General features: G+C 38.9%; 5 protein-coding genes and 1 long non-coding RNA gene across 10 annotated transcripts in view; 3 read left to right on the top strand and 3 right to left on the bottom strand.

Moving 5' to 3' along the window:
* Positions 1-16,328: 16,328 nt before the first annotated feature.
* LOC131243784 (L-type lectin-domain containing receptor kinase IV.2-like) lies at positions 16,329-18,669 on the top strand. 2 transcript variants are annotated; one of them, XM_058243365.1, is made up of 2 exons: positions 16,329-16,744; positions 17,297-18,669. In XM_058243365.1, exons 1-2 carry the CDS (start codon positions 16,501-16,503, stop codon positions 18,550-18,552), a joined length of 1,500 nt encoding a protein of 499 aa, XP_058099348.1. In that variant the 5' UTR covers positions 16,329-16,500; the 3' UTR covers positions 18,553-18,669. The 2 variants fall into 2 exon arrangements, with proteins under 2 accessions (XP_058099348.1, XP_058099347.1); XM_058243364.1 differs by having other exon boundaries at positions 16,329-18,669.
* An 8,140-nt stretch (positions 18,670-26,809) lies between these two features.
* LOC131243782 (uncharacterized) lies at positions 26,810-33,105 on the bottom strand. Of its 2 annotated transcripts, XM_058243360.1 has the most exons (5): positions 33,027-33,105; positions 29,475-31,314; positions 28,341-28,545; positions 27,556-27,746; positions 26,810-27,120 (listed from the first exon to the last, which is right to left on the bottom strand). In XM_058243360.1, the coding sequence occupies exons 2-5, from the start codon at positions 31,306-31,308 to the stop codon at positions 27,056-27,058; spliced, it is 2,295 nt and encodes a 764-aa protein (XP_058099343.1). In that variant the 5' UTR covers positions 31,309-31,314; positions 33,027-33,105; the 3' UTR covers positions 26,810-27,055. The 2 variants fall into 2 exon arrangements, with proteins under 2 accessions (XP_058099343.1, XP_058099344.1); XM_058243361.1 differs by lacking the exon at positions 27,556-27,746.
* LOC131243783 (uncharacterized) lies at positions 33,103-51,434 on the top strand. Of its 2 annotated transcripts, none has more exons than XM_058243363.1 (9): positions 33,103-33,275; positions 33,558-33,989; positions 36,293-36,354; positions 46,171-46,314; positions 48,804-48,877; positions 49,375-49,429; positions 49,507-49,569; positions 49,755-49,796; positions 50,993-51,088. In XM_058243363.1, the coding sequence occupies exons 2-8, from the start codon at positions 33,944-33,946 to the stop codon at positions 49,755-49,757; spliced, it is 447 nt and encodes a 148-aa protein (XP_058099346.1). In that variant the 5' UTR covers positions 33,103-33,275; positions 33,558-33,943; the 3' UTR covers positions 49,758-49,796; positions 50,993-51,088. The 2 variants fall into 2 exon arrangements, with proteins under 2 accessions (XP_058099346.1, XP_058099345.1); XM_058243362.1 differs by having other exon boundaries at positions 33,114-33,275; positions 49,669-49,796; positions 50,993-51,434.
* Positions 51,435-62,687: 11,253 nt separating this feature from the next.
* Positions 62,688-64,904, bottom strand: LOC131244637 (uncharacterized). The gene is made up of 2 exons (XR_009170433.1): positions 64,739-64,904; positions 62,688-63,222 (listed from the first exon to the last, which is right to left on the bottom strand). It is a non-coding gene; the product is annotated as an uncharacterized LOC131244637 (long non-coding RNA).
* A 5,575-nt stretch (positions 64,905-70,479) lies between these two features.
* Positions 70,480-71,485, top strand: LOC131243781 (light-harvesting complex-like protein OHP1, chloroplastic). The gene is made up of 3 exons (XM_058243359.1): positions 70,480-70,693; positions 70,847-70,969; positions 71,354-71,485. Exons 1-3 carry the CDS (start codon positions 70,532-70,534, stop codon positions 71,420-71,422), a joined length of 354 nt encoding a protein of 117 aa, XP_058099342.1. The 5' UTR covers positions 70,480-70,531; the 3' UTR covers positions 71,423-71,485.
* A 521-nt stretch (positions 71,486-72,006) lies between these two features.
* Positions 72,007-72,089, bottom strand: part of LOC131243779 (pentatricopeptide repeat-containing protein At4g13650-like) — a 3,338-nt gene continuing 3,255 nt past the window's right edge. For both annotated transcript variants that reach the window (XM_058243355.1, XM_058243356.1), the window contains one exon: positions 72,007-72,089. This exon is cut by the window's right edge. The gene's annotated coding sequence lies outside the window, so the exon portion shown is untranslated.

Below are 72,089 nucleotides of genomic sequence, written 5' to 3'. Positions count from 1 at the left end.
AATAAAGTGGTCAACAATCTGATTTTGATTGAAAAACTTTAAAGGTTAAAATTCCCTAAGCCTCATTTGGCACTATGTATTTGAAATAGTCTGGATTAGAAATCCCTTAGATTTGAAATACCATGGATTTGGAATCTTGCAGTTTTATATGGCACTCTGGATTTATACAAGGGTTTGAATTTGATTACTACATCAACTTTAATATCCCTAATTAGTATATGTATATAATGTTTGACACAATGATTGTAATAAGCCTGTTGAAATATATACTTTGGCCGAAAACGATGAAATTCCAAGTCTCAGATGGGCCACAACCATATGATCACAACCGAATGACTAGCCAGTGATTTTTAACCATTGATTTACATGGACAATGTCTGGACTATGCAAATCGACTGTGCAAATCATCCTATTGAAGTAATTTTAGTGATGCAGTTGATAATTTGACCATTTTGGGATATCATCAGTGGGCCACATGCTTAATAGCTTAGTAGCCTAGTGACACATATATTGCGCATACTACTTAGTGGGTGGATTTTAGATGAAATCCTATCTTTCACCTCAAATTTCAAACCCTCTCTTTGAGGAGATTTGAAATCCCCAATTGCTTCATGGTACCAAATATACGGAGATTTGAAATGGATTTGAAATTCTCTCGAATCCATAGTGCCAAACAAACAACTCCTTAGGGTTGTTTGGTTCCATGGATTTGGGGGGATTTAAGGGGATTTCAAATCCCCTAAAGAGGGATTTCAAATTCATGGTCAGAGCTCAGATTACACATAAAATCCTTTCAATAGTTGCATGTGTAAGATGTGTCACCATACTATTATTTTCTTGGGCAAATAACCCACTACTAATGATATATAAAAACAATTAGATTATCAATTGCATCACTATAATTACTTTAATATGATTATCAGCCTATCCAAACAGTGTCCATGTAAATCAATGACTAAAAATCATTGGTTAGTCACTCGGACATGATCTTGTCCTTATAGCCCATCCAAGTCTTAGAATTTCATCATTTTTAGGCAAAGCATATATTTCAACGGGCTTATTACAACCATTGTGTCAAACATTACATATGTTACTAATTAGATATAATAAAGTTGATTTAGTAATTAAATTCAAGCCTTGTAAATATACCATGCATAGCTACTTTTGAATTAAAGTTTTTTTTTTTTTTCCTAACACACACACCCCCACATAGTCACATCGTAGTGGGATTTCACCACCCATGGGTACTGGAACCCTTGACAAGGTGTTGAAACTCTTGAGAGTCTACCACTGGAGCAAGAGCAAGGTCCCTGAATTAAAGCTTATTCCCAATCTAGGTTACCAAACACAATAGGAGTATTTTAAATCCAGGGGTTCCAAATCCATGCTCCCAAACAAGTAGTCTAGTCATTTCATTTTGAATAAGAAATGACAGCTGTGAATGGAAACATAGCGACAACTCACATTCAATCCGTGGTGGGAAGCTACGGACCAACGGTCACGGATTACCAAACCATGGACCCGATGGTCTGAACTGCGAAAATAAGTGTACCGAACTAAGCCTCGAGTCACGCATCTTGTAACAACCCTAAATTTTGGTGCCTTAAAAAAATTAAATTAAATATTTAAATATTTTATTTTTAAATAAAAAATAAGAATAAGTCAATAATTGAGTTGGTAGAGACATTCTTAGTTGAGAAAGAGGTTTAGTGATCAATTCTTAAAGTAGTAATATAATTTTTTATCAAATGTCATAAAAAAATTTTAAATTCAGGATAAGGGAGGATGTGCTCATTCTATCTTTATAAGAAGTTTCTTTAAAAAGGGATCCAGAGAAGTTTCTGCATAAGACAAAAAGGAGATAGGAAGCCCTAAAGAGAAAAAGAAGAGGAGATTCTAAAAAGGCTTAATCAGATAAGTGCTAACCTTTAGATCTTTTTAATTTTTTTACTATGTTGTTAATTTCTTCCTGATCTATACAATAGATGGTGTGGATCATCCACACGATCATTGTATAGGTGTGTAAAGACAATTTTAATAAAGTGATGCTTTATGATTTTAGATCTGTTCAGTATTATTTTAGGAATAAATTGAATGGATGAAATCTGATTATGTTAAGATAGATCTAAACGGGTCATTTGATCCTAAGCATCAAAAGATAACAATGCCTTAAATTTCAGATCGATCTGACCATCAGATGGGCCACGTTAGTCAAATCTATAACTGTTTAATAAGGAAAGCTTAGATTTCTGTGCAACTGATTGATATCACTTAGCGTAGAAAGTCGAAATGGGCCATTGGTGTATATGTGGTTAGATCCATACCATTCATCTATGTGTAGAGGCAAAATATGCCAAGACCTTAAGAATCTAGAGATCCAATCATCCGGTGGGCCACCCTGATTAATTATTTGACATTCAATTTCAGGATTTTAAAAAAAAATAATCTTGATAATTAAATTCAATAAACATATAATTTTAATTATTGATCATTTAGGGTTTGGTCACTTTGGATGTATATTAAGTTGGACCCCACCATATAAAATAACTAGATGAATAATAATGTTGTTGATATAACTGATAGGATCTATGAATTCAAACCAACCCATTTACCTTATAGATTCTACACTATCAGACTCAGGTGAGTAACCCAACTTGTCTCATAATTCATTAAAATTAAAATAAATCATTTGTGATTGTTTTATTAATTGATATACTGATTTGAGTATTTTGTTATAATAATTGTATGCTAAATTCATATGTGAATATTCTGATCAAGACAACTATGCCAAATATGAAAAATATACATTTACATATCATCCATCTTTCATTACATTTACATGCATGGTCGATCCTAAGGGCCCTCCCTGGAAGAAATGTCGATCGATCATTACCAGATGCGGGGTATACTCAAGCCTACCGAAAGGTGGAAGCCTACCCAACGAGTGGATGTGGGTTAACGACATCCAACCCAAGCAGATGGAAGATCATCTTATCTAATGCATTCATATACCATTTTGCATCCATATCATAGTATATACATTTTTATATTATTTTAATTAATATGATTATGAATCATGTTGGGTTATTTCACTAAGTCTGGCCAGTTTACCTTTTAATAATGGAAAAATCGTACAGAGGAGTCATTAGTAGATGATGTGGCGCAAGAACCGGAAGGATCCACCGTACTTGAACACAACCCATGTGAAACGTGGTCATACTTATTTGAAGATGAAGTGACAATATTAGACCATTTTTTATTATGTGATTTATTTACTAGAATAGTTTGATTAGCGTATAATGCATAATGGTATTGATTTTAAAATTTTAAAAAATTGTTTAAATATATCTAATTAAAATAATGTTAGTATGTAATAAACATATTTGTAATATAATGATATAATAAATGAATGATTTTTAATATTTATATTATTTTAAGAATCGTCAAGATTGATATATGCCTAATTGATTGGTGCTAAGTATTATATATGTGTGATTGGAGTTGGGATAGAACTTAGACTAAATATAATTATCACCTCTGATTAAACTGATTAAGGAATTAAGTTAGTATATTTTGTGTACGAGTTACGAACTGAAACTCAGGTCCTAAGGGTGCACACTCTGTACTCGAATTTCGGGGCGTGACGGAATGGTATCAGAGAGATGTCTTTTCTAAAACCTAGAGTGACCTGTAGTTTATGTACCCCACTAAATTTCATAAATTATAGACCATTGAAATTAGAAACATTACATTAGAATTTCCCTTTTGATTGATGTATGGATTGATGAACATAGAGACTCAAAATTAAGTTCTTATTAATTTTTATTGAACGTAAAAATTAGAATTTAGATTTTCTATACTCTTATTTGAATATAATTTAGATTAAGATGGATTAATATAACAAAAATGAATTTTAAAAATATTTAATCCACAAAATTCTGTTGGACAACAATGGATAGCAAAAATTACCCAATTTGTAAAATTCATAACTATAAAAATAATACTCTGATTGAGGCGATTTGAAAACCTGATCGAAGATATATAAATCTAAATTAAGATAAAAATAATAATAAAATTTGAATCTCATAGTCACTATACTGATCCAATGTGTTAGTACAGGCTGGTCATAAATCATCAAATTCTGGACAGGTCTGACTGCAGGAATTTTAAAAAATTTTGTAGTTGTAATTTTTAGCTAAGATTTTATAGAGACATAGTAAACTTATAATAAGATTTCTACAAAAATTTTAAATCTAATCTGAGATTTCAAGTACAATAAAATGTGATAGAAACAACAATTATCAAACCGAAAATCAATCTGCTCATACTGATTTTCTTTCAATTTAACTAATAGAGTTTTTGATTTTGATAATTACCTTTGGTTAAATAAATATTTTTATTTGAAGTACTTTATTTAAAGGAAAAAATATATTAAGTATAAAATAAAATAAAAAAAAACCATAATCTCTACTAAATTTTAATATTCTTTCTTATGAGATCATAAGTCCATACTTGGTATTAAAAAAAAAAAAATTTACTTAAAGAAAAAAAAAGGAGGTAAAAGTAAATATTAAACTCATTAGAATTTTTTTCAGGTATAGGACAACGTCTTCCCCAAATTTCAAGGTATGGGGAAGGGATTTCTAATTTTTAAACAAATTTCAACATTATAGAGTGAAAATTTGGACTATTTTAGTATCACTGATCAAACCAGATAAAATTATTGCTCAAAATAATTCTCAAATATTTTTTTGAGTGATGTACATACCCCTGGACAACTCCATAAAATTTTTACGATGATTTGAGTTGTAGAGAAATTATAAACATTTAAGCACTATGCTATAAACGATGAAAACGACTGTTGGACAACATGGCTTTTTGCCCTTAGCAGCGATGAAAACTCTAGTAAAAGTAATTAATCTCTTTTTTTCACCAGATAGTTAATGACATACTTTTCAAATTTCAAGTCATTCTGACTCTTGGTTCAAATGTTAAAATTTCGTAAATAATATTGTGTTTGTCAGTCCGAATTTGAAATTTTCCGTTGGTCATTTCGAGAGATACAATACATAAGATCATTGATTTTTGTGATGTCTGAAACTTATAAACCCAACCTCGGACCCCATAGTATTTTTTAAAAAAAAAATTTGCTCCTCATATTTTGTTAAATAATGAAAATCACCTAATTTGAGAAACTCATAACTAATTAAGTACGAGTCCAATTAAGGTGATTCAACGACCACATCGTAGATTGATAAATTGAGTTTAAAAGAAAATAATTACGAGTCCAATGAAGGCCCATCTGTAAGTGACATACAGTTGATGAAAAACAATGGAGGAAGGCGAGCGTTGAAGATGCTTTGAATCGGATTGGGAAACGGTTTCTCACAGAAAGCAACGCCATGCCACTCCCTTCTTCACCGTTTTTACTGCAAATCTGACGTTTGATACTATAGTTGAGGATGTGCATCGGATTTTCAGTTGATTTGGGAAAGTGGTGGATGTCTTCATCCCATGGAATAGAGACCTTAATCGCTCAAGAGGATTCGCCTTCATACGATTCCGCTATGAATAGGATGCATACAATGCTATAGGATGTCTACATGATCGAAAAATTGATGGAAGGATAGCAAATGTCACCTAGGCAAAGAACCAAGCCCGGAAACCCCCACAGGAGTATACGCAAGATTCCCATGTCCTTAAATCGAACAATCCCACCTAAAGGCAATCTTTCCCCACGATAGACAGAAACATCCCTGCCGGGCCCCCCCCCCCCATCTGTATACACTCGCCTCGGAGCCACTCTCCCCGGATGCTTACAAGATCCAAACGGATGCTCGGCTGGTAAATCACCTCAAACAAGATCTATCTACAACCCTATCCGTTATAGCTGCAGATGAATCGATTTCCATTCTTCACATCATTGATGCATTAAAGCATTTGGCAATCAGTGGACATCAGGTGGATGTCACACGGATTTCCCCAAATCAGTTTCTGATGAAATTCAAATCAAAAGAAGACAAGGAGGTTTTTGCCTCTAATCACACTCTACATAGACAAATGAAACTGCTCAGCGTCCGAGACTGGTCTCTGACTACTGTAGGATTATCTCAAGGTATCTGGATCCGTCTGATTGGCATCCCGCCCCATGCGTGGCATTCATCGGTGATTGGTAACATTGTAAAGAGCTTTGGAGAACTCCTGAAAATCGATAGCGTGTCCATGCATGCCACCTTCTAGAGCTTCATTAGAATCAGGGTCAGGCTATCCCCTCACCTCAACTTCCATTCCAGTAGATATTTGATGGTTGAGGATATATCTTTCCTTGTTTTCGGGATTATTGAGGATAGTAGGTTCTCTCTCCGAACTGCAGCCCAATCTCCTAATCTGCATAAACCTCACATGTCTATTAAAGATTGGGTGTTATACACCTTCAACCCTTCTGGACCCCCCCTCCCCCCCCCCCCCCCCCCTTGAATAATCTCTATTGACCCTTCCCCCTCCCCTACCTGAGGCAGTGGCCCCTATCAACCTTTACCCCTCCTCTCTCACTGATCTTGTGGCTGGAACGTCTACTGGTCCACCTCCCGACCTCATTACTAAGCCTCTTCATTTTATCTGCAGAGCCTACAGGCTGACCATTACTACTCCTACTAGCACCCCACTCTCCCTACCCCCTCCTCAGACAATCCCGGTTCTTGCCTGATCCCCCTCCCCCTTCATCTTATGATCGAGGTGGTTTTGGGTCACTCCTTCCCTTGAACTTAGCCCCCTCTGAGATCCCGGCGATATCTTTATCTCAACAAGAGACTGGCCACAAGCATCAGGAGAACTCCAGCCCACATCCCAATCACGCTGCGAGCACCCCCTCTCCTCAACGAGCTATCACTGAACAAAATGTGGCTTAGCGTTTCGCCATATTAGATCCCCTCCATGCTCACGCAAGATCGAAAGGTGCCCCTCCACTATCCTAGCAAAAATAGCCTCCTAGTCATCTTCTCGAGTCTCAGTCCACAAACAGGGAGACCACTCTGAATGATCTAAGACGATGGAGACAATAGCTCAACTCTCTTTCGGATGAGATGCTGGGGGACATCTTAGTCGACTTGTCTCCTTACTTCAACCTGGAAAGAAGGAAGGATCAGTTAAAGAAATGGCCAAACATATCGGATTCAGCAGAAACAGATCCAGAGCACCAGCTGTAGAATGCCTCTTCTAAACATTTAAAGTCCAGGAAGAAATCCTCCAAATTCAAAGCCGACAATCATGCTTCAAGTGTTTGGTATAGTAGACTTCGGAAATTGAAGAGAAGGGCCGCGAATACAGGTTGTGTGACCAATGGATAATGCTATTATATGGAACGCGCGCGGGGTGGGTAATGTCCCTACGATTCGTGCGCTCAAAAGGATGGTAAAGAAATTCAATCCGTGGATTATAGCTATCATTGAGCCAATGCTCAGGGAAGATAGGAGAGTGACTACAGGTTTGAAGATTGGTTTCCATGGCTCGGTTTCCAACAGCGACAAGGGAGGTAAGATCTGGATTTTTTATGAAAACCAACTAAATGTTTCAGTGATGGCGTCAACCACCCAACTAATCACTCTGAAGGCGTTTATCTCCCCAAATTCTGACCCCATTCTGATGTCCATAGTGTATGGGCGTTGTTGCAGAGTGCAGCGAAGAGATCTGTGGCAAGACCTGACCTCTCTTAGTAGAAGTATTCATGAGCCTTGGGTTATTGCAGGGGATTTTAATGTTGTCGTAAACCCGAACGAGAAACGGGGTATTCATCCTCCAAACAGCTCAAGTATGGCTGATTTTGCTGATACAATCCAATTAGCGGGGTTGATAGATGCTGGCTTTTCTGGTGCTCGTTTCACTTGGTGCAACAATCGTGAAGGAAATGCCCGGGTTTGGGCTCGCCTCAACAGACTGTTGATGAATTGCAGCCGGGCGAACAGATTCCCTCTGTTCCACATGGAACATCTCCCTCGATCCAAGTCAGACCATGCGTCCCTTCGGCTAGTCTTCCCTTCCCTCATCCAGCCCAAGGCAAAGCCTTTCAGGTTCCTCAGAATGTGGACATTACACGAATCCTTCTAATCGATAATCAAGAAGGCTTGGGAAGGCAAATGTGCTGATGATCCCTTAATCAACATTTTTCTAAAACAAAGGAAAAAAGTGAAACAACTGCTCAGAGTGTGGAAGAAAGAGCACTTCGGGAACATCTTCCACCAGATTTAAAAGGTAGAGGAGGAGATAGATATTATTGTAACAAGTTGCAGGCTGACACATCAGACGCCCTCCTCCAGGAAAGCCTTCAAATTAGATAGAAGCTGGAGAATTTAGAGCTTAAGGAAGAGGTTTTTTAGAAACAAAAATTGAGGAATTCAGGGCTTAAAGAAGGTGACAAAAACACTTCCTTCTTCCACACGTCAGCGAGTGAGAGGATTAGAAGAGTTGCAATTCTCTCTATCACCATGGACGATGGGTCAGTCATCTCAGATCAAGAGAGCATTAAATTGGTGGCAGTATCGTATTTCCAAAGCCTATTCCAAGAGGAAGAAATATCCTTCACGTCTGATTTTGTTCGGCAAATCCCGCAACGGGTTATTCCCCAAGATAATGTTTCCTTGCAGATTCCTCCATCCAAGGAGGAAGTTTTCTCCACTCTCAAATCCATCCCGTAGGATGGAGCGGCTGGTCCTGATGGTTTCACTGCTTCCTTTTACACAACTTGCTGGAATATTGTGGGTGAAGATATTCATAAGGCTGTGGTGGCTATGTTTTCAGGAGCTCATCTTCCGCGGGCCTTCACTTCTACTCTTATTTGCTTAATCCCTAAAAACCCTGCGGCTACCAACTTCTCTGATTTCAGGCAATAAACATTTGTAATGTCATATACAAAATCTTTGCAAAGGTTCTTTCTAACAGACTAAGCCTTCTTTGCCTCAGCTGATTTCATAGGAGCAAGGATCCTTCGTCCAAGGGAGATATATTGCGAAAAACATCGCTCTCGCGTAAGAAGTTATGAGAGAATTAAACAGGAAAGTCAGGGGAGGTAATCTAATCCTCAAACTTGACCTCAAAAAGGCATATGACAGGGTGAACTGGTCGTACCTCAAGCAAGCCCTCCTCAAATTCGGTTTCAATGACAAAAGTGTGCAGCTCCTCGAATCTTGTTGGGCCAACAGTTGGTTCTCCATCATCGTTAATGGGAAAGCTACCGGTTTCTTCAAATCAACGTGTGGCCTACGCCAGGGTGACCCACTATCCCCGGCTCTCTTCATATTAGCTATGGAAGCTTTCTCAATCAACTGCTAGAAGCTGATGGAGGAAGGGAGATGTCTCCCCTTCAAATTCCCGCAAAGATGCCCGCCAATATCTCACCTGCTATTTGCGGACGACATGTTAGTTTTCCTCAATGCCAGCTGATCTTCCCTCAAATCTATAAAAGAATTTCTGCGTGTTTTTCAAGCAGCGACCGGTCAAAAAATAAATTACAACAAGAGCAGTTATTTGGGGCCGTCGAAATGGTCTGCGGCCAAGAACAGAAGTGTACGTGATGTGCTAGGATTCGGGAGTCTAAGGGAAGGTAGGCACTATCTGGGGGCACCTTTGGTTAGGGGGAAAATCCATTTGTCTAATTTTCAGCTTCTCCTAGACAAGGTCAGCAATAGAATTTCAGGGTGGGCTGCTAGGCTTATCTCTCAAGCGAGAAGAATGACTTTAATTTGCCATATCTTAAGCAGCTTTCCAATCCACATTATGTCAGCTATGTGCATCCCTTCTCAGGTGATCTAACAACTGGATAGAAAGTTCGCTGATTTCTTTTGGGGCTGGGCCGAAGGGAAGAAAAATTTTCATTGGATCGCGTGGAAGAAAGTAACCAAGCTAAAGGAGGAGGGAGGCCTAAGGATTAGGAATCTAAACGAAGTCCTAAACGCTCTGCAAATGAAGCTAGCTTGGAATGTCAAATATGGTAAAAACCATGGCCCTTGGGTAAAACTAATGCAAGCCAAGCATGAAAGAGACCTGAAAGACGTCACCTTCACTACTCTGCAACGCAACAGCTCCCCTCTTTGGAAGAAAATCAAGAGCTTCCTTCCTTCCATTCTTCAGCACACGCATTGGACGGTGGGTCGAGGAGAGGCTAACATCTGGACTATGAATTGGTGCGGACTTGGGCCATTGCAGCAACATGCAGAAAGGGCAATCCCGCCTGAGTTAAGGAACTTGAAGGTGAAGGATCTCCTAGGTTGTTCTGGGCCGCTTCCACCTTCCAGTTTGTTCGGGTATCTGCCTCAGCATATGATAGATGAAATTTTCAAAAGAGGATTCGCCACAACTGAGGAACCGTCCGAATGTATATGGCCCTTCAATTCTACGGGGGAGTTCACCCTCAAATCAGCGTGGACGCTCACCAAAAGGAACTCCAACAATGTCACATGGGGGGATTGGGTCTGGCTCAACCACTTACCCCTAAAAATCTCACTATTCACATGGAGTCTGTTGCAAGATGCCATCCCGGTAGATAGTAGAGTCCAGACAAAAGGTATTGTTCTCGCTTCCAAATGTCGTTGCTGCAAGATGGATGGAATCGCACAGCCAAACAGGGAGACATTATCCCATTTATTTCTTCATGGTCAGCAGGCGACCCACATTTGGAATCATTTTCGGAGTCTATGCAGCATCTCCCCTGTTGCTCACGTCTCTATTATTGGCAGACTCCTCCAATGGAGAAATGTCGATGCTCCTAGTGCTGCCTCTCGACAGGTAAGAACTGCTCTCCCCCTCCTTATCCTTTGGGAGTTATAGAGGGCTAGAAATGAGGCCACTTTTAGCGATGTTGCTATGAACGCCATAACTTCCATTGGTCGCATCAACTGGTGGGCTTTTCAGACTATTCCCAATTTTCAGTCCAGTCCCCAGTCTCATGTCTGATCCAAGGACACCCCAAATCATCCAGCTCCCAGACAGCTCAGATCAGTCTCCATGATGATTAAATGGATTCATCCCTCCCCAGGTTAGTTTAAATTAAATGTTGACGGGTCAGCTAGGGATAACCTAGGCCTTTCCAGTGGAGGAGGCATTTGCAGAAAGGATGATGGTTCTTTTATCTTCGTGTTCTCTGTCGGGTATGGGGTTGGCACTAATAACCTCGCTGAGCTAAGAGCAATTCATGACGGAATGCAGATATGCTTAAGAAAAGGGATGTGCCAAACGATTGTGGAATCGGACTGAAAGTTGTTAATGGACATCCTACTGGGTGCTATTTCATGTCCGTGGAGTTGGAAACCATGGGTTAACAAGATCACCATGCTGAACAGGTCAGGTAGCTTCAGATTCATACGTTGTTTCCGTGAGGGCAATGGTCCAGCCGATGGTATGGCGAAGATTGGGAGCAAGACCCAGGTGACTTATCTTCATGACCACTTCGATTCTCTCCCCAAGCAAGTTAAGGGGTTAGTCTTTCTCGATAAAGTAGGCCTCGGATCGATCCGCACAACTCCTTAGTCCCCGGTATTTCATGCAGGTTCCTTCCCCTTTCGAAGTTGTATAGGGTTTTTTGCTTTTAGCTCCCTATCCTTTACTTGTTGGGTTGTCCTTTCTTGGTTGGTTTGTTTATTTGTAAAAAAGGAAAGATAGGTTAGTGGGGTGACACGATAGGAGTGATCGTAGTCTTTTTGTTGCGACCCTCCCGAAGGCCTGTAAAATTTTCAGATTAATGGAATTTTGGTGGCAGGAGTCTACTTTCCTTTAAAAAAATTTAAAAATAAATTAAAAAAATTAAAAAAATGATGGCCCAAAGTTCCTTGTGAAAGCCGGGGAGGGACTCGTGCAGCCACCAGAAGAGAAAATGTGGGAAGGGATTGTAAGGATTTCATTGACGTGCAACAAAATAAAAGATCTCCCAATTATGCTAGATTACCCTAAAAATAATAATAATAATAATAATAATTAAGAAACTAGAAATTAAATTTTTTTTAAAAAACCAAAGTTAGTTTTATTTTTAACTGAAAAAAAAAAACGTTTATTTCTAAACAACCCTCACTGTCTGAATTTTTGAATCTTCTATAAACTTTAGTTTTTGACAAAATTTTACATATTTATAAATTTACTACTAGAAAAACTAAGAGACCAATCTAGTGTCTAAAATCATTCATAACATAAGCATGACAAACGCCATTAAAACCAGAAAATTTTGAGAAGTTAGTTTCTAAATCTCGAGGACGAGATTTTATTTTAAGGGAGGTAGAATGTAACAATCTTAAATTTTGGTGCATTAAAAAAACTAAATTAAATATTTAAATATTTTATTTTTAAATAAAAAAATAAGAATAAGTCAATAATTGAGTTGGTAGAGACATTCTTAGTTGAGAAAAAAGTTTATGGATCAATTCTTAAAGTAGTAATATAATTTTTTTTTATCAAATGTCATAAAAAAATTCAAATTCAGGATAAGAGAAGATGTGCTCATCCTATCTTTATAAGAAGTTTCTTTAAAAAGAGATCAGAGAGGTTTCTACATAAGAAAAAAAAAAAGGAAATAGGAAGCCCTACAGAAAAAAAAAAAAGAAAAAAAAAAGAAAAAGAAGAAGAGGAGATTCTAAGAAGGTTTCATCAAGTATCAACCTTTAGATCTTTTTAATTTTTTTACTATGTTGTTAATTTCTTTCCGATTTATACAATAAATGGTGTGGATCATCCACATGATATTATATAAGTGTGTAGAGACAAATTTAACAAAGTGATGTTTTATGATTTTAGATCTGTTTAGTATTATTTTAGGAATAAATTGAATAGATGGAATATGATTGTATTAAGATAGATCTGAACAGGTCATTTGATCCTAAGAATCAAAAGATAACAATGCCTTGAATTTCAGATCGATCTGACCGTCAGATGGGCCACACTAGTCAAATCTATAAATGTTTAATAAGGAAAGCTTAGATTTCTATACAACTGATTGATATCACTTAGTGTAGAAAATCGAGATGGGCCATTTGTGTATATATAGTTAGATCTATACCATTCATCTAATATGTAGAGGCAAAATATTCCAAGACCTCAAGAATATGGAGATCCAATCATCCGGTGGGCTACCCCAATTAATTATTTGACATTCAATTTCAAGATCTTAAAAAGAAAATCTAAATCTTGATAATTAAATTTAATAAACATATAATTTTAATTATTTGATCATTTAGGGTTTAGCCACTTAGGATATATATTAAGGTGAGCCCCACCATGTAAAATAACTACATGAATAATAATGTTGTTAATATAACTGATAGGATCTATGAATTCAAACCAACCCATTTATCTTGTGGATTCTACACTATCAGATTCAGGTAGTAACCTAACTCGTCTCATAATTCATTAAAATTAAAATAAATCATTTGAAATTATTTTATTGATTAATATACTGATTTAAGTATTTTGTTATGATAATTGTATGCTAAATTCATATGTAAATATTCTGATCAAGACAACTATGCCAAACATGAAAAATATGCATTTACATATCATTCATCTTTCATTACATTTACATGCATGGTCGATCCTAGGGGCCCTCCGTGGAAGAAATGTCGATTCTGGTAGAGCTACCAGATGCGGGCTATGCCCAAGCCTATCGAAAAGTGGAAGCCTACCCAACGGGTGGATGCGGGTTGGCGACATCCAACCCAGGCAGATGGACAATCATCCCATCTGATGCATTCATACGCCATTTTGCATCCATATCATAGTACATACATTTTTATATTATTTTAATTGCTATAATTATGAATCATGTTGAATTATTTCATTAAGCCTGGCTAGCTTACTTTTTTATTGATGAAAAAACCGTACAGAAGAGCCATTAGTAGATGATGGGGCACAAGAACCGAAAGAATCCACCGTACCTGAACACGACCCATATGAAACGTGGTCATACTTATTTAAAGATGAAGTGGCAGCATTAAACCATTTCTGATTATGTGATTTATTTACTAGAATAGTTTGATTAGCGTATAATGCATATTAGTATTGATTTTGAGATTTTAGGAAATTGTTTAAATTTATCTAATTAAAATAATATGTTAGCCTGGAATAATCATATTTGTAGTATGATGATATAACAAATGAATGATTTTTAATATTTATATTATTTTAAGAATCGTCAAGATTTATATATGCCTGGTTGATTGGTGCTAAGTATTATGTATGTGTGATTGGAGTTGGGATGGAACTTAGACTGAATGTAATTATCACCTCTAATTAAACTGATTAAGGAATTAAGTTAGTATACTTTATGTACGACTTACGAACTGAAACTCAAGTTATAAGGGTGCACAATTTGTACTCAAATTTCGGGACGTGACACATATAGTCCTTCATCTTTATATAATTGCCGGAGTGGCGCAAGGCCCATGTGATGAACGGTTAAGATTATCCGTACGAGCAGCCACGTGGGTCTCACCATAACTGGGTTTGCATCTTCTGGCAAGTCCCTGGAATCATTTACAAATTACAGGGGTGTTTTAGGCGGGAGCGGATTTGGTGCACCGGGTAACACGTTAATGGGTGTTTTCCTGACCGTGGGGCCCACCTTAATATAGGTGTTATATATCCACGCCGTTCGTTAGTTTTTTTCCAGCTTATTTTAAGGTATTAGCCCAAAAATAAAGCAGATCCGAATTCAGGTGAATCACACCACGGCAAACAGTTGTAACTGAACGGCCACTATTAAAAGCTTCTTATGAACCACAAAAGTTTTGGATCAAGCTGATATTTATGTTTTCCCTTTATCCAGATCTGTGTGACCTTATTGAATGGCATATAAACATCACGGTGGTCCCTAGGAAGGTGGACGTTCAATGACCACTTTTTCCTATCGTGTGGTCCACCTGATATTTGGATCTGCTTCATTTTTCGGACTATGCCCTCAATGAGCTGTAAAAACTGATGGACAGCGTGGATATAACACATGCATCAAGGTGGGCCCCACGGTATGGGAAACACGCACTATTGTGTTACGTGGGTAACACCTAATCAGTTCCCGTCTTGGGAGATATAGACCGTTCAAAAATATGAAAAGTCGACTTTTCGTTTCTTGACTGAAAAGTCTACGGACGCCTTCGTGTACCTTGGAGTCCTCGCAAACCACTTGGAGACAAGATAAGATCGTTCCTTCAACAATCGCGCTGAATTGAGATGGGTGTCCGTCGCACAATAATTGTCAGCTGTCGATCTAGACCGTCCATCTTTTGGTTCCGAAGGACGTAAGGATACGTTTTGAATTCAGACCAAACATATTATCCTAGAACACGTGAAATGACCCTCAAATGTACAGATAAAATGAAATTGGTTAACGATCGACGTTTAGTGCAGAAAACTGACGGTTGGTATTTTCGAACGACCTTCATAAGGACAAAACCACTAACTTATCTGTCTGGACCCGATTTGGACGTTCCACGTCAGTAATTGGGGGCCGAACTCCCAACGCTGATCCAGCGCGAGGGATGGATTCTACACCGAAAGAGAATACACTGAATGGAAGGTGTATGCAAGTAGACCGGGGAATGCTCACCTGCGCACCAACTAACGCGAGCACCCGTGCACACCTTTGTACACGTGTGATGGACACAGAATCTGAACGGTTCATGTGATGCGTAACCCCATTAAATTTCATATTCCTATTCTTCAGCCCGATATAAAACTATGGTGATCTATGAAAAAAAGAAACATTTTCCTCCCTTTATTTGTATTTCTCTTTTTAATGGCCCACCATAGATTTTTATCAGCTGAAAGTTTGGATAATAACGTTTCAAGGGGTGACACGTAACTTGGACCGTTCCGATTTTGTTTCTATGACACTTGTAAAAAGGTTCACACGGGTGCTCACGTAAGAAGGTGCGCATGTGAGCATTCGTAGACCATCCCTGTCGCGTGTACAGACCGATCCCGCAATCCTAATAAATGGGAGGCTGTGTTCGGCGAGATGGGTCGGGAAGGGACGTCCGAATCTGATTACCTCACACAGGAAAGATGCGCATTGAATCCTGACCGTCGATCCAGTAGGGCCCACCTTTGGGTTCCCCCTGTTGAAAACTGCATCGATCAGACCGTCCCACCCATACAAACGGTGAGATGAAAATAGTTAACGATGATAATAGTCAACGGTGAAACGGGTTGCTAGGATCACCCATTGGTTGTGATTATCGACCATGGTCCATCCACGTGTGGGACCCACTAGACGAAGTCAACCTCTCCAAACAAACTTTTCTACTTTCGAAGTCTTTAAGAGCATATGATCACATAATCCAAAGTCTTCTAAACCTTCCAGATTATAAAATCACGAACCCAATTTCCATCTGTGGAAAAGCTTTCTTTCTTTATCTTCTCCATGGAAACATCTCTCACTCACAGAATCCTAGAGTCCCCTTTCATATTATAAAATCACAAACCCAAATTCCATCTATAGAAAAGCTTTCGTTCCTTATCCTTATCTTCTCCATGGAAAAATCTCTCACTGTCAGATTCCTACACTCTCTACTTTTCTTTCTTCCCATGAAACTCTCATACTCAGATGAACAAAAAGACCATTTCATCTACAACGGCTTCCATGATGATAACATGAGCCTGAATGGCATTGCACTCATCCACCCCGATGGTCTCCTGCAGCTCACCAACGTGTCGTACCAACAGATCGGCCGCGCTTTCTACCGATATCCAATCGAATTTGGAAACTCCTCAGACGGTAGGGATCCTCTCTCTTCCTTCTCATTCTCTACTTCTTTTGTTTTCTCAATTTTGCCAGAGGAGCATCGAAAAAACAGCGGTCATGGACTCGCCTTTACAATCTCACCATCCATGGATTTTCCGGAAGCCATGGAGACCCAGTATCTGGGACTCTTCAATATTTCAAACGATGGAAAATCATCAAATCATGTGTTCGCGGTTGAGCTAGACACCATGAGGAGCGTTGAATTTGGTGATGTCGATCACAACCATGTGGGCATCGATGTAAATAGCCTGAGATCGATCGAATCGGCTCCTGCAGCCTACTATGATAACAAAGATGGAAAGAACAAGAGCTTAGATCTTTTAAGTGGAGATGCCATGCAAGTTTGGATTGATTTTAATGGGGTAGAGAATCAGCTCAATGTAACAATATCTCCTTTACACACACGCAAACCCAACATCCCACTTCTATCATGCAACGTTAATCTTTCTTCAATTTTCATGAATTCCATGCACGTTGGTTTCTCATCGGCGACTGGTGCGGTCGCTTCATCCCATTATATCCTAGGCTGGAGTTTCAAGCTAAATGGCCAAGCGGAAGAGATCGATATTTCACGCCTTCCACCCATTCCAGGACGAAGAGAATCTGGAGTAAATCGAAGTTTGCAAATTGGATTGTCCTTGGCTGCGGTAGTTCTTTCATTGATGGTCATATCAGGAAGCATATATGTCATGAGAAGGAAGAAATACGAAGAAATACGTGAAGATTGGGAGCAAGAATACGGTCCACATAGGTTCTCTTTCAAGGATCTATCAATCGCTACCAAAGACTTTAGTGACAAGAAGCTTCTTGGTGTGGGAGGATTTGGGAGAGTGTACCAAGGAGTCTTAAGGGCATCGGATGTACAAGTTGCCGTGAAGCGGGTCTCCCACGATTCAAAACAAGGGATGAAGGAGTTTGTAGCCGAGATCACAAGCATCGGAAGGCTCAGACACAGGAACTTGGTGCAATTACTTGGGTATTGCCGGCGGAAGGGGGAGCTCCTCTTGGTCTATGATTTCATGCCTAATGGAAGCTTGGACAAGTTCTTATTCACCGACGAAAACCCAGCTCTCGACTGGCATCGACGTTTTAGGATCCTCCAAGGTGTAGCATATGGGCTTCTATATCTTCATGAAGAATGGGAGCAAGTCGTCGTGCATAGAGATGTCAAGGCTAGTAATGTTTTATTAGATGCAGATTTGAATGGACGGTTGGGAGACTTCGGCCTCGCTCGATTATATGATCATGGGACTAATCCTCAGACCACACATGTGGTTGGGACATTTGGTTATCTTGCACCTGAGATGACAAGAACCGGCAAGGCGACCACACATACTGATGTGTTTGCATTCGGTGCTCTTATGCTTGAGGTTGCTTGTGGGAGGCGGCCTATCGAGCCACGGGCGTCGACCGAGAAGGTCATCTTGGTGGAATGGGTGTGGGATTGCTGGAGGAGAGGGGCGATTATAGAGGCAGCGGATCCGAAATTGGGTAATGATTATGTGGTGGATGAGCTGGAGTTGGTGCTGAAGCTTGGTTTGCTTTGCTCGCACTTAGTACCGGCAGTTAGGCCGAGCATGCGGCACGTAACACAGTTCTTGGATGGCAATCTTCATCTGCCTGATCTCCCTTCGGACGGCTTGGATCCTTCTGTTCTTGATGTGGAGCAGGGGCCCAATGAAGGTTTTGATGAACTCTGCATGTCATATCCTTCTTCTTTGGAGGGAGGGCTATTAAACTCATCGTCGGTCACGGAGTCTGTCCTTTCTGGAGGCCGTTGAATTTATAAAAGCATTTGTATAAACTGTAATGCAGTATTGTAGAATGACTGTAATTCTAGTTTTGTTTCAGCTCATCTGGTTATGGAATCAGAGCTCCCCAGCTGATTTTCTTTTTTCTTTTTTCTTTGAGGGCCTGTTTGGGTGCCACTTAAAAATGAGTTCCATCTCATTTTGATTAACAATTATGAGAAGCTCCTGTGCTCTCAGAGCACTACAAGTTATGGTGCTTCCAGTTGCATTGGGACACTTGGACAATCCAATCCATTGATCTGTATTGTTTATTAGGTTAAAGAACCTATTTCATGGGTTAAAGTGCAAACATCTCTTCGATCTAACGGTCTTAACCATCTGATCAGTAGAACTTAATATTTACTGCCGGGATCGCTTGCACAAAAAATTAGGTCAAGTGAACCATTTGATCCATGTATTTTTCAGGGCCCATCATCGATTCTTTATGATTGTACAGGATTTTTTTATTTTTATTTTTTTGTGGAAATCCTAACCATCCCATCCACGGCTTAACAAAAGGATGGCTACAAGAAATAAGGTCAAATTTAGGATGAATTGGATCATTAGATCAGTGTCCATGAAATGGGTTTTAGACTAATTAGAAAATAGTTCAGATTGATTGATTGGACTGTCCAAAAGACTCAATGTAAGAACTTATGGTGCTTTGAGAGCTTTGGAGCCTTTCTTATCAGTAATTATGTATTAGAGATTATATTTTAATTAAGGTGTGTTTGGTTGTGCCAAATTTCATTAAAATTTGCACCAAATTAAACTAGTTAATTATGCAATTTCATGATATTTAGTACAACCAAATGCATCCTCATATAAATTGTTGCTTATCAATATTATTTTTAATCCCGGCAAAAATGAGATGAATTCATTTTAAAGTGGCACCTAAATTACATGCCCTTAAGGAAAATATGCACGTTTTCGATACATGTAAACCATCATTCCGCAGTATTATCGATAGTATCCAGTTCCGCTGTATTATCGATAGTCTCCATGATATGATTCGATTGATAATATTGTCAATATTATTGGTATCGCCCAAAAACACTGGTAGCATAAAAATCAGATATCAGTAATATACATCACCCATATATGAGCCAATGTATTGATATAGAAAAGAATTTATTTATCAAAAGAAACTTCATTTTATTTTATTTTATTATGAATGTAAAGTTGTATGATAAAATGCATGTTTGTATGTGTGTATATTTCATGCATGTATGGATGTATGTATGCATGGATGGATGGATGAAATGCATGTTTATATGTGTGTGTGTGTGTGTGTGCTTGGATGGATGGATGAAATGCATGTTCATATGTGTGTGTATATGTATGTATGCATGCATGGATTGATAGGTGCATGTATGTATGTATGGATGAATGGATGGATGGTTGGTTGGATGGATGGATGTGTGTATGCATGCATGAAAGAATGAATGGATCATGCATGCATGTGTATGTATATGTGTTATTGCATGTATATGTATATATACATGCATGGATAGTTGAATAGATGGACAGATGGACGGATCATGCGTGTGTTTGTATGTACATGCATGCATGGATGAATGGATATGCCATTTTTCCTATGTTTATCTAATGTTTTCTAGAGTTTACTATACATACTTTTAAGCCTCTAATAAAGGAAAACTTATTATTTGTTTCCGAAAATATGTATATTTACATTTTTAAGAATCGAATAATAACAAATATATATATATATATATATATATATATATATATATATATTTGTTATTATTCGATTCTTAAAAATGTAAATATACATATTTTAGCATCTCTTGAAATATCATTGAAAAATTCCATAACTTTCCCACAACATCCCCAAATTGTGTACATAGGTGGTGCACACATATATACCTTTACCTAAATAACTAAACCAGTGTGTGTGTGTATGTGTGTGTGTGTGTGTGTGTGTGTGTGTGTGTACACACACACACACACTATATGGGAAAAGGTACTATGCGCTCGACCTCACGATAAGCTCCTATGAGGTCGAGTTGTGTGGGCCCCACAGTGATGCGTGTTGACCATCTACACCGTGCATTTAATGGGTCCTCTCTAAATTATGGGATATCCCAAAAATCAGCCGTATACGGAACTTAGGTGGGCCATACCATCTAAAATCATGTGAAGACACCGTTAAAACATATAAAAACACTTGGTGGGGCCCACCTGAGTTTTGAATGCTGCTGAAACTTGGTCTAAACCCTCATACAAGTGGGACACACATAATGGATGGGCTGGATTTGCAAACCACATCTCGGTGGGCCCAAAAAATGATTATGAATGTTTTAATGGTGCACAGCCCCTCCCCACTTCTGTATGTGGTGTGGCCCACAAAAGTCACGGATTGACTTGATTTTTGAGACCTAGGCCCACTCACGATGGAATGGTGCATCTGACTGATGGGGTAGATGTTCGAAATGCATCACGGTGGGGCCCACACAGCTTGACCTCATGGGACGAACTCGTGAGGTCGAGCGCATAGTACCTTTTCCCTATATATATATATATATATATATATATATATATATATATATATAAGTAAAAACTAGCTAGTTAAGCATGTGGTAAAGGCTATTAGGCCCATATGAGATTACAATGAAGTGGGAATCGACCATTCCAAATGGTATAGACCACTTTGATGTGGGTTCCATATGAGATTATGATGAATACAGACCCTATGTTAAGGGGTTGGATTTGAATGGATTTTACTTGAAAATTTTGTGGACTCCAAGTATGATTATGATCAATCAAATGAGGGCCCCACCATGTGAATTAACATATAAATTAGAAGAATGATTATGTGGTATGTTGTATTTTAGGAGATTTCTAAATTCAGTTAGTTTGATTTTATTTTTTATTTTTTAAAAAAATCATCCTCATTGAATTCTCAAGTGAGGGATCCAACTTATTTCCTTCTCATTTGAATTGAAATGGCATTTGTTTAATATTTACTGTGAGTGTGTTAGATTAGAAGTATCCATTTTCTTTTAATAAATGTCATGTATATGTATATATAGATGTCTGAAACATGTGTGATACTGGAAATTTTGTTTGTCTTATATGTATACACTGATCAATTCGTTAACATCGTAAACCTATAAATAAAGGTCAAAACTTAAACATTATACAATCATAGTATATCCTGGGGGACCTCCTCAGATGAACTACATTATGTTGATCTTGGGGGACCTCCCTTGAAGAAACTCAATCCTAGTTGTTACGTTTTCATATGCAAGTTTTATCCATAACTACCTATACGATGGAAGCCTACCCATGTGGTGGATGTAGGTTGGTGTTGTTCCAAACTCAAGCAGGTAAACGAATATCCTACTCAATGCATTCATACATTTTATTCATTTAATAAGATTAACATTTATTTAATGTGCTTTATGGTCTCTTTTACTATTTTGCTTTTAATGTGAACAAACTCTGGTGGAAACTTTCATTTGGCCTAGGCAGCTCATCCTTTTATTAATGAAAAACAAACAAATGTGACTGATGTTGAGTCATTGGTGTAACTAGAATATACGGATGAGCTGATGAACGATCCATGAGACATGTGGCCCTATCTAATTGAAGAAGTGTCACACTCTAAAATCCAGGTACAGAGTGTGCACCCTCAGACCCAAGTTTCAGTTCATAACTTGTACACAAAGTGTACTAACTTAATTCCTTGATCAATTTAATCAGATGTGATAATTACATTTAGTCTAAGTTTCACCCCAACTTCAATCACACATACATAACACTTAGCACCAATCAACCAGGTATATATAAATCTTAACGACTCTTAAAATAATATAAATCTTAAAAATCATTCATTTATTATATCATCATACTACAAATATATTTATTTCAGACTAACATTGTTTCAATGAGATAAATCTAAATAATTTCTTAAAATATCAAAATTAATACCAATATGCATTATACGCTAATCAAACTATTCTAGTAAATAAATCACATAATCAGAAATGGTCTGATGCCGCCACTTCATCTTTAGATAATTATGGCCACGTTTCACATGGGTTATGTTCAAGTGCGGTGGATCATTCCGGTTCTTACGTCACATCATCTGCTAATGGCTCTTCTGTATAGTTTTTCTATCAATAAAAAAATAAAATGACCAAGCTTAGTTAAAATAATCCGACATAGTTCATAATCATAGCAATTAAAATAATATAAAAAATATTTGTACAATGATATGGATGCAAATGGTGTATGAATGCATCAAATGAGATGATCGTCCATCTGCTTGGATTAGATGTCGTCAACCCGCATCCACCCGTTAGGTAGGCTTCCACCTTTTGGTAGGCTTAAGCATAGCCCGCATCTGGTAACACTCTATCAGGATCGACAATTCTTACAGGGAAGGCCCCTGGGATTGACCATGTATTATGCAAATGCGATGAATGATAGATGATATACGAACGTATCATTTTCATAACTGCCATATATACTTGTCTTGATAAATAATTTCAACATACAATTGTAATTTCATGCAATTTGGCACATATTAGCATATAATTTACCGCATCATACAATATTACAACAAAATACTTAAATTATTACATTCATCAATAAAATCATTAATAATTTATTTTAATTCCAATGAATCATGAGACATGTTGAGTTACTCACCTAAGTCTGGTAATGTAAAATCCACAAGGTACTTACTTAGCTTGGTTTGAATTCAGAGATCTAATTAATTATACCCACAAAGTTGTTATTTATCTAGTTATATTACACGGTGAGGGCCCACCTTTGATATACATCTTAGGTGGCGAAACCCTAAATGATTAAATAATTAAATTTATATGTTTATTAAATTTAATTATTAAAATTTAGATTTTCTTTTTAAGATCATGAAATTGAATGTCAAATGATTAATCGGGGTAGCCCATCGGATGATTGGATCATCCAGATTCTTGAGGTTATAGCATATTTTGCCTCTACACATTGGATGAATGGTGTGGATCTAACCGCATATAAATCGATGGCCCATCTCAACTTTCTATGCTAAATGATACCAATCAATTGCACAGAAATCTAAGATTCTTAAATACTTCTAAATCTAACTAATGTGGCCCATCTGATGGTGAGATTGATCTGAAAATTAGAGCCTTGTATATTTTGGCCTTAGGGATCATATGATCCGTACAGATCTAATATAATTCGACCAGATGCATGCTAATCACAATTACAGAATTTTACACTTCCCTCACCTTTACATCGTATCTACCCACAATTCAATGTAATGAACGTGTGGTCGATCCACACCGTTCATTGCATACATTGAATCAAATTATATTAAATGTATAAAAAAAATACTAAAAGAAGGAAGATATATATACCTGATTTAAACCATCCAAAATCCTCTTTCTTCATTTTTCTGTTGTTGCATGTAGTCTTTTTGTTAATATCTAATTGGATTAGAACTTCTTCTTTTTTTTTTATGACATACATTTGAGTATTTGAATCTTGAGACATGCAGGGAGGGTTAGGGATATATATATATATATATATATATATATATATATATATATATATATATATATATATATATAAGGTATACGGATTAATGATACAGATAAGATAGAGATTAAATAAATATAAAATAGAGATAATATTTATTTTTAAAAACAAAAAAATCTTTTATTATTATTATTATGATTATTAAATTTTCACGGCCATTACAAGAAGAGCTTATGACTTTGAATTGAATCTCTGATTATTTTGTTATTTAGATGTTTCGTCCGTTATGATTGATTTTGGTGGATGTGAACTTGAAATTCTTGGTGGAATATTGGTTATTGCATTGATTGTCATTATTGTTATTTGATTTTTTGGAAATGTTGCTTGTTTATTCTCTTTCGTCTATTTATGAGGGTTATGGATATGTAATTCTTTTAGTTGGATGTCGGATGATCATTTAATTCATTTTAATTACTTAGAACTTGATTATTATTTGTTTTTGGATGAATTATATTGAACATAAGTTGTAATTTATTTAGTTAAAGTTAGATTATTATATATGAAAAAGGCCCCAATGAATAGGTCATTAGATGGTTTGTGAATAGTGAGAAATGGATGGATGAAACTTAGGTTTCTCATCAATAATACATAATGATTGCCTGTGATTGTACATATATTTTACTAATTTAAGTACACCTAGTATACGAGTTGCACCATGAAACTCTTGAGATGCATGCTCGGTCTTCAAATTTTAGGGCATGACATTTCCCATATTTTCTAATGTTTTCTTGACTTTTATTAAAAGAAAATCTATTATGTATGGATCTTTACATATGTATAATAATTATTTGATTCTTAAATATGAAAATATATACATTTTTTTTCATTTAGTTCCATTGAGAAATTTCACCATTTTCTTTATATTTTCCTCATCCAGTGATACATTTCAGTGTATCAATGGTATCTATATATGCTTCCATATCCCCAACCAGTCATCGATATATGCTTCCATATCCCCAACTAGCAATACATATAATGACATTGATATTTTGAACACTGTAAGTAATGCATTTCTTGGCCAAGCATGCAATGCAAAATCTCTTGAGTAGTCGTCAAAATGGGTAGTTATTTCATAGGAATTATTTTATGTTTTAACTCAATTATACTTAGTGAAGCTTGTTCAATCCATCTCTGCATGGATGGATTGATGGTAATCCAGACCATCCACTTAACGGGTCCTGTTTGAGGATGGGCCACAGCCCACAAATTATATCAATCCAATATTCCAGCTGCCAGTTCAAAAAGACCTCCTGTTGAGCATGAAATATTGTACATGTTTTAAAAGACAGATGAAACAGTTAAGATTTGAACATCTGATGTAGTTTTCAACACGGCTTGTTGAATGTATCATCTTCTTGATCATCTTTTTGCTGGCTACATATTAAAAAAGTTAATTAGGCATGCCTTATCAAGGTGAACTTTCATCCAAAGTTAGGCCCAGTAGACAAATGGTCTGGATCACCTTCAGTCAGGATCATGTAATTCCTCTACTGTCTAACACCCTGTTTTCAATTTCCATGTTCAAATTTTCTGAACAAGTACTGTCTATAAAATTAAAGATCATCCAACTGTCCGTATCACTCCAGATGTTAATGGTGGCGTTCAACCGGGTGAACCTGTAGCATGTACGGCATATGTCATGCCCAAAATACAGTGACTCGAACTCCATCGAGTCAACTCATAATAAAAAAAACTCGAGAACTCCACTCAACTCAATGTCTAACCGGGTTGGGAAGACTCGAAGACTCAACCAAGTCTTTAACGGACTCAACTCGATGTCTTAACAATCAAATTTAAAGTACAGTGAGAAAACCATAAATTTCTTAGAATGTGTAAAGTAATAAAATGACTAAGTCATATATCTATGGAGGTTTCTGTTCAAATCCTCTTGCAAGCATTTCATTTTTTTAGCAGTCAAACTGTTGACTGGGCGAGTGACTCAGTCAAGTCATACTATTTTTAGCGCTCAAAACTGTTGACTGGGAGAGCAACTCAGTCGAGTCACGCCATTTTTAGTAGTCAAACTGTTGACCATGGGGGTGACTCTGTCAAGGCATGCCGAGTCGAATTGAGTCAACCAAATTTTTGAGTCAATGAACAAGTCTTGTTGAGTCTCAATTGAGTCAGGCTCTCCAGCGAGTTCCCAATAGATTCAACTTGAAATCTTGTCAAGTTGAGTCTACTAGGCTAAGTTTCGAGTTGACCCACCAAGTTTTGGAACTACGGTCAACTGGACTTAGGGAGATTTTGAGCCGAGTACAAGATTGACTTGATTGCCTTGGCAAGACTCATTGGGTTGGCTTGTAAACTCAGTCGAATCAATGTGACTCGACAAGTCACTCCCCTAGCCAACTGGAGTTCTGGTAAAAATTCAAAAAATGCCAAGCTCTATTTCCAAAGTAAAGAGACATGGTACCAAACTGCCAAGTGCTTCAATTATGGCAAATTTGGTGTGTGTGTGTGTGTGTGTGTGTGTGTGATACTAATTCCCAACATATTAACAGCCACGGAAAAAAAAAAAAAAAATCATTTTAGTTATTAATATATTGAGTTGAGCCAACAAAGACTCGGTTGAGTCAACTGAGTTGACCCGACCGGATTGTGCATCAAGTTGAGTCGAGTCGAGTTTTTGAACTAAGTTGTCATGTTTGATAATTACAATTTCAAAATCAAAAAGTACAAAAAGGAAAGAAAATCTTCATTATATTAACAATAAACATACAAAAACAGGGCATGATTTTGATCTTTAATTTCAACTCCAACCTTCAATAAATTTCAACCACCAGCTTGAGGCATCTACACATATACTATACATCATTTCCTACTTATTACAAATAAAGAGCCACCCCGACTCTGAAGCCCTGTATAGTGACGAGGTAAAACAGTAGTTATGACCATTACATTCTGTAAATTCATCATTCTATCAGCTTCCATCCCCTTCATCGTCTTCATCTCTGATCCCATTGTAGATCTCCGCATCTTCAAAACCTGACCCATTGCTCAGTTAAGCTAATTACTACTAATTAAGAAGAAATGCCTGTTCGTATACAACCCAGTCCACCTATCATGTGCGTAGGACATCCCAGCAGTGCATGAGGTGGGCCCCAGATGAAGATAGCCTGGAAAAAAGCTCAGGCGGGTCTGTTAATATATGGGCCACGATTGTAATTTGAATCAGGTTGTTAGCAGGTCTGATCTAAACAGCTCACTACTTTGCACAAGGTGGCTGCCCTGAATATCAAACCAGGTTGATTCCTTGTGGAGCCCACCTTATGCATGGTTCAGATATGTGTACAGACGCGACATGTTAGCTTGTGAGCTGGGTGGCCAGCATCTGTAGTTCATGTCTAACTGGTGGTGTGTGAAGATTCCTAACTATTTAACTCTTAACAGACAAGCTTTAGAATAAAGAAATATGTTTACCTGTAGCTACACCATCAGAATCGTCGTTTGTTGATTCTAAATATGTGCTGTTTTCTACAGGTTGCTCGACCGCCATCCAACTCGAACCATCATCTACCTCAAAGGGTGACTCCTCTATTAAGACCCAATCTTCTAAAATGTCGATAGCGTCAACAGAAATAGGGTCTAGGAATGTATTCTGCAGTTGTTTCCTAAGTATCCAAAATTCATATATTTTAGTTTGGGTTTTGCTAATGGGGATGTTAGCAACGTTGTCCCCAAATTTTTTAGATGAAGCATGGGATGGCCTATCATTGATTTGAACTGTTCATTCATTCATACAACTAGGAGCAAGCCATGGTGCAAAAATCAAACTAATCAGATGATCCTAAACATCCAATCAATATCATGAAAACAGAGTCAAGATCAAGAAGAGAAAATAGGTCTAATCATCAACTTTGTGTTACTTATGATTCTAAAGAAGCAATTTGGTTTGATAATTCTAATCACATGATCTGTGGCTTATAAATAACGGATGGTTGTAAGCAAATTGGCCCCATTCAAAGGGTTATGATCATCCAATCAGTGTGATTCTTGCACCATGGCTTGCTCCCAATTATACTATTGAAAGAACTGTCCTGATTGATGATTAAGCATCCCACATGTCATTTAAGAGCTTTGGGGACATTGCTAACATCCCCATGAAGGTGATGACCTTAGTAAAAACCCTTAATAGTTTTTCAAACTAAAGCACATACAAAATCGGATGGAATGAGTAATATTAATGAACAATTGTTTTTGAATACCTTTGCCGCAACCGCAAGTTGTACTGGACAAACACAAGGTCATTGAGCCGTTGATGTTCCAATCGGTTTCTTCTCCGGTTATGGATTTGCTCGAAAGGAATCAAATCCCGTTTGCATCCACTTGCGCTGCAGGTTTGGCTGAGAATACGAATGGCCAAACGTGTCAAATTCGGGCAACCCCCTCCATATGTAGACCACCACTCAGCTACAAAGATCAAAATTTCAAAAGAATTAGCTTATTTCAAATAAAAACCATCATTTAAGGGACTTAGCTGATGAGCAACTTAAACACACTTCATTGGCACTGTAAAGTAGGGCCCACCAACATGAGATCGGCTGCTTTTATCCATACAGGTGGGTCCCAAATGGCTTCTTTCAGATGGGACTGATCACATCATTCCTCTCAAAATAAAGCATAATTCAGACCAAAGTTATAAAACTCAGCGTCTCAACTCAAAACTTGGCTGAGTAACTCAATGAGATTTCGAGCAGAGTAATCAGGAAACTTGGTCCTGAGCTGGACTCAGTTCTGACTTGGAAAGACTATTTAATCAGCCTGAAGACTCAGTTGACTCGACATGACTTGGCAGTGACTCGATCTGAGTCACTCAGTTTGTGAAGTTGTTTTTATTTTAAAAAACAAATGCAAAAGGAGCAAGCAGGATTCTAACCCAGAACATGTAGCAAGAGAGGCAATAGCCTTAAACAATGCACCATACATTGAGTTGTTGCTTCATTTAGTTTATTTATTTATCCGGTGGTAGACTCTTAGGAGTTTCAACACCCGGTCAAGGGTTCGAGTACCCATGGGTGGTGAAATTCCACTACAGTATGAGTGTGTAGGGGTGGGTGTGTGTGTGTGTAAATAATTTTTTTTTAAATAAAAAAATAAAAAAAACTCACAATCATAAAACCTTTAATAAATATTACAAACCGGTTTATTATTTTTAATATTATGATTATTAATATTGAATCGATTTGACTTGAGTCCTCCAATCAACCCAACCAGCTGAACATTGAGTCAAATTTTCAGGTTTTGATCTATAATTAGAACAACTGTGGTATCTAATCATAAGAAGAAAAAAATAAATAAATATCATTGATGAACTAAAATATCTGAAAGAGAATTCTCACCTGGAAGCAAAGTATGTCTAGCTCGAATTGCCATCTTCCGTCCAAAATCCCCTGTTGCATTCTTGTATGAGCTCAGCTCTTTGTTGATTTTGTCTTGGATTTTAATCTCAGGCACCAATCTTTCTATGCAATCCAACATCGCTGACATGATCTCATTATGCACATCGCCTTGGATGCTATAGAAAAACCGAGGGTTGAGGAAAAAAGCCGCCGCATGGAGAGGACCGTGCAGCCGCCTGTCCCACCTCCCATCGATAATATTCCAATACGCCATGTAATCCTTCTTTGTCTTCAACTCTTTCTTAATCGCTTCTTTTGCACGATATATACCTGCATATAGGTAGCCCATTGCAGGCCTTTCATCACTATCAACCATCTTCAAAACACGCACGAGCGATTCTGTTAAACGGATGATAGTACTACATGCTGACCAATATGATGGACTACATATAAGATCGGCCATTTTAATACCAAGCGGTTTCTTTGAATATGGGCAATTCATCCACTCCTGTGAAGTAACCATAGCCTTCAATCTATCTTTCAAACTAACCATTGTTTGCAATGCAATGAAGTTTGTGGCGAATCGGGTGTTGATAGGATGTAGCAAGTCCTTGCCGCCTGTGTACTTTCTCATCATATTCAAAACTACACCATGATTGTATATGAATTTCGTGATTGATTGCGAATGGCCAAGAAGATTAGTTATCATATCCAATTTCCCAATATCATCAAGCATTGAATTAATGCATCGAGAGGCACACGGGGTCCAAAACAAAGTTGGGAAGGTTTCCATTAACCTTCTCCCAGCAGCGGTGTAATTTTCGGTATTGTTTGTAATTACTTGAAGTACAATTCTAACATCGACCTCTTCCACTACTCCCCTAAGCAATTCGTAGAGAGAGTCAATGGACGTGATTGCATATGATGCATCGATGGATTTCAAAAACATCGTTCCTTCAGGGCAATAGATCAAGAAGTTTATCAAAGTCTTACCCATTTCAGTCTTCCATTCATCGGCCATGATCGAACATCCAGTTCTTCCCCATGAACATTTATATTGTTCCACCATACTTCTAGCTTCCTCAATTGAACTCTTTAAGATCCGACCCCGGATGTCATGATACGTGGGTGCTTCAAGCCCGGGCCCAACTGATGCAATGGCGTCGATCATTGGTTGGAAGTACGCCGAAGTCACCGCTTCGAGAGGCACCCCAACATCATAAAGAAACCGGCCTATGGCCATATGCATATGATCCTTCGCTTTCATGGCCCCCGAATCAAGTTTGTTAATCGTATCAAGTTTACCAATTGGATCGAGTTTAACTATCGGATGCACATTGGAAATTGCCAAAGGAGGAGAAGAATTCTTCACTCTTGCTCTCTTTCTTTTATCTGAACTTTTGGCCACACTGTCCTCTCTCTTTGCCGACAAAACCAAATTCGATTCGAACCCATCGGGCAATGCAAGCAATTGGAGGCCTGTACTGACTTCACTTTGGTTGGCTAATGGTCCTAATTCATTGGCGGTTGGCATATAGCTTCGAATATCCTCAGCAATCTTTTGCTTCTTTTTCTTTTTCACCACAACCCCATCTAAGCTTTGTTGCATGGTCCGCCGGACATCAGGATGCACTCTAAGGCAACTAGCAGCATTTCCCTTCTGGCCTGCTAGATGTTCTTTTATCCGATGAATACCGCCGCCTGAAAAAATTTTCCCACAGTAGATGCATTTGAGCTGAGTCCGATCGCCTGTCTTGATCATTTGACAATGCTTCCATGCTGGATCGTGCTTCTGTGTCGAATTAATGGGTATGATTTCCGACCCCGATGTCATCAGACTCTAACAACAAGCCCCCCCAAGAAAAAAAAAAAAAAAAAAAAACTAATTAAAAATATAATTAATCTGATTATCGAATATTAATCGATGTTAAACATTTCATGGCATGTGATAGAACTGAGTTTAGATAGTGTCCTTGACAGAGAGAAAACACTACATCCTGGATCTAAAACGTATGTACAAAATGTAGATGAGATCTGGGCTGTTCACAGTGTGGCCCTACCATGGTGGGCCAGAAACCACGCCAATTGGATGATCCTGGTGATCACTGGCTCATCAAGAGTGGATTGTTGATCGCTTGTCTGTTGATGGTCCCTTTAGTGGCCATTTGAAGGCCAAAAATAAGGTGAGTATGGCTGTTTGAGCCTGTGATTTCTGAGTTATAGATCCTCAACAAGATTGTCAACTGGATCAATGGTCTGGATATCATCCATCAGCACCGCGGTCCAATTTGGATCGAGGAGACAGGAATTTCCGCGTTTGCGACAACTCAAACCGCTCATCCCCCATTCCTATGGCATACATAAACGCCAATCTAGACCATCTAAATTATGGACCCCATTGTGGATAGAGCATATCCCAAAACTCACACTTATCAGGTGATCTCAACCGTATTTTGCTCATTGAATGTGGACAGATGAACATGTTTCCATCTCTCTTATTGGGTTGCTCTTGGCCTACTTCCAAAATGTATGTGTGGAATGTAGATGAGATCTGGGCTGTTCACAGCGTGGCCCCACCATGGTGGGCCAGAAACCACACTGATCGAATGATCCCAGTGATCACTGGCCCATCGAGAGTGGATTGTTTCTCATTTGTCTGTTGATAGTCCCTTTTAATGGCCATTTGAAGACCAACAATAAGGTGACTATGGTTGTTTGAGCCGTGTGATTTCTGAGTTATGGATCCTCCACAAGATTGTCCATAGGATCAATGGTCTGGATCTCATCCAGGTGCACCACGCTGCAGTTTTAGATTGAGGAGAGGGGAATTTCTGTGCTCGCGATGACTTAATAAGAGATGGAAACGCCAATCTAGACCATCCAAATTATGGACCCCATTGTGGATGGAGCAAATCCCAAAACTCACACTTATCGGGTGATCTCAACCGTTTATTTTGCTCATTGAATGTGAACCATCTCTCTTATTGGGCTGCTCTTGGCCTACTTCCAACTCTTTCCTGTAGTTCCCAGATTTTGGGTTTAACAAAAGAGCTTTCAAGTTTAATCAGGTAGACATCTTAAGTTCATATCAAACCCATCCAAAATCTGGGCCTCACCATGAAGGCCGATGCACTAACGGTGCGGTTCACACACTAGAAAACATGAAGAGCCGTTGATCTGATCTAAAGTACACGTGTGACCCATCTGATGAGTGGTCCGGCAGGAAACTTCCAGCAGGCCATCCTCATAGCCAGGCCAGTCTTTTGGATGGGTTGGATGTGGAACATACATAACTCATTGGTGCTAATACATTAGTTGAACCGTAGCTCAACGGTCCAACTAGTTCTACTATTATTCATAAAGGACACATCTTAACCGTCCATTTGGCAGCCACCAATTGGACTAAACATATCTAGTGAGTCTTACAATCCACAATAAGGCCTAAATTCAGATTAAAGTAAATATATGCCACGTGTACGATTACTTATGATATAAAAATAAAAGGAATAAAATAAATAAAATAAAATAACAGATAAATGAGAAAAAACTTACTCGGATTTTCGTAGGCTTTTGGAAACGAAAAAAACCAAAGGCGAGAAAGAACCCTCCCTTTTCTTGCTTTCGAGAGAGAGAGAGACGGGCTTTTGGTCTTTGCTGTTTATAACCCGAGAAGAGAGCCGAAAAATGACCGGACGAACCGGTTATTTCTCTCACTCGACCCGATCCCTTTTTAGCCGGTCCCCACGCGGTTAAACAACCCGATCGAAGTTTACAGCATACACATCGACATATTGTTATAGGGTACGTAGCTGCTGGATGTGGGTTCTATTTCAATGATCCAGACCGTTTGTATAATATATCTAATCGTGGATGGGGATAAAAAAGAAAAGGACAACTTTAGAGAGTTTCAACACTTTGATAGCTTAATATATTTCCATTGATTATAGAGGCCTCGGTAACCGTTGTTTTTTGTACCATTGATTGAATGTTTGTTTTTCGTAGATCTACAATAATTTTGACGCATCTACTATCAGCTGCATGTCTCATTAGATCAACGATTTGGATCGTCGAACATGATCCCAGGTCGAACGGCTACGTTCTCGACGTCTTCTACAACAATACATCGCAGAGTATTTTAGCAAGCATCGTGGTTCGCTTGCAGCGGCTTTTTTTGTCTCGACCGGGTTATCCGGTAGCCACGCGGTCAAACCCCCAACTTAGACCGGTTTGAAGGAATGAAAACCCGGAACTTCCGGTCGCTGTGCTGTGCTCTACCTAACCGGACGGGAGGCGGTTCGATTCCCGGCCTTGCGCCGGCTCAGACCGGCCCCATATCTCGCCAGCGCCTTTTCTCGAAGGAGTGGTTGCTTTTCTTCGATGTTTATATAAAACCGAAGGGCGGAGAGAGGCAGAGATTCTCCGATCTTTTGCTTCGTTGATTGAGATCCGGCCCACGATCGTTCGACGAAATGCCTGTGAGAGTAGCGGAGACTTCAGCTCCTTCGCAAGTTTCAGGTCCTGATGTAATCTGGATTTTCTCTTTTTGCAATGACGGTTAGGGTTTATATTATAAATTTGGATTCTATTTATGTAACCCTAGTTTTTCCTCGGGTTTGCATCTTGTGTGATGGAAGTTCTACTCTTCATGAATCTGATGTTGATTTCTTTCTTTTATTTCGATCTATCTTTCGATTATGAAGATGGAATTTTTCCAAAAAATAAAAAGAAAAAGAGATCTCAATGGTTTTGCTTGATATTCATGAATCTCTTAGTGGAATGTGATTGATCCCTTTTTTTTTTTTTTCATGTTTGTCATTTTTATCTCTGATGAAATTTACAATCTTTGTTGGAAACTGAAATCTGTGTCCTTTTCTTAAATATTCACCTTGTGGCTGCAACTGATTAGCGGAAATAATTGGGAACTGGAGCTATTGTAATTCTTATACAACAGAATGATGGGATTGTTGTTCGAGGTTGAAGACATTGGATCAGGGGCATCTAATATTCAGGAATTATCGGGTACTGGTGCATCTGATATGGATCGTTCCGTGCAAGTACGTTCCATGTTTCAGTGATCCAGAACATCAAACTGCTGGGCCCCACCATGGATGAAGCAGACAAATGGATGATTAATATTTATTTTTTTAAAAATACTCGTCTGGGAAAAAAAGGCTAAAACATCGATCCTTAGGAGCTTCCAATGTTGGAAATTTTGAGGAACACTCAATCATCAACAGGATCAATCAGGTCAAGGTTGTGGATCATTGAGCCACAGGGCCACATTTTTAAGGACCATTAGCAAGGTTCTCTTTAAATGGCATTGGAACTTCGCCTACCATGATAATTCTGAAGAATTATTGTTTTTTTTTATTGGTATCATTTTGATGAATTAAAATGACTATGGCATGTCCGATATCCAAAATGCAAATCAAATCAACATTGGATTGTCATATTCAGTCAATTAATCTAAAGTTCCACTGACAATTACGTTTCAAAAAATAAAAAGAAAGTACCACTGACCACTCAATTCAAATTCTTTGGCTTCCATAAATCTCATCAAGCAATGGCCTCCTTTTAGCTGTTTACATTTCATTGCATTCCTTTTCTATTGCTATTCATTTTTATTTGTATACCTTTATGGGACAGAAAGGTGGGCAGTTAACAAACATGTTCGTAGGATGAGTGTAGCTGAAATAAGGATGTTGAGACAAATGAGTGGTAAGACAGGGAATGATAGAATTAGAAATGAATGCATTTGAGGGAACTCAAGAGATTGTCATATTCAGTCAATTAATCTAAAGTTCCACTGACAATTACATTTCAAAAAATAAAAAAGAAGTACCACTGATCATTCAATTTGAATTCTTGGGCTTCCATAAATGTTGTCAAATGATGGCCTCCTTTTAGCTGTTTATATTTCATTGCATTCTTTTTCTATTGCTATTCATTTTTATCTGTTTACCTTTATGGGACAGAATGTTGGAAAGTTATGAAACAACCCGTTCATAGGATGAGTGTGTAGCTGAAATGAGGATGTTGAGATAGATAAGTAGTAGGACAGGAAAGGATAGAATTAGAAGAGGGGGCTTAGGAGTATCACCAATAGGTAATTCGATGAGGGAAGTAGACGTAGATGGTTTGGTCATGCGCAATGAAGATCAAGAACTGCTCTGGTGAAAAGCAGTGAGTTGGTACAAGTTGAAGGCTCTAAAAGGGCAAGGGGAAGACCCAAATAATGTGGGTGGAGGTATAAGAGAAGACTTGATGACCTATGGTCTTAACTGAAGTTATGGCCCTTGATAGAGTGGAATGGTGGAAAAGGATTATGTCACCAACCCCAATTTTTTAGCATAAGGTGTAGACGATGATGATTCATTTTTATCCGTTATTCATTCTTATCCATCTCCTGGCTTGAGAATTCTTTTAATTTTCGTGGTATGAATCAACATTAACTTCAACTATTACTAATGTTGATGTTCATTTCATCGTCCCTTTCAAGCTGACTTGCTTTGTTTTATACTAAATTTGAGACTTTATCTTTCTATGCTTTGCCTTGTTAAGTTGTAGTAAGCTTTAAGCTTTACAAGGGTTTTACTTGTATAGAATAGGCAGTATTTAGTTTACCAATAAATATAGATTAAGTTTTAATTTTCTGACAAATCATCTTCTGGTACCTTCCTTCAGTTCTTCCTTCAATGAAGATCGATCTGGTAAAGAACATAAAGAATGCGCTGAACCCTTAACACCTTTTCTGTTCATTAACATGTCTTCTTTCAAATTTGTTTTATGCTATTTTATCATAAATGGATTTCCCACAGGTGAAGGTGCAAATCCTGGAAGTGCTCTCCCTTCTGCTTGTTCACTTTTGAGTGTGGGACAGGTGAGTTCATGTAGGAATTGGTACACTGAATCCACAATATTCAGATAGCTTTCGTTGAGTCCACCATATTGGTTGGGTTATTAGTAGGAGATGGTATTGTTTAAGTTTCATGCTTCTATTAACATAACTGAAATACCGAATTGCCATATTTTTTTCCCGAGTATCTTTTGTTTCATGTATTGATGGTGAAGTACAAACACATTATCCATGGTACAGAAAGTAAAGGATCATAGAGATTGCATAATAATGCTATGATTCAGACTGCAGAGTCTGTAATTAAAATTTCCAGTATTGTAATAGTGTGTGTGCAGGGCATGAACATGTGTGCATTTGATGCACATGCGCGCACCAATGTCTGGACATGTGTTTGAGTGAGGAAGAGTACATACATTTACGGTGATCCAGGGTTCAATGCCTGGTAGTGTTACCTTTCAAATAATAATAATAATAATATAAATAAAATAAAACTTTTATGGTGCTGATGTTATCTCTTCAAAATGTTATGAAGATACTTCAGCTGATTGTTTTTTAGCCTAGTAACTAGTTATTTGTTTACCTAAAACTGACAATATCGGGTTACCATCTCACTACTCACTGCTGAACTTTCCAGATTAATGAATTATCTGTCCTGCTAGCTGTCTGCTTTCACTTCTCTTAGAAATCTTGCAGCCAATGTATATGTATGGCCCCAGTCAGTTTTTTTTTTTTTTTTTTTTTTAAATCTTCTGATTTCTCCTGTGTGCTTGTCCGCACATGTGTGTGTGTGTGTGTATTTTCTGGCAGGACTTTCCACCGACACTTCATGTTGCTTCATTTGAGACTGACGAGTTTCTTTAGGGGTCGTTTGGCACCATGGATTTGGGGGGATTTGAGGGGATTTCAAATCCCCTAGTTGTTTGGCACCATAAAGTAACTAGGGGTTTCAAATCCCCTCAAAGAGGGAGTTTGAAATCCACAGTGAAAGCTTGGATTACATCTAAAATCCTTCCAAGAGTTGCACGTGTAACATGTGTGTCACTAGACCATTAATCTATTGGACACATTGCCCATTAATGATATCCCAAAATAATTAGATTATCAATTGCATCACTATAATTACTTTAATATGATGATCAGCGCCGTCCAAACATTGCCCATGTAAATCAACGGTTAAAAATCGTTGGTTAGTCACTCGGATGTGATCTTGTGCTTATGGCCCATCCGAGACTTGGAATTTCATCATTTTCGGGCAAAGTATATATTTCAATGGGCTTATTACAACCATTGTGTCAAACATTACATACATTCACTAATTAGAGTTATTAAAGTTGATTTAGTAATTAAATTCAAACCCTTGTAAATATACTATGCATAGCTACTTTTGGATTGAAGTTGATTCTAAATCCAGGGTGCCAAACACAATAGGAGGATTTCAAATCAAGGGGGTTCCGAATCCAGGCTCCCAAATAGGCCCTTAAGGTCCATTTTGGCACTCGTCCTACAGCTGTGTGGATGGTGTTGCTTGAATAAGATTATTTTGTGATGATTAAGATTATGTTGTGATGGTTGAAGTTGTGTGTGTGTACATATATAGTAAAAAGCTACGTTTTTGCTAATAGTGCTATGATATGTGTCGAATGGGGCCTCAGAAAATGTGCTTAGCATTTGGAAGGATGTCCAAAATTAGAAAGGATTAATTGTGGAAAGTGCCAATGTGGTCATAAATTTCACCTAATTAATTGTAAAGATGAGGGGGTGTATGAGGAAGAATGAAGAGTTGATAAAAAAAACAAAATAAAATAAAAATAAAAATAAAAAGAAAGAAAAAAAAAAAAACCCAGTAATGTCTACAAAAGGTTTGTTTCGAGGTCCGTTTGGTTTCTTCTAAACACAATGTTCACCATTCTTCCTCCCTAGATTCAAAACAATATTTGACCAACACTACCATTCTAAGGATTAATTCATATAATCTCAGTTCAAGCCAGTAGCTCAATTGTAGACAAGGTGTGTTTCAACATTGAGGTCTCGGGTTCTAGCCCATCTTACCTGTAAAACAATCCAGGGAATCTTTGAGGGAGATAAGGCCACCCACCCAAAAGTCTTCAGAGTATTTATGATGAGGACATCGTGCACACGCACGCCCGCTCACCACCACCCCTACGCACGTACGTACACAGAAGGAGGACCCCATCATCGATCTGGCTCGATGACGACGTCCAGGGAGGGCCTCCTAGCTAGAAGACAAGTTTTGGTTTAGAAAAGTGGGTGCGAAGCCCTCCCTTTTCGAAGGGCTAACTACCGTGGTGCGAAGCGACATCGATCTCAATTCACTCCCATCTTCCATCATCTTTTTTTCCATCTTCCCCCACCATCCGTACTTCAAATTTGTCCTTTTGTTGCATCAAATTTCTTCATTACAGAAGGTTTCCAGATTTCGGCCCGCAGGCGAGCTAAAACTTCGGCGGAGCACCACGCACAAACCGTATATCGGATCGAGCTGAGATTTGGGGATTTTGGAGTCCATCCCTGGCCGACCAGGGCTAAGGTGGCCTTTTTCTAAATAGTGGGCCCCACACATGTGTGGTCGGGATCACACGCACGTTCGTCTGGGCCATTGTTGTTGTCCACACGCAAGATCATCTTTTGGCTCAGGTTTTTATCTTCTTTTATCCTCTCATAGTCGTTTTTCATGAATCCTAACCCTAGATTATATGATCCCTAATTGATTTGCCCATTTTTATCACCTTAGGGTTCCTTGAATTGAAATTAGGGATATCCTTGGATTAGGGACTAATTTTTATGCATGAGTAGTTGATTTTATTTCTCTTTGACATCGTTTGGTTTATAATTTTTATTAGTCCAGTCCTAGCCTGTGTCGGCTTGGACCTGCATAGATTCCCCTTTTTAATTGTATGTTTGGATTTTCATGTGGGACGTCGAATTTGTGTGATTGTTTCTGAATTGGTAGGATCTAAGCCTGAAATCTTGCATATCATATTTAATTTTCCATGTCCTGCATCAAATTTGGTATCAAAGCCTAGGGTTCTTGGAGGGGAATTCACCACATATTTAGGGTTTAGTTTGTTTGAGTCCTTCATGCATTCAGTCCATCATATATAGCTGAATTTTAGTAACAGCGTGTAGTCTCCTTCATATAGAGTCTTGTAGGGTCATTTAGTTTTTAAACGCATATAGTTGTCATAGCAGGTCCTTAACTTGAGCAAGTCAGTGTATGCCCACACGTATGGGTCGCGGTTTCGGTTTGCACCCCACACTAAACATGGAGCAACTACAAGAAACAGTGGCCAAGGTAGCCCAACAAGTTAAGTCCTTGAATAAGCATTTGGAACAACACATAGATAAACGCCTCGAAGAAATAGAGGCCTCCTTCAGGGCAAACCCCACCACTGGGGAGGATGCCCGATCTCAGGCAGTTGGTCAGGAGGTTAGACCAAGGAATGGAGGCGGCCAAGGAGCTGGTCATGGGCGCGTACTTGTGCACCCACCCCGTGAGGGACATCATGATCAATATGACTCAGATGCACAACTCCTCAAGGGAGTTAGGGTAGATGCCCCTACTTTTGATGGCCACTTAGACCCTAAAGCTTTTTTAGATTGGTTGGCGGATATGGACCACTATTTTGAGTGGTATGATATGTCGGATGCTCGACGAGTCCGATTCGCAAAGATGAAGCTTGTGGGTCAAGCAAAGAAGTTTTGGGCGACGGTTGAGCGAAAAAAAGAAAGAGCGAGGGAACTCCCAATAGTCCATTGGGGAGAAATGAAAGAAACGCTGAAAGAGAAGTATCTCCCTTTCTCTTATCGCATGCAGTTGATTGAGGAGTGGCAGTCTCTTCGACAGGATTTCATGAGTGTTGCTGACTATATTGAAAAATTCGAAGAGTACTCAACCCGCTATGAGGTTGATGAGGACCCCGTACTCACCCTTGCTCGTTTTAAAATGGGCCTTCGTCCTGACATTAGGAGAGAATTGCTCGCCAAAGACATAGACATTATCGAACACTTGTACCAAGTTGTGTTAGATATCGAGCAATACCTTAAAGCATCTGTGGGAAGGCGGTTTGACTTTCGCGAATCCGGTACTAAGGCCAACCCCTCTAAGGCTAGACCTAACACGGGATTCCAAAACAAACCTTCCCCTAATGTTCAGCCCAGACCTAAGGATGATAAGGGTAAAGAGATTGTCGGGTCTAGTTCACGTGGAAGTGGGGCCACTAGGTATTTTAGGTGTCAGGGGTTTTGTCACTTTGCTCACCAGTACGGCACGAGAGAGGGCACCAAAGTACTCTTTATTGATGGGCAAGTAGAAGTAGTACCCCCAGAGTTTGATAATGAGGAGGAGGAATATGAGCCAGTCAGAACCCCTAGTGATGAGGAAGAGGGAGCACAAGAGTCTGTGACCCTCGAAATTGTGCATTGCGCCCTGGCTCAAGCCAAGAACACTGATGACTGGCGCCGCAACACGATCTTCTACACTTATGTAAAATATGGGGAAAAGAGCTGTAAGATGATCGTGGATAGTGGTAGTTGTGCCAACGTGGCATCGACTAGCACTGTGAGTCGTTTGGGCTTAAAGCTGGAAGCCCATCCTCAGCCCTATAGAGTCTCCTGGGTTGATGAAACATTCATTCCAGTCTCGCATCGCTGTCTTGTCCCTATTCAGTTCGGATCTTATAAAGACACAATTTGGTGTGATGTTGTTCCTATGGATGTGGGTCATGTCATTCTGGGCAGGCCGTGGCTCTATGACAGGGATGTTACCATATTTGGTCATTCAAATGTGTGTACATTCTGGTTTGAGGGCAAGAAGGTCAAGCTAAATCCTCTGTCACCTAAGAATACAACTGGAAAAGAGTTCACCACACAGAGTGGTGTGAGCGGCCCAAAAGAAGTGAAGGAGTCGAAGTCCAAGTCCAAACCGCTCCATATTTTGAATGCCAAAGACTTTGAGTGAGAGATGGAGGCGGACTCGATGATATACGCCCTTGTGGTTAGGGAGAGTGTACTAGAGACTAGCGTAGAGTTACCCACTGAGGCCATTCAGGTAGTACATGAGTTTCGTGATGTTTTTCCTGATGATTTACCGAATGAGCTTCCCCCTATGAGGGATATACAACATGCCATTGATTTAATCCCTAGGGCAACTCTACCAAACCTCCCACATTACAGAATGAACCCGAAGGAGCACGCTGAGTTGAAGAGGCAGATTGATGAACTCCTAGAGAAGGGTTTCATTCGAGAGAGCATAAGTCCGTGTGCCGTGCCCGCCCTTCTTACACCTAAGAAGGATGACACATGGAGGATGTGTGTTGATAGTAGGGCCATCAACAAAATCACAATCAAGTATCGATTTCTCATACCCCGTCTTGATGACATGCTAGATATGATGGCTAATGCTACTATCTTCTCAAAAATCGACCTCAAAAGTGGGTATCACCAAATCCGTATACGCCCTGGTGATGAGTGGAAGACGGCCTTCAAGACGAAGGATGGGCTATATGAGTGGCTAGTTATGCCTTTTGGGTTAACTAATGCTCCAAGCACTTTCATGCGTGTGATGACCCAAGTGTTGAGACCCTTCATGGGGAAGTTCCTGGTCGTATACTTTGATGATATCTTGATTTATAGCATGACTAAGGAGCAACACCTCAACCATTTGAGGCAGGTTTGTGAGATCCTTAGGGCTGAGAAGTTGTACGCCAACCTAAAGAAGTGCGCGTTCTTGTCTACTAGTGTGATCTTCTTAGGTTTTATTATGTCAGCTGAGGGCGTATCAACGGATCCCGAGAAGGTCAAGGCCATCGTTAATTGACCTGAACCCCGCAATATTCATGAGGTGCGCAGCTTTCATGGCTTAGCCACTTTTTATAGGCGGTTCATTCGAGGCTTCAGTTCCATTGTGGCTGCCATCGCGGACTGCATAAAAAAGGGAGAGTTTCAATAGACAAAGGCTGCCTCGAAGGCCTTCAAGAAGATAAAGGTCAAGCTGACCGAAGCTCCAGTCACGCGACTTCCAGACTTTTTAAAAGCTTTTGAAGTCGCATGTGACGCGTCAGGAGTCGGCATAGGAGTACTTAGTCAGGAAGGGCACCCTGTCGTCTTTTTTAGTGAGAAACTGAATGAGGCGAAGCAAAGATATTCCACCTATGATAAGGAATTCTACGCGGTAGTGCAATCACTATACCATTGGCGACATTACCTGTCACCGCAAGAATTCGTCTTGTTTTCAGATCACGAGGCCTTAAGATACTTGAACTCTCAAAAGAAATTAAGCCCCAGGCATGCTAAGTGGGTTCAATTCCTTTAAGAGTACACTTTTGTGCTTAAGCACAAGGCCGGTGTAGAGAATAAGCCTGCCGACGCGTTGAGTCGTCGAGTCGCATTACTCAACTCCATGAACGTTGAAGTTACGGGCCTTGAGCGCATCAAAGAAGAGTATTTTGAGTGTCCAGATTTTGGAGTTGTGTATATGTCTTTATTAGAGAGTCTGTCAGGAGCTAATAGTGAGTATTTGATTTTGGACGGATATTTGTTTAGGAGTGACCGCTTGTGCATGCCACGCACCTCCCTTCGCGATTTTCTTGTCTAGGAGTTACATTCAGGGGGGGTTGCAGATCATTTCGGTCGTGACAAGACCATTGCCCTAGTGGAGAATAGATTTCATTAGCCAAGCCTCAAGGAGGACGTAGCCAAAATTATAGGGCAATGTCGTGCTTGTCAACTGGCAAAGCAGGGGAAACAGAATACAGGATTATATACACCTTTGTCAGTCCCATTCATCTCTTGGCAGGACATCAGTATGGACTTCATGCTTGGACTTCCCAAGACTATTCGAAAGCATGACTCCATATTCGTTGTCGTAGACCGTTTCTCTAAAATAACCCACTTCATTCCTTGTTCTAAGACCTCCGACGCCTCTCATGTTGTCAAGTTGTTCTTTAGTGAGGTTGTCAAACTGCATGGGTTATTAAAAACCATAGTGTCTGACCGTGACGTGAGATTCATGAGTTACTTTTGGAAGACACTATGGCACATGATGAATACTAGGCTCCAGTTTTCTTCTGCCTACTACCCTCAGACCGATGGCCAGACTGAGGTGGTTAATAGGAGCTTAGGGAGTTTACTTCAATGTTTAGTGGGGGAGCATACCAGGACATGGGACGCCGTACTACCCATAGCCGAGTTTGCATACAATAGTTCTATCAATAGGTCCACAGGTCTAAGTCCTTTTGAAGTCGTTACTGGTTATAAGCCTAGGAAACATATTGATCTTATCCCCATGTCATTGTTCCATAGGCCATCAGAGTCTGCAGAGTCTTTTGCGCATCACATACATTCATTACATCAAGAAATTAGGCGAAAGATCACTACTAGTAATGAGCATTACAAATTTTCTGCAAACCTACATAGACGTTTCAAAGAGTTCAATATTGGGGACTCTGTGATGGTCCGTATCAAGCCCGAACGGTACCCTACAGGGGCCGTTCGTAAGTTACATGTGCGTAGCGCTGGGCCCTTCAGAATTATAAAGCGAAACGGTCTCAATACGTATGAGGTAGATCTTCCACCTTTCATGGGAATTAGTTCCACATTCAATGTGGAGGATCTAGTTGCTTTTCAGGGACTCACTGATACTTTGTTCGGCCCTTCACCCACCCATCCTGATGTCCCAACCTTACCCTTTGATTCATGGCCTCTTCCCGACCTTTCATCCCAGCCTCTACCTCTCATACCTAGCCTTCACACACCCAGAGAGGAAATAGAGGATATCCTGGACCATGAGATAATTTTCACGTCGGATGGCGGGTTTCAGAAATACCTAGTTAAATGGAAGTCACGCCCAGCTTCGGACAGCGCGTGGCTCATTGAGGAGGAGCTTCAGAGACTTGATCCCGACATCCTAGAGCGGTTTAGGAGTTTCATTTCACCGATGGCGAAATCTTCGCAGCCGGGGAGAGTTGATGAGGACATCGTGCACACGCACGCCTGCACTCCACCACCCCTATGCACGTACGTACGCAGAAGGAGGACCCCACCATCGATCTGGCTCGATGACGACGTCCAGGGAGGGCCTCCTAATTAGAAGACAAGTTTTGGTTCAGAAAAGTGGGCCCGATAGTCAAAAAAAGCCCATCATGGGATCTCATGATTGTAGCCCACTCGTCAGATTGATTTCATATTTTAGGTTTTGCTTATTGTTATTATTTAGAACATTGTGAACGCTTTAGATTTCTCTGTTTGGTTTTTATTTTAGTTTACTTTATCGCCAAGTAATAGGTTGCACATATGGTGCGAGTTTTGGGGTATAGGATTTTTCCTATAAATAGGCACCCCTTGTAGTTCTTTTAATTCATTGAAGTTAATAAAAAATTCCTGCTTTTATTTTTCTGCTCTCTTTATGAGTTGTGAAAGAATTCAAAAGTGGATGCGAAGCCCTCCCTTTTCGAAGGGCTAACTACTGTGGTGCGAAGCCACATCGATCCCAATTCACCCCCATCTTTCATCATCTTTTTTTCCATTTTCCCCCACCATCCGTACTTCAAATTTGTCATTTTGTTGCATCAGATTTCTTCATTACAACAGGTTTCCAGATTTCGGCCCGCAGGCGAGCTGAAACTTCGGCGGAGCACCACGCACAAACCGTACATCGGATCGAGCTGAGATTTGGGGGTTTTGGAGTCCATCCCTGGCCGATCAGGGCCAAGGTGGCCATTTTCTGAATAGTGGGTCTCACACATGTGCGGCCGGAATAACACGCACGTCCGTCTGGGCCATTGTTGCTGTCCACACGCGGGATCATCTTTTGGCTCAGGTTTTTATCCTCTCATCGCCGTTTTTCATGAATCCTAACCCTAGATTACATGATCCCTAATTGATTTGCCCATTTTTATCACCTTAGGGTTCCTTGAATTGAAATTAGGGAATCCCTTGGATTAGGGACTGATTTTTATGCACTAGTAGTTGATTTTATTTCCCTTTGACATCGTTTGGTTTATAATTTTTATTGGTCCAGTCCTAGCCTGTGTCGGCTTGGACCCGCATAGATTCCCCTTTTTAATTGTATGTTTGGATTTTCATGTGGGACGTGGAATTTGTGTGATTGTTTCTGAATTGGTAGGATCTAAGCATGAAATCTTGAATATCATATTTAATTTTCCATGTCCTGCATCAATCTAACATTGTCCCCGCATACTACCTTCAACCTGTTCCCTTCAAAACAATCTTTGATCAACATACCGGTACTGTCTAACTCTCAAGGAGGTCTATAGATCCCATCTAAACATTCTATCCACTCATTCCGGTAACTGTTATATGAACTAGCCTGAATTCACCACCTGCTATTTCTCCAACTAACCTTCATGCAACACCACAGTTTTCATGATATATTTAGTTGCAATAATGCCTACTGAACTATTTTATCATTGAATTGCACAGAGAAACCCATTGCTGACTTTCAGGAATCTTGAATTGGATATTGTCGAGTGTTCGAGCAATAAGTTGAAACTGACCATTCAATGACCTAAATGGGTGGTTGCTTCTTGTAATTTCTTTGTTCATACATACAGTATCAGATGGTGGTTTGCTTCTGACTCAAATACTCCTCCCTTAGCATCTGATAAGTAGATCAAAGTACTAATTTGTTGATTATGCTATTCCGTGGGTTTGTCATTCTTCTACCTTCTTAGAAATACTTATTAGACAAGTCTCCCGAATTTTAATGATGCCCATTTCTCTTTAGCCTTTGTAATATTCAGTTTGAGTATCCTTCAAATTTATTAAATAAATAAATAGTCAATTGTGAGCTTTGTGAAACAGGCATTTGCTGGAACTCAAAATGTTTCGAGTGTACAAAAAGATGAAGCATGGAGGGTCAATGTAAGGATTCAAGGTTGTGATCTTGAACACGGTTATCTATGTGGCACTATGGAAGCGCTTAATGTGCCTTTGGCAGATACTCCAGTAAGTAGTTTCATTTGCAAGTTGCAACCCATGCTTTTCTATTTATGGTGGTCATATCATCATCATCATCATCTCAGCATTATCCTAACTATTTGGGGTTGGTGATCATATGATATCCACTATTTAAGTTTTCTATACATAACTGCCCAGGGTACAGCACACACACATGCACACATGCCCAGATGCACATGTACATTAAAAAACTCACGCCTGCACACACAGGCACACAGGCACACAGGCACATGCATGCTTACACATGTGCACGATGAGTAGGATGAGGATGCTGATAATGATGATGACCCAGTCAAACTGGCTTTATTTAGACACAACCTTGGTGAGTCATGATCATAAGCAAAAGCTCGAAGTCATTTTTCATTTCTTAGTGGGACCAGCTGCTGGTTTCTTCCCGGGTTCTACTGGATAAAAGGATATGTTGTCTGTGTAAAGTTCAGGTTATTTAAACATCTTTTTGTACATGGTTCTGCACATGATTGATTTTTTATTTTTTATTTTATTTTATTTTATTTTTTTAATATCGAGACTTGTTCTTTTTGAATCATGTTAGCTTTTCGATTATGCATGCTTTTGGAAATTGCTCATCTCATTGTTTAGTGTGTTGAATATGTTGGGCCGAGATATCAAACAATATTTGCAGCATTGCAGGTAAGTAATACTAACCCATCTGTGAATACAAAACTATTGTCAATACATGTCAATATTTTGGGGTATTTGTGATTTCTTGTAAATACCGGTGCAATATTGGGGCATTATCTGTAATATTTCAAATGAAAAGTGTCAATAAGAAAAAAAGGAACCATTTTACCCAATGTTTCAAGGATTCTCTTTATAGGTGTGTTTTAACAACTCCACAAGTTGTTTTGGATCAAAACAGGAATTTGGTGGAGAAACTGCAATTGGAGAGGGATTTTAGAGCACAGTTTGTCCAACACTGTATTGTTTTGTACCTAAACAATGGAAAGCTATTATGCATATGTTTTTTTCCAGTGTTTTGACTTAGTGTGCAATCAGGTGTATTTAACATCTCTTGATGTTCCACTGAAGGATCCCACCATTTTTGTAAAGTTTCTCCAATGTTTCCTCAGACTGCTACATTACACGATAAATGTGATATTTCCCAGTTTTTCCCACAATATTTTCATCTCAAGGGTGTGCTACATAGTGTGATAACAATAGTTCAAACGTTGGCCCTCCGTCAGTTATTGACGGGTAAGGGTTTGATGGCCTTTCACTGCTCTTGAAATGGAGTTGATATACAGTGCTCTGCCTGTACTAGCAGCTTTTCTTTTAAAGCTCGTGTCAGCATTTTGCTTAGTTGGGTTCACCTTCTATGAACTAGACTCTTCACCTAGTGAGACCCACTGTGGATGGGTGGAGCATATTCCCTCCAGAGAAAAATCCCAACCATCTGACTTGCAGACCTCTTCTTGTTGCATATGGACCATGGGAGTTTTTGACGTATAGCAACCTCCCTTTTGCTATATGCCAAATAACCCCCCCCCCCCCCCCCCACCCAATATACAATTATAAGACAACCCATGCTTTAATTTCATTAGAGTTGACCGTTGAAGGGCATCTTTGACCATTAAATGTGACCGTTGACCACATAAAATAATGCTTTGCCCTTGACTTTGTAGAGATGAGAGAAATTCCCATTTTACGCTTATGCAAACATGAAAAGGTTATACATGCATTTAGATGGTTTTGATCAACATATTAACGGTCTAGATTAAATGTTAGACAGTTTGGATCATGTGGGTGTGTTGGGGCCCACATAACCAAATGATTTGAATCTTGCCCAAAATGAAAATCTCTCTTATCTCTATAAATCAAGGACACAAGCCTCATTTAATGTGATCAACAATCAAATTTAAGAGTCAACTGTCTTCTTTAATGGGCAATTCTGATAGAAGTTAACCACAAAGTGTTTTATGACTGTGTTTAAAATATGAGAGAATTTATTTGACAATACTAAAAAGGGAGGGTTTTTTTTTTTTTTTTGTGTGTGTATAACAAAAAGGTATGGTGGTATATGTCAAAAACTCTTATTTTTAACCATACATTACAAGCAAAATGTGGATGACTAGTCATTTCAGAAGGTTGTGTTTCTACAACATTACCCATCATGAGACATGTGTCTGCCTCCTTTGCCAACTTGGCAGCTTTGTTTCTTTCCTAATATGAGGGAACTGCATATGCGTGTGTGCTTTGTGCTTAGTGTTATGTCAAGTGTCCCTCTATAACCATCTGCTTGCTTACCCTTTGGGTTGGGTGTTGGCGAAGGAGCTGGCTGGCATGAGAGTTTCTTCAATGCAAGCCTTTTCATTGGCCAGTTTAAACCTTAAAAGGAGTTAGGTGTCAACTGATTGTTCTTTAATTCCGGTCACATTGTTACAAGTACAGCATTTCAGTCAAAGTTACATGACAACAATCTAATTATCATTTTATTTTCTTTCTCGGTGTATTTCCAGGTAGTGACATTTTGGGAGGGGGAAATTGTTGATATTAAGAACTATACATTTTTCACTGGCAAATGGGAAGCAACGTATGGTTCCTTTTCTTCTTTTCAACCCCTTCATGTTGGAAGCATAGAAAATGTTCAAAGGGAATACTTGAATTGGGTAAAGCATTATGAAGTATTATATTATGCTTGATCAGAAGAAATAGCTTTTTGTTCGACCAGCAACATTACATCCTGGGCCCACCTTTGCTGACCTTACTCGTTGATCTTGTCGGCCCCATGTAATGGGTGACCTGTAGGGTGATTATGATCTTCTGATAGTGGAGAGTTCAGGGTATCTTACATACACCATGGGGCCACCAATCCCACCTTAGCGAACAATTTGGATTGCGGTAAGGTGGGGTCCTCTGTGTACAATTTATTGGGCTGAGAAAATACTCCATCGAGCATCGTTTATTTCCTCAAGCATTATAGCCTCTGAGGGGTTTGTTGCAGAGCTATCTCACTAATCTTTCTATCTCTTTTAGTCCAGTGTTACCCTTTTTATTCAGTTCATGAGTCTTGTATTTAACTTTTAATAGGCCCGAGGATGATGTGAGACACTGGTCCAAGTTCCAATCTTTCTCACCTTTCTTGGTAAGAGAGCATGATTTCTCTGTGACCTGTGAACTTCATTTCAATATGGCAATGTGACTTCTCCTTTCTCCTTTTAGGGCCAAGTGGAGGCCGATGGTGGGAAATCTTTGAACCTGAGTAACTACCCATATATATTTATGGTAAAATATATTTCCAACTCTCAACTTGTCATCAATTGAGAATAATTCCTACTTTGACCCAAAACATGATCATACCATCCTCCTTGTGTTGCCATGCAGAGATGGAAAGAGCAATACTTTGTGAATGTCGGAATAGACTGTGGCTTGACCATCGCTGGGTTTTACTATGTTTGCTTCTCTTGCAGTGATGGCTCTATCAATGGCTTCTATTACGACCCTAACAGCAGGTATGCCATTGCCTGATTGAAAATTCTGTCATTCCCCAAATGATTTTGGCAGTCTCCTAATCTTACCTGCATGTGTATCCATAGAAATATGTGTCAGCATGTATGAGATTCCAGACGTTTGTGCAGTGGGACCCACTGGTAGATGCCCTGGCCCAAAAATCAGGTAGGTCCACTTGTAAGGTGGGTTACTCATGTTCGTATGTGGATTACTAGGCATGGTTTTTGCAACCATCCACTTTTATCTTACACGTGGCCTGGCTTATGAGTGGAATAGCATGAATTTTGGGCCCACTGTATTTACATGGTTCGGCCTGCCTGATGCAGAGTTTGGATATCATGCATGTTATTGTTATGTGCCTACAGGTAGTTGGGGCAATTGAGAGGAGCATGTAAGATCATGTAACCTCAATGATTTTAGATGGAGAGGTATCATATGATCCTCTGATGAGTATATGCCTGGTATCCTCAGGTTTTCATTTTGTAATGTGAGGCCTATTATTTAGTGATTCAAACCATTGTCTAATGGGCCCTGTGATGGGTTGGCCATTCCAAGAACTATCCTCAAGAGGGCAATGCTAACCCTTTGATGGTGGCATGCAAATGGACTTTCAAGAAAATAAACATAGGAACTATCCACATTCAACTGAATACCAAAGATTGGATGGCTAGAAAAATCCAGGAAATTTTTGGATACCTTCGATCCATGGTGGGGCCTATCAGATAAGCGATCTGGATCACTAAATATTGGTTCAAACTGCAAACCTAACAGGTTCGGACTTCAGTGATCCAGATCATTGGTATGAGAGGATACACCATGGTTGAACCATGCCCCTAAAATCTCCTCAATGTGACAATCCTAACCTCTCAGTTTGTTGCCTTCAAATGGATAAAGAGACGCAATGGAAGTTCGCATTCAATGGAAGGAAAAAGGCCCGTTACAGGGGTCAGGGCTAGAATGTTCCAATCTCAGGATTTTCAGGGCATCATCCATGCAACCCCGTCCCAATAGACCTCTGGTCATTACTGAATTGTGGACCCCACTGGTCAAAACTGAAACCTGTAGTATATTGTGTATATCCTTTAACAAGCCCACAATTCCTTTTAAGTAGATTTTATAAATAAATTTTTTTTTTTTTAAAAGGACATTTATCTTCAAGACAAGTTATACATTATTCATATTTCCACTCAACCTGCAGCCCGTTTCAAAAGCTTGAGCTGAAGTCAACTAATGAAGGGAGGTCGGGTTTCAGTTTCTCATCATATCAGTTACAGTGAAGGACAATGCAAGAGGTCAAGAATTCTCGCAATGCCCCTGTTCGATTTGTTAGTGTTTATTTTAAATTAAAGGAAACATAGTTCATCTAAGCTGAGGGTGCATTTGGAAGCAATTTCAGCGAAGAATGACTCGTAAAATCTCAGTAGGACACAGTTTTCATTGTAAATATTCTGAAAAGAATGTGGCCTATATAACAAATCGCTCCCCCGGACTCTTTGGCTTGGCTGGCTCTTAAGAACAGCTTTTCCATATAGCTGGAACTATCTTTTACTCAACCTGACAATTTGGATATCATGTGTGCACTATAAGTATCAATAACCCTGTTTTACCATCGACTCATCAAAATGGATGATTCTGATCAATTGCGCCTCGTGGTCCAATCATCAGTTTAGGTGATCCACTGAGTTTTCCCAACTTGCCTATGCTTGTCAAGAATCACTAAGATTGGAGATCCGAACCGGTCATTAATGGCAAACCAAATGGATGGTCAGAACCGACTGCAAAAAAATGGCCACCAACCAATCTTAACCATTAATCATGCAGGCTCCATTTTCGGTCACCCTTGTCATTCTAGATCATTTTGACTGGATGGTTGTCTGTCTGATAAATGGTAAACAGAATGTGATCCAGATTGCTTAAGTAAAAAAGTTCCTCTCATTGATCTATGCTGCCCATCATGTGGTCCTCACCTCTGATTGCCATTGTCTACCAAGGATCACCTTGATTAGATCGTCCTAACTATCCATTGATGCCGAACAAAAATGGATAGTCCAATTCAATTACAGAAGGTCAAATCATTTATCTATAACATGAGAATGTGGAGAGATCGTTCATCATGTTGGCCGCACGTAGGATCACTTACATTCTAGAATGGTGGCGAAGGAAGGTATATTGATGTTGATTGGGATTCCCTTATATAATGGAGCGGACGGGCTTTGGAAGGAAAATTGTGTGGCTGGATAAAGGAATGCATGTCCCCAGTTGTAACAACCATAAATTTTGGTGCATTAAAAAAATTAAAATAAATATTTAAAGATTTTATTTATAAATAAAAAAATAAAAATAAGTCAAGAGTTGAGTTGGTAGAGACATTCTTAATTGAGAGAGGTTTAGGGATCGATTCTTGGAATAGTAATAATAAATTTTTTTATCAAATGTCATAAAAAAATTCAAATTCAGAATAAGGGAGGATGGGCTCATCCTATCTTACTGAGAGTTTCTGCTTAATAGAAAAAAATAGGAAGTTATGGAGAATAAGAGAGGATATTCTAAGAAGGCTTGATCATGTAAGTTTTACTCGTTAGATCTTTTTAATTTTTTATTATGTTGTTAATTTCTTCTTTATCTATATAATGGATGATGTGGATCATCCACACGATCATTGTATAGGTGTGTAGAGTCAATTTTAATAAAGTGATGTTTTTATAATTTCAAATCTGTTTAGTAATATTTTAGGAATAAATTGAATGGATGGAATCTGATTGTGTTAAAATAGAACTGTACAGATCATATGATCCTTAAAGCCAAAATATACAAGGGTCCTAATTTTCATATCAATCTGACCATGGGATGGGCCACATTAGTCAGATCTAGAAGTGTTTAATAAAGAAATCTTAGATTTTTTCGCAAGTGTTGGTATTACTTGACGTAGAAAGTCGAGATGGATCATTGGTGTATGTGTGGTTAAATCCACACCATTCATACAATGTGTAAAGGCAAAACATGACAAGGCCTCAAGAATCTGAATGATCTAATCATCCGATGAGCCACCCCGATCAAATAATTTCCGATCAATTTTATGATCTTAAAAAGAAAATAAAAGATAGAAATATAAAATAGAAATTTTAATTATTTGATCATTTTAAATTTGACCACCTAGGATGTTAATCAAAGGTGGGCCCCACCATGTAATAAAAACATATGAATAATAATATCGTTGATATAATTGATAGGACTTTGGAATTCAAACCAACCTAATTATCCTACAAAGTCTATACTACCAGACTCAGATGAATAACACAACTTGTCTTATAATTCATTAAAATTAAAATAAATCGTTTGTGATTGTTTGATTGATTGATATACTGATTTGAAAATTTTGTTATGATAATTGTATGTTAAATTTATATGTGAATATTCTGATCAAAATGATTATGTCAAATATAAAAAATATGCATTTACATAGCATCCATCATTCATTGCATTGCATAATGCATGGTCGATCCTAAGGGCCCTCCCTGGAAGAAATGTCGATCCTCATAGAACGTTACCAGATGCGGGCTATGCCCAAGCCTACCGAAAGGTGGAAGCCTATGCAATGGGTGGAAGCGGGTTGACGACCTCCAACCCAAGCAGATGGACGATCACCCCATCTGATGCATTCATACACCATTTGCATCTATATCATTGTGCATACATTTTTATGTTATTTTAATTGATATGATTATGAACCATGCTGGGTTATTTTACTAAGCCTGACCAGCTTACCTTTTTATTGATGAAAAAACCGTACAGAGGAATCATTAGCAGATGAAATGGCGGCATTAGACCATTTCTGATTACTTGCTAGCATAATTTCATTAACGTAAAATGTATACCGATATTGATTTTGAGATTTTAAGAAATTATTTAGATTTATTTCATTGAAACAATGTTAGTATAGAATAAACATAATTATAATACGATGATATAATAAATAAATAATTTTTAAGGTCTATTTTATTTTAAAGGTTGTCAATATTTATATATGTCTGGTTAATTAGTGCTAAGTGTTATGTATGTGTGATTGAGATTATAGTGGAACTTAGACTGAATATAACTATCATATCTGATTAAACTGATTAAGGAATTAAATTAGTACACTTCGTGTACGAGTTACGAACTGAAACTCGGGTCTGAGAGTGCACACTATGTACCCGGATTTCGGGGCATGACATCAATTATCATCAAGAGATCCCCAACAAGAAGTTTAGTAGTTGGAGATGCATCCACCAAGGGACCTCTCCTTGGTTCTCTTCATGATTGTATAAGAGGGGCTAAGTAGAATGTTGGCAAAAGGTGAGAAGAGTTTGAATTGATCAAAGAATTCCTAGTGAATGCCTTAGCATCAGTTTCTTGTCTGCAATTTGCAGATGACATCCTAATAATGTGCAACGCAAATCTACAGCAAGTGAAAAAGCTCAAAAGGCATCCTTCGATGCTTCAAAGGAGTATTAATGATGAAATTCAATCTCAATAAAAGTCTTACAGTTGTTGTGGAAATTCCTATAGGAGCATTTTTTATTTTTTATTTTTTGGGTAATGTTGGTCTGTCTCAGATGTAAACAAGGGGAGTTCCCTATTACAGACTTGGGTCTTCCTCTCGGAGCCAAATCGGCAATGTTTAGACATGGAGTCATTTAATCGAGAAGTTTAAAGGAAGATAGGCCTCGTGGAAGAGGAACTTTCATTTGGTGGCTGAATCATGTTGATTAAAAGCACTCTGTCCAACCTGCTCGTGTTCTATCTATCGTTATTCAAGATCCCTTTCGTGGTGGCTGGGAAGCTCGAAAGAATTCAGCAAGATGTCTTGGGAGTGGAGAAGCAGAAAGAGAAGTATTCGTCTGGTCAACTGGAAAGAGGTTCAAAAACACAAAACATGAGGGCCAGGGCTGTGGGCTTTATCAAGGAGAGAAATTAGAAACTTTTATACAAATGGTAGTGGTATTTCAAATATAGAGAATAGTGATTCAAGAAAAAGATTGACTAAAACAAGGCTCAGGATCTAAGTTGTTAAAGGAAAAGGCCTGAATCCTTAGTATGGAAAGTAATCTGCAATATGGGGTGTAGAAGTAAAGAATATGGTAATCTTTTGAGGTCCGGTACAGTGTTTTAAATAGCAGTAGCGTGTTGCATAGCGTTCGGCCTTGTGTAAGTAGCGTAGTGTGTAGATAATTCTATTTTTTTAATTTAAAAATAGAAAAAATATGATAAATAATAAGAATATATATGTGTGTGTGTGTGTGTGTGTGGAGAGAGAGAGAGAGAGAGAGAGAGAGAGAGAGAGAGAGGAATGCTCAGTTATGCACCGGTTCACACGGCCTTACATGCACACCTCATCCACAACCATTAGATTTAAGGAACATCTGTGATTTGAGCGGAATTCTCGTTGGAGAGAGAGTGCACATCTGCACAGGTAATAGAAGTGAGATATAGACTCTGTCATACACACATCCTCACTCACACGCATACTTCTCATAAAGTACTCTCATCCCCCCCGCTTCTCTCTCTCTCTCTCTCTCTCTCTCTCTCTCTCTCTCTCTCTCTCTCTCATTCCTCTCTTGCATCTTCCTCCGTCGCAACCAACACAAATTGCCCGACTTACATTAGCTCTCTCAGCCTCTCTTGCCTCTCCCTCCAATGTAACTAGCACCATCTCTCTGTCCCTCCAATACAATCAGAGCCCAACAAAACCTTTGGTATCTCTCTCTGTTATGGGCTGATGCTAATCAAGGTTTTCAAGATTTAGGGATTAACTGGTTAGGGATTTGAGATTTTTAGATTTGAAAAAAGAAAAAAAAAAACAAAAACAAAAAAAAACAAATGTACTGTATGGTTAAGGATTTGTTTTTCCTCAAATGTTCTAGGTAGCTTGGAATTCAAGTCATGTGATGTTTTAGGATTTGAATGTTAGAATATATGCTTGTTCACAATGAGATAAAATGATTTGGTGTAGTCCAGCTTATATTTGGATCACCACTGTCTATAATATTAAAACGCTTTTCATTTATAATGTTTGTACCATCTCTATGATGTGCAGGAAAGGAAAAACGAAGAGGTCGTCTCTATCATGTGCAAGAAAAGATGGATCGAAGAAAAAGGATCAGGTGGAAACTTCACATATGTTATTTGTTTTTCCTATTTTTGTTTTGATGATGGTGGGGAGAGCTTAGAGAGATACAATTTTTTATTCAACTTTTTTCTGAATTTAAAAAAACAATCTTTTGGCTCATATGTCTTGTTAGATGGTAGATTCATTTGTTGAAATGCCATTACAACAAAAGTACAAAACAGGTTTCAACCCATATCCTGTAGGTTTTTCTTTACGAATCCCTGGGTGTTGTTAGGTGGATTATTTCATTAGTGGTATTTGATTACATAATAGAATTTGTTATCGATGTTTGTGTTAGTACAGAACTCAGCAATGTAAGAAAATAAAATGGGGAGAAAAAAAAAGGGATCAGTACTAACCTGACTGAAAGCAGTAGGGTAATTAACTGAGTAGCGTGCTAATGAGCAAAGAATAGATAATGCCAATATTACAAACTACTATCGACCCAACATATGAGCATAGGTGGACAATTCTTAAGACAATGATCTTTCCTCAAATCTGGTACGGAGGCACAGATGGAATGAAATTACAACTACTGGTTACAACTAAGCCAATTCGATGTAGAGCATGGATGAATTGAGCTACTCTTAGAAACTAAGAGTTCCACGTTGAGGAGCAATAGAGATGATAAGTGTCCCGGGGGACTAGACAAACAACATTACGCTAGATTGATTGATCGTTGATTTATAGTTGGATTTTGGATAGATGCTGGAATCCTTTACTTCGAACTATCCTTTGATATTTATAGGCTCTCAGGTGATGTTGTGAGAATAACTGCTACCTTCATGGAAACATTACATATTGCCATCTATAAAGTGGCAGTTACTTCTATTTGATCATGCATTGCCTTTGTCAAATGTGTTCTTATTATAATAATAGGCCATCGAACATGCTTCAATGCTGACATAACCCTAATGATTACTCATTCTTATCCAGGAGTTACCCAAGCACCAAGATTCTTTAAAAATTTACTCATTAATGAGGCATCATTCATATATTTGGTACACATTATGAAGATATCGTGCTTGCCATGTAGTTGCTTATACACCGTTAATTTAGTGCTACCACATCTTGTCCAAACACCTTCTACATTGTCAAGTGACTCATATGTGACTGTAACATGTGCAGTATTAGTGTCTCGGGTACCCCACATGTCCACGTGTGCTACTATACAATTTCGAGCAACATTGGCATGGATCACATCCGCCGTTGTTTTTTCAAGCACCACACATGAGTCACGTGGGCAAAGTTTTCAAGATGAATATGTCTCATGCATGCGCTATATACAAACCATATAAAGGATAGGCTATAAAAATAAAATAAAAGAAAAATAAAGTTAATATAAAGAAAAATAAACTCTCAAGCAATAGCTTAAGAGAAATGTTCAAAAAAAAATATTATTTTTACAAAAAAAAAAAAAAAATTGACGTTTTTTCTAAACGAATAAAATGTTATGTAGGTGTGATGTCTCCAAATTGGAGGTAATCTCTCTCTCTCTCTCTCTCTCTCTCTCTCTCTCTCATGTATTTATGGTCACATATATGTATTGTAAAGCCCAGTTTCTTTAGGGTTTTGGATTGGTGTTCTCTCTTAATGTAATCTATATAAGGAGAAGCTCAGATAGAGAGGGGTATCATATTCAATTCATCTTTTAGAGTATTCCTTAGTATGAGATTCCCTGTACTAGTGAGAGAGATGTGAGTCTTGTATTTATATTTCTCTTATTTCTAGTGAAAGAAGAAAGCGTTGTGTTGTTAGCCCTTAGAGTAGGCATAATGTCAAACCATGTAAATCTTTCTGCTTCTTGTTTCTTCTGTTTTGACCTTTTTTGTGTTTTGACCTTTTTTATGTTTTGACCTTGCTTATATTGATCAAGTGAGGGTGTTTTTCTGCAACAATTGGTATTATAGCCTAAGGTTGAGAAATCCTTTAGCACAAGATCGATGTTGGCACTTATTCTGCAATTGTATTTCAGATGATAAGATCAAATTCTACCAAATTCGAGGTGTCGAAGTTTGACGATCCAATTGCACGTTGTGAAAATTAAAGATGAACGTGGTATGGGCAAAGGAAAGATGTGCAATTACGATTCAAGGAAAAGAAAAGAAGCTTATAGAATATCAAAAAAGATCTAAATTAAAAGGCAAAAAACAGATAAGTCTTGGAATTGCGAAAAAAGGGTCACTTGCGAAAAACTTGTAAACTCATTAAAAAAAAAAAAAAAAACTCGTGAAAATTTCAAACTTGATTTGCAAGATCAAGCATCGAACTCAAAGGGTTCTCATGAAAATCTAATTAAGAAAGACAATTCATCCAAGGATAAAAAAGTGGTATCTATAGTGATTCTACCAAAGAATCTGAGTCATCAATGGATCTTAGATTCGGACACTCCATTCCATATGATTCTACACAGAGATTGTGTTTACACATATCAGCTATATTATGGTGGCGCAGTTTACATAAGTACTGATAACATGTGTAAAAATTTAAGGATTGGATATGTCAAATTTACTATGTTTGATAGTATTACACATATAGTTTCTATTATGTGGCACATACCGAGCCTACAAAAAAGTCATCTGTCAATAAAAAAGTTCAATGAAAATGACTCTAATTTTTTTGGTGAAAAGAGTTGATTGAAAATTGTAAAAGAAGCGATGGTGGTGACGAAATGAGCATTATTATGTGGTTATATTGTTTATTTGGTGATAACATGATTGTTGATGCTATTGTTACCAATGTTGTGGTAGGCTCTACTACAATCTGGCAGATTTGGTTAGGCTACATGAGCAAGTAAGGGCTAAAGATAATTTTTAATTAAAATTTACTTTTTAATTTAAATTCTATTAATTCAGATTTTTGTGAGGATTACTTTTAGGAAAGCTTTATAGAATTCGTTTTTCCTCATTCACCATCAAAAGTAATGATGTTTTAAAATCTAATTTATTCTTATACTTTGTAAGTTTTTTGTCGAATCCTTAAGAGATTCAAAATATTCTATTTTTTTATTAATATTTTTTCTACAAATGAATGAATTTACATGTTGAAACGGAAGAGCGATGTTTTTTATTATTTTATTAAGTTTAAAGTATTTGTTGAAAATTAAAAGAAAAAGAAAATTAAGTGTTTGAGAAGTAATAATGAATGAGAGTATATATTAAAAAGAATTTAAGAATTTTTGCAATGAGCATATTATTAAAAGACACTATACGGTCCCTAGTACTCTATAGTATAACGGAGTTGTAGAATGTACGAACTGTATGCTTATGAATTGTGCTAAAAGCATGATGAGTTCAACTAGGCTCAAGCAGTGTTTTTGAGAGAAAGTCGTTTTTACATTTTGATACTTGGTAAATCGTTCTTGTACCATATTACAATATATCTGAAGAGGTAATTTGAAAAACTTGTTAATTATTTGTTCCTTCACATTTTTAGTTGTAACACTTATGTGTAGATTTCTAAAGAGCACTTGACTAAGCTAAATATAAGGTACAAAAAGTGTATTTTTCATGGCTATGTAGATGAAACAAAATGGTACAAATTGTGAGACCCTACTATCCACAAGTTAATAATTAGCTGAAATGTGATTTTTAATGAAGATTTGTTGCAAAAAGATGAAATTGTCGAGCTCAAAGTCACTAAAGATAATTGAATTAGAATCTTTAAATAATGTTTAAATTCATATTGATGATTTAGAAAGTCAACAAGTTGATAATATCATCCAAGATGAAGCGAATGAAAAGCATGTACATAAGATACCGAGTGCTAAAACTCAAAGTGATCAAGGTCGACTAAAAAGAGCTACATAACCTTTTGTTTAGCTCAAAAATTATGTTACAACTTGCGCTTGTATGATAGAAGAATGCAAGCATTTTTCATACCAAGAAGCATATGAATTTGTTAATACGAGTCAATAAAGAGTGTCCATGGAAAAGGAAATGAAAACTTTACATAAAAATATGACTTGGAAATTGGTTGAATTATCCAAATGACAGAATATTATTATTTGCATATGGATTTATAAGCTAAAAAAAGGATGTTAATGCAAATGTTGAAAGATATAAAGTCTGATTAATGGTAAAAGTATATGTTCACAAATTAGGTATTAACTTTAATGAAATTTTCTCTCCAGTTGTTTGTTCGAGTACTATCTGTATTAGTATGGTAGCAAAGCTTGACTTAGAGCTTGCACAGTTGAATGTAAAAACTACTATGCATTGGAATCTTGATAAAGAAATTTATATAACTTAACTCAAAGTTTTTATTGATAAAAAAAAATCTACTAGTTTATTGGCTTAACATATTGCTTTATGATTTAAAGCATGCACCAAGGTATTAGTACAAACAGTTTTATCCTTTCATTGTGAACTTGAAATTTCATAGATGTGAGGTAGACCATTATACTTATGTTCATAGCTATGGTAATAGTGGTTTTATTATCCTGTTATTGTATCTGAATGACATATTGGTTGTACGTACGAGTAAAGAGATGCTATTGCTGGTTATAGGTACTAGGTTAGCGAATTTGATATGAATGATTTGAGTGCTGCTGATCAGAATCTTAGGATGATCGTACTTAAAGATGGGAAAAATAAAGACATTAAGATAACCTAGAAGGGTTACATGAAAAGAGTTGTTCACTGTTTCAATATGTAAAATTCTAAGCTAGTCAATACTTCATTCCCTATTGGTTGCAAATTATCCTCAAATCAGTGTCATACCATAGAAGCAGATAAGGCAGTCTCAAGTACGATATGCATCAATAGTATGGAGCCTTATATTAGTCATGGTATGCACTAGACCAAACATTACGCAAATAGTGGGAGTAGTTAGTAAATACATGACCTACATGGGGAGAAATCATTGGACTGCTGCAAAGCAGATCCTTAAAGGGTACTTTGAAGGCAACTATTTATTATAGTGTCAAATTAAATTTAGAGTTGGCTAAGTTTGCAGATGCAGATTATGCAAGAAATCATGATAAAAAAATCTATCATGGGTTATGTTTTCTCTTTGATCACCAGTGCAGTTAGTTGGAAGTCAATATTGCAATTAGTGGTAGCCTTATCTATTATAGAAGAAAAGTACATACCAGCTACACAAGCATATGAAGAAGATATTTAGTTGAAGAAGTTGATAGAAGAATTGAAATTTAAATAGAAAGTGCCAGTGATTCACTATGATAGCCAAAGTTTATTACACTTAATTAAGAATTTGATATTTTATTCTCGAACCAAGCGCATTGATGTTCAATATCACTTTGTTCGTAACATTATGGAAGACAATCGGATCTCATTGCAAAAGATTTACCGACAACAAACATAACAAACATACTAATGAGACCTATTGTGATTGAGAAGTTTATTTAGTCTATGACATCTCTTAGTGAATAGTGACATTTGGGCGATTGTCATCGGAAATGTTTTTCTCACTACTAGAAAAACAATCTTCATGCAAGCGAGAGAATATATGCACGTGACGTCTTCAAGTTGGAGATGTGCCCCCTTTCTCAATTATATGTCTAGTAATGAAAAACAATCTCTCTCTCTCTCTCTCTCTCTCTCTCTCTCACACGTAAGTACGGTCACGTACGTGTATCGTGAAGACCAATTTCTCTAAGGCTTTGGATTGGTGCTCTCTCTTAGAGTAGTCTATATACGGAGGAGCTCTAGTAAAAATTTGTATTTTTATTTTTCGTATTTATAGTAAAAAATAAAGTTATATCTTACTGTCCTATAGAATAAGCATATTGCTTAATCATATAACTCCTTTATCTTTTATTTTTGGTTTTATTAATTGACTTTTATTCTCAACATTTTCTTTTGTGTTATGACCTGTGTATGTGGGTGTTTTTTCCACTGCATAAGAGACAGAACATTCATTTATGTGGTCCCGCTGTAAAAAGTACTTCTTCCGTGTCTCCGTTCCTCCGTTCATATGAAGATTAGCAATGAAGGCATGTGCAACCACTGAACGTGAATACTTATATCCCTCTTCTTCTTGCTACTGCGCATACGTAGATTTCCATCCGTGAAAACGGTGGGCCAGTCTCAAAATCGAGAGATTGGTGTGACTTAGTACACTGCTGGTATTGCCCTCCCACTGACTGGATTGTCTTGATCTTCGGACCAATGATCATCATGGTGCGTCCCACCTTTTCTTCAGATCAGATTTCCCACACATTCGAGAGATGGTGCGTCCCACCTTTCCTTGGATCGTCTTCATCAAAACCATTAATAGGGGGTAATTCAGGATGAAGTGAAGATACAAAGTTCTGCGTAATAAAAAAAAAAACTCATGCAGTCCACACAATATGAAATTAGTAGTTTTAAGAGCAATTTTACGTTGTTCCAATCGGTGTGGTTCATCAGAGTTCTCTATCCAACTCATCTTTTTTATATGCACCTCAAATAAAATTTCTTACATTATAGACGGAGTGGATTTATACATACTAATATGGTGGGGCCTACAAAGCTTGTAGACGATTCTGGTCCCATTCCCCATCCCATGGACGGAACGGTTCCTTTAACATCCACATTGGTCATTAGACCTTCAATCCAAACCGTTCATTTTTTATGGCATTGATAGGACCGAAGGTGGTTCTTCGTGTCGGTGTAAATATTTCCCACTGACCCATAAAAAGTGGGACAAACCAAGTGAATGGTCCATATCAACGGCCTAAAAACACCATCGAGTACCAGTATCCACATCCATTTAATGAGAAATGTAGTTACAGACTTACAGATTAAGCAATAAAGCTTATGAATTATATAACAATCTTAGCCTAATTTGATTTCTCAGTACATAGTCAAAACCAAAAATATGCACTTAAAGAAAATGCCTCTCCTGTTTAAGGGTAGAGCTTTGTTAAACTCAAACACGTGTACAAGGGAGATAAGCACATCCCCTATGCTCCAACGTGCCGTGTGTGTTTGAAATCCAAGCCACCCATCAGGTGGGTCCGACTGTATAGACGCTCCTGCTGAAAACTCAGGCCAATCCAGTCATGACAATTTTTCTGGCCGTCCATTTGTTTAGTAAACTGTATCTCAAATGACCAGCAGATTGCATCCATTTTAGGTCAAGATCATCTTCATTGCGGGCCCCATCTGATGGATGGCTTGGATCTTGCACAGTGTGGTGATTTGGTACATGGGTGGCGTGTACACGGGTTTCCTAGTACAGGCGCGTGGGCTTAACAAAGCTCTTCTGGGGAATGGTTGAAAGCTCTCAGTTGGTATTTGCTTGCCGTCTCTTTTCCTGTAATTCTTCAGCAACTCCTGTGGACATAATATCAAGGGCTTAAATCAGTGATCAACGGCCCATTTTCAAAAACTGAAAACGTGCAGTCTCTATTAACTCTTATCCATCGCAAGAGAAATGTGCCATGCCCACTATGCATGACATAGTTATATGGTATTTAGGACCCGTGATTTGTGGGCCACTATATTGATGGACCGTGCATCGACAATTATTTAATACTTTGTGTAAATTGCAGAATCCCGTGAACCATCGAGTTTTTTTAACACAAGTTACGCCTAAGATCACACCTATCTGGGCGTCATGCACCATGCTGCCCCCAGTGCTCACCCTATCCGGCGGTGGCATTGCAGGGTGGAGATTAGCCGCCCATACGCCCCACGTGTGGCTGGCTAAAAAGCATTCGCTCCCTTGTCGAGGGGCTTGGACAACTGAAACCGTCTACTTCAAGTTTATTTTTTTCTTCTTTTGTTTTTTTTTTTTTTTTTTTTTTGTTTAATTGTCCATTTTGTATCCTTATATATATATATATATATATATATAGCCAATTTACATGGTGGTCCACCTAAATCAATGGTTCTGATCACAGTGCACAGATGATGGATGTAACATAAGACGTTTCAGTGCACACTCTATGAAACTCCATAGACCATTGCAACATTTCTTGATGATTGTCCTTGATGATTGTATGAGACAATCATCACAGAGCAGTGGTATGGCCCTTACGATGAATTTGAGATGATAAGGTAGACCCAGCAGCACCGTAATATGATAGAGCAGCAATCTCTTCACAGAACACATGGAACGGTAGCTTAACATTTTCCACCGTCCATCTTGTTGCCCCTACTCTAGATGAAAAAATGGTTCAAAAATCAAAGAAATCAGAAGATCCTACTCATCCAATTAGTGGCCTTCAAAGTAACGGTGGATGATAAAAATAGTCAACCGGTCAGACATTCAGTACCGGAAGTGAAGAAATGTGATAGATTGGGTTGTCTATCCGGTATGATTTTCGAAACATACGGTGAGATCCAGTGGATGGACAGCCCAGATTGATATCACCCTGGCACGTTTACACTGTAGACGGCTGTGATATATCCTGGTTCTTCCTACTCTAGCGTATGCCATCCCTAATTCATAAGATGTCTTAAAATGAACACATCAATGTATGATTAGTGAATCCGGACCGTCCTTCTGGTGGGCCTTTCAATGGATGGCTCACAATACAAGTGATGCAAGCCTCATCTAGGCCTATCTCCACCGTTGATTTTCATAAGGCGTGTGAACAAACATCTTCTACGCATTTGGACGGTTTGATCAGGGTCTGTACTAAAATCAACGGTGGAGATTGGTTTGCACTAGATAAGGCCTGCATCACTATTCACTACAGATAATAAAACAGGCCTGGGCTAATATCCAGGGCCACTTGCAACTGTTACCAGATGGACTTAGACTGAAATCTGGACAGCCCAACAACTAATCAGGCCCAGCCCATTGACAGCCTGAGACTGGAAAGAGAAGAATGAGAGAAGATACCTGCATGGGGATTGTTCGGGGCCGCCGGAGCAACGGACAATGACACCTCTGCATGGGGATTTTTAGGGGATTCCGGCTCGACGGACAATGACAGCTCTGCATGGAGATTGTTGGGGGCCACCGGAGCGACGGACGATGACGGCCCTGCATGGGGATTGTTCGGAGACGATGACGGCTCTTTGACTCCTAGAAATGACGACATGGCTCCCTTCATCTTCTCAACCACACCGATCTCTCTGTTGTCGGTGACTTTCTTTGGAGCCATAACATCAGAAATTACCCGAGAGAGTGCTCTCTCTTCAGCCCCAGGCTCAAGCTTTCTCATCAGATATTCCTTCACCGAAAGTGATTTTTCCAGTCTCGGCATGCTGCTCGGCTCCTCTGTGGTTACAGGCCCTGTTGCAGCAGGTTGGCCTTGGATCTTTGATACTAGCTTCTGGGTTGCTTCAGAAACCATGTTGTAAACTGGTGCGAGAGTGTCTGTCACCGTCTCGGTTAACGTCTTGCTGCTGGTATCATTTTTGGTGGGTATGGTCTCTTCTGGGACAATCTTGGCTGCTACTTGCTTCTCAGTGAACACTGGCGGTGGGGATGGATGTCGTGTCACCGCCTCTTTGTATTCGTCGAGAGCCAGCTCAGATTCATACACTGAATAAATGAAATGAATGAACTTTCGTTATCAATTGATGCATGGCAATGGTTTCAAGACTCAGTTCTGATGGGACTCGTCCGAATCGAATCGGATTTGGTAGTACGAGTCAGTTGGGTGAGTTGGGCCTATTCAGACTCTGACTCGGACGAGTCGTGACACGAGATCTGAGTCCTTATAAAACCATGCTGCATGGTTACATCTATGACAGCATGAGCGAAAAGTTACTATGGAGGGAGCTAATCAGAGGCCAATCAAGATTGAATGGTGATGGAAAGTTGGCCCACTTGATCCAATGTTCTTGGGCCCTACATGATAAGGAGTATGATTCACCCACAGCTGACTTTCACTATGGGTGTTTCATACCGGATCATTCTTCTTAAGAGTAGAGATTAAACCTCAGCCCTTCATTGGGTAGCCAACATTCTATGTTAAGCAAGCAAACGTGGCCCACCCCATGAGTGGAATGGCTTGAATTTTTGGGACAAGGTATATATGTTCATGTGAGCCCCACTTAATGAGTGTCTTGGATCTTGAACACATTTTAAAAATTCTATTTTCAAGGGTGGAATGATCATATGAATGCTCGAGCTTGCTCCGTGGTCTGTATGTAGCATCCAGACCGTGCATATAGTGCATATGACTATCACGCAACAGAGAAAATGAATAGTAGGAGCTGATACAATTCCTCTTGAGACACAAGCCTCTGCACAATTCACTTACACATGCCACATGTGAATAAGATCTTGACCATTCATTTGTTGGGCTCCATTGATTAGCTACTAACCAAAAACTGATTAAATGGTAGGATCATCTATGGCCCATCACTATATACGGTCCCGCAGACGATGCGGAGACATGATATCTTCCATTCCCCTTAGAAGCATTGTATAAGCCCGCATTGAAAAAAGAATAATTTCAAGAATATAAACCCTTAGAAGCATTGTATTAGCCCTCATTGAAAAAAGAAAATCTTCAAGAATATAAGAGCCAAGCAATAGTAAATTACTAGGAGCACCGTGGTATTCAACATCGTCATCTTCGTCTTCCTCGAGGCTGACACCCCAAGCGGGGGTCGTGTTGCCTCCATCCTGCCCTTGTTTCTTCTTAATAAGTGTTTGTCTCCACCTCCTCGCCTTCTCCTTCACCTTCGCCAGAACTGATTTCTTAATTGGATGGTTATGATCATCTTCAGTATCATAGCTGCTCCCAAAGGAAGGCGCAATGGGTGATAAAGATCTTCCTTTCATCTCATCTTCACCTCCAAATGTAAGAGCACAACAAACTTAGTAATAGCTTACTGAAACAGAATGTGGACCTTACCTTGAATGGCCTGGAAATTGACACTAATTGGATAATCCTAACCTTTTAATTTGGAGGATTTTCTATTAAAAAGAACACATGAAAAAACAAAAAACAATTGACTATTGAGCCTTGACTTTCCTCAAAGCCTGGGTTAGAGAACTCCCCTCTAAACTTAAGCTATGTAGGGCCCACCCTGATGTCGTGTTACTTGATCTAAAAAATCAGGTAGATTTGGAGCTGGAGGGTGACATACCACAGTACACGGGTGGTGATAGAATGTCCACCATTGAAACCTTCTTAGCATCCAACAAAGTTTTAGATCATGTTGATATTTGTAGTATCCTTTCATCTGGGTGGGAATTAGCATTTCCATCCTCACCATTTCCAATCATGTGGCTCACTTGTGTTTTGAATTTGCTTGAATTTTGAGATTCTGCTATGGTGGTACAGTAGATGGACATGCAAGTGGATAAAATAAAGACATCATAGTGCATCCACAAAGGGCTTGTTTGGAATGTGGGATTAAGTGGCATTGAATTCCATGACCTCTATTATTACACAATGATCACAGAATATCATGGTATTTGACCATCCAATCCCAATTGAGATTGAATTCTTCCTTTGAGAAGAACACTGATTTACATGAAACCAGCACTTAGTGGACACTGAAATTGTAATCAACAAACCAGATTTGACAACTAATATTGGTCACTTTTTTTTTCTTATGGAACTCAAGTGGTGGACTCACAAGAGTTTCAACTCTAAGGTCATGGGTTTGAGTACCCATTGCAGTGTGTGCGGGTGTGAGGGTGTGTGGAAAAAAAAAAAAAAAATTAATATGAAACTCTCCAGTGCCAGATGTAAAAGGTGCATATGGATGCACAATGTGAATATAACATATTAGGGGTGACAACGGGCTGGGTTAGGGCCAGGCTAAGCTCTATTCAATGTCTATTCAACGTCTCGTCATTTTTAGTTTGAGCCCAGACCCATGACGACCCAATATCGTCCAGCCCGAACCTAGCCCGAAATTTTTAGGATGGACTGAGGCCCATCCCAATATGAGAGAGAGAGAGAGAGAGAGAGAGAGAGAGAGAGAGAGAGAGAGACTGTTGCTTTTAAATGTTTTTCTTTTTTTATATTGGACCACAATAAGCTTGAAGAGGAGAGAGAGAGATGGGAAAATGGGGGCCTGGTTTGGAGAGATGAGAAAGAGAACTCATATTACAGATATGCTCTCGGGTTGATACCCAGCCCAATTATGCAACAAGCTTGAATTTAAAGCCCAATACTAGCCCGAAAGCCGAACGAGCCAGCCCGGCCGATTTGCAGCCCTGTAACACATGAATAACCGTGGTGCCTACCGAGTAATGGATTTTGAATTCTACAGATTTCTGTATCTCTGTTGAGATTGGAAAGTCAAATACTTGGATTGATCCAATCTTGTCCATCGATTCAAAACAACAGCACCAAATGCAATTTCATCCCACTAAATCCTACGTTACAAACAGGCCCTTAAATTACAAGAGATTTCTGAAACCCCGGATCACAGGCAAGCTGCATCTTCCTTGAATAGGCTCACTGGCATCTTTAAACTAATAAAAGAGAAAACCCGTTCGCTCTATTACAATTTTGAACACTAACTACACATGGGTTGTTCTTTTTTTCAATGTTAGCGAAGAAGAAGAAGAAGGAAGAGATTACCAGCATTGAGCAGATCGTGGGTCCGGCATCTGATGCCATTGGTTTGGGACATGGTTCAATGTCTACAGGAAGAAAGAAAGAAAGAAAGAGAAATGATCCCAGTAATTTTCAATCTCTACACCATTTGAAGGGGAGGGACGGTCAAAGGCCACAAGATCACGAACTTTTCGCGCCATCCTCCTGGTTTCTGTTAGCACATACGAAATATGAAACTGCCACGTGTCACTAAGAACGCTCCCCAGGGTAGATGTTTGGTGCCTTCCATTTCAAGAGGTGTGGATGGACTGCCACCACGTGGCGACAACAGAGAGGCCTATGATAGAACACGTCGCATCACGGAAATGGTATATCTTAGAGCGTGTTTGGGCGGTGGGATTTGAAGGGATTAGGTGGGATGGGATTCAAAAAACATAATTATTACCCAGGGAGTGTGCCATCGAATAAGATTAATGCCATGTTTTGTTGGTAACACGGTGGTACATTGAATGGATATACCCCACTGTCATTTGAAATTATTGAGAATAACACACATATGTTATATCTAAACTCTTCATTTGTTTTGTAACCTCATTTTATGGCATGGGCCTAAAATTGAGGTAGATCCAAAACTTATGTGGCCCCAAAGAAGTTTTCAATGGTAAGTATTCAATCCCTGTTGCTTTCTATGGTGGGGTCCACTTGAACTTTAGATTTACTTGATTTTTTGTCCCATGCTCTAAAATAATCTGGAAAAATGGGTGGACAGTGTGAATATAGCCCACACATCATGGTGGGACCTACACAACTTGCTAACATTGAGTAAAATTGGCACGGGAACCAATGCAATTTTATCTAATCTAATTCCAAGCTTTTCCATTCTTCACAAACATGGAGTGGAATTGGCACAGGGAACAGATGAATCCCATCCCACCTAATCCCTTCTAATCCCACTGCCCAAACAGGCCCTTAGGTTTGGACCGGTCAAGAACTTTCTCTCCCTGCTGGAGGATGGGTACCACGCACTATGGTGGAGCAATGAAAACAGGACAGACTCTGGTGTGAGTTTTCTCATGCTACGCTATATGGTGGTGACTCATCCAACCCATGCATGGCGAGCATGTTTGAAAATCCAGACTATCTAAATCATGGGCACGGAGAATAGATAGAAAAATCACAAAAATCCAAAGGCCATTAAAATTTCCTCTCCTACTGGCCTCCAATTGGATGTTCGAGGTCCTTTGAGCTGTGTGTTTTTGCTCTATGCTCAAATCCTAAATGTTACCATCATTTGAACCTTCTGGATGGGCAGGCACCTGCAACTTGCAGCGAATAAATCGCCACCATTTAACAGTTTAAAGAACGCACATCCTGGCCAATTGGGTAGCCCGCTGTACCATCCCAATTGGTGGTTCACCACCAACCCGGATTGCCTGAAGACCAAGCTATGTGTGGTGTAAATGTTTTATCCACGCCGTCCATCCATTTTGCCAGCTCATTTTAGGGCATGAACCCAGAAATAAGACAGATTGAAAGCTCAAGTGGACCACGCCACATGAAGCAGTGGGTATAATGATGCCCACAATTGAAAACTCCCTAGGGCCCACCACGATTCATAACGTCACATAGACTTGGATGGAGTGAAAACACAAATATCAGCTTGATCCAAACTACTGGCCCCGAGAAGTTCTCAACTTAGGTGTTCAATCCCCACTGTGTACAAAGCTTTGCATCTTCATCATCTTTTGGTTCATGCTGTAAAATGAGCTGGTAAAACAGATGGCACATCCCCAGAGCCTGGTCTCCAGGGATCCCTGGAGACTGCAATCAGCGTCCCTTCACCTCAATATTCCCTGCCAAGAATAGAGGAATTTGCCATGGCCCGCTAGAAATGGCTAACAGCCCAAAATTCTCACCATTCAATCTATAGGATTGATACAAGTTTATATCAAGAGCAACATCACATCGATCCAACAGTTAGAACCATCTGGGCAGTCACAATTTTGTGCCATGGCCATTCACAATGGGCCCACAAAGGAGTTGGAGCGAGAGCCAACCACCAATTCGGGTGGGGCAGTGGTCTACCCATCCATCACTTAAAAGTTGAGTAGATAAGGTGGGGGAAGAAAGCAAAGGCTCCAGCTATCAGAAACAGAACAATGGCTACCTTACCAACCATTTCAGCTTCCCTCCTCCCAAACAGATCTCTGACTGCAATTCCTCCAACCCAATATCAACCACACTGCAAGAATTTCAACAGAAATGGAAACTTCCAAAAGTCCAACTCTTTCAAGATCAGAGCTGCAAAGCTTCCTCCAGGAGTTAGTTTTCTAAGGCCATCTCATTCCTTTTGATTTTCCTTTCATGGATTCTTTTCTTCTTCTTCTTCTTCAATTTATCATTTCCATGTGTTAGGTTTGTTGCAATTGATGGTAAAAGAAGAAAATAAATTGAAATGGGTCTGAAATTTTCAGGTAGAAATGCCCAAAGTAGAGCCCAAGCTTGCAGCCCCTTTCTTTGGATTCACAAGAACTGCTGAGATTTGGAATTCTAGAGCTTGTATGATTGGCCTTATTGGGACCTTTATTGTAGAGTTGGTGGGTCCTCTTCTTTTCTTTAATTCAAGTCCACAATCATATTGGGGGCACGTGTGACAGATCCAGGCCGTTCATCAGGTAGCTCAGTCATAAATTTGCCCCGCCTGGAAAAAATCAGGCTGGCCTATTCATCAGGTGGGCCACAACACATGTAGGAAGATCTGGTTAAATTAAATTGACCAATGGACATTCAATGGATATGTGGGCTCCCAATGCGCCGTGCACCATGATTTTGGGGCCGGAGCATGACTGTGCTGGGGCCTGCCTGATGAACCTTATGGATCTCACAGATGTTCCAAGCATGCATGTGCTTAGTACAAATATCCTTTGCATTTCTCTTTTCTAATTTAGCTCCTTTTTATCTCTGGTTTGGGCTGGTTGCAGATATTTCACAAGGGAATACTTCAGATAATTGGAATAGATGTAGGGAAAGGGCTTGATATTCCCCTTTGATGTATCTTAAGTAGGAATTTCATCTTACAACACGTAATAGAGATATGGGTTGTTTAATTTCAATGTTTCCTCCATTGTCTGTGATGTACCTAGAGCATCTACCTCAAAGTTGTGTCTGAATACAGTTTTATTTCAGGAAACACAATTCATTCTTAAATTTCAGAATTCAAGACCCAAAAATGAATTATCTTTCGAAAAAAAAAAATGAGAGAGAGAGAGAAAGACCCAAAAATGAAAATACAAGAGCCCTTGATGCCCACTGCTGTGCTGTGGCCAGTGTCGCATGTGCAGGAATAAGGTCTGAAATTTGCGTGTAGTTGTCCGCTAGATGTAAAGATGCTTTGGGCACAACACGTACAAAGTTGAGGGGGTATTGCTGGATTATTTACCCACAAGTCCAAAGGAAGAAGTCTTCTGCAATTTCAATCCATCCTAAGTAATGGTAAATTGGCCTCCATCGTGGAGTCTGTTTCTCTTTGGAAGTTGGATTGTGTTCATCACAGGGAATTTTGAGAAGTTTGCATTAGATGCGGGCATCTGCCTCAATTCAATGTAGTAACACCAGGATCCAATGAAAAGCAATGGAAAACAAGGAAATATGGTTTACTTGGAAGATGCAGATTGGGAACTTACAGGCATGACTCTACCATAATCCTCAAGCTATCTT

The sequence above is a fragment of the Magnolia sinica genome, chromosome 4 (assembly GCF_029962835.1).
Source record: "Magnolia sinica isolate HGM2019 chromosome 4, MsV1, whole genome shotgun sequence".
Lineage (NCBI taxonomy): Eukaryota > Viridiplantae > Streptophyta > Magnoliopsida > Magnoliales > Magnoliaceae > Magnolia > Magnolia sinica.
The sequence above is the reverse complement of the archived record's forward strand: the minus strand, read 5'-3'. Positions and strand labels throughout refer to the sequence as shown.

Bases quoted from the DNA above. Each gene is read 5' to 3' on its own strand.
- LOC131243784 (XM_058243364.1), top strand. From the start codon at position 16,501: ATGGAAAAATCTCTCACTGTCAGATTCCTACACTCTCTACTTTTCTTT.
- LOC131243782 (XM_058243360.1), bottom strand. From the start codon at position 31,308: ATGACATCGGGGTCGGAAATCATACCCATTAATTCGACACAGAAGCAC. The intron at 28,546-29,474 runs GTGAGAATTCTC...TGATCTTTGTAG, and splicing joins TAGACATACTTTGCTTCCAG to CTGAGTGGTGGTCTACATAT. The intron at 27,747-28,340 runs GTATTCAAAAAC...TTGGATACTTAG, and splicing joins AACTTGCGGTTGCGGCAAAG to GAAACAACTGCAGAATACAT.
- LOC131243783 (XM_058243362.1), top strand. From the start codon at position 33,944: ATGCCTGTGAGAGTAGCGGAGACTTCAGCTCCTTCGCAAGTTTCAG. The intron at 36,355-46,170 runs GTGAGTTCATGT...TTTGTGAAACAG, and splicing joins CACTTTTGAGTGTGGGACAG to GCATTTGCTGGAACTCAAAA. The intron at 49,570-49,668 runs GTAAAATATATT...GTTGCCATGCAG, and splicing joins ACTACCCATATATATTTATG to AGATGGAAAGAGCAATACTT.
- LOC131243781 (XM_058243359.1), top strand. From the start codon at position 70,532: ATGGCTACCTTACCAACCATTTCAGCTTCCCTCCTCCCAAACAGATCT. The intron at 70,694-70,846 runs GTTAGTTTTCTA...TGAAATTTTCAG, and splicing joins CTGCAAAGCTTCCTCCAGGA to GTAGAAATGCCCAAAGTAGA. The intron at 70,970-71,353 runs GTGGGTCCTCTT...GGCTGGTTGCAG, and splicing joins GGACCTTTATTGTAGAGTTG to ATATTTCACAAGGGAATACT.